Consider the following 72,089-nt stretch of genomic DNA (forward strand, 5'->3'; position numbering starts at 1 on the left):
ATGTTATGGGTAAATTACAACCACCCCTGAGGTATGGTCAAATTACAAACCCCCCCTCTTATTTGGATAATTACAACCACCCCTCAACTCCTCAAATTTAGTGGAATCTTCGAGATTATATGGAATATTATCACTTTTGTACCCGTTTTATCCCATTTGAACTCTACATTTTGAAGCAAGATAATCATAATATGTGTTTTTTGGCTTGTATATATCAGATTGTGGTGCATCAGAAACTGTATTTTTACTCAAAACGAGTACAAACTAGAGCACATTCCACGAAATCTAGATGATTATGTTGAATTTGACACTATAAGGGTGGAGGTGTAAGAACAAAAAACATGGTTAAGGGGGTAGATGTAATTATCCAAACAAGAGGGGTTTTTTTAAATTAACCATACCTCAGGGGGTATTTGTAATTTACCCAAATAACAAAAGAAGAGTTCCTGGAAATTGAGTTGTCTTTGTAAGTTACAAATGGGACGTAGGGTTATTTTTATGTCCTGCGATGATGAGTTTGTATGTATGGGTTACTGATTATTTATTTATTTTTTTGTAAGATTTTGGTTTTTTAAGGTGTACGATAGGAAAAATTTCGTATTGGTTTCATTTATTGTTTACATAGTTAACATTGTTCATAACAATAAGCATATGTTTGTACAAATAAAATCATTAATATATTCAAATATGCTGCTTCAATTGACATTTTTTCGAAGACATGGAAATTCCTAATTAAGTTGAACTTTATTACGCATCAATTTTTATCCACCCGTGCATCGCACATGTCCAAACTAATAGTTCTAATAGTATTCGAGATGGTATTGCTGGTTCCGATATAGCACACAAAAGATTATTTTGAAAGTTTATTTACAAAACACAATATATAGAAATTGGACAAACCATTGAAAATGTAACAAATTTAAGTGATATGACTTGATTACAATAAACATAGAATAATTTGAAATTTATTATTGTAGTTTATTGTGGTAGCACATTCGACATATATTTAACCGAGCACTGTAAAATAAATGCTTTCTCAATATTCAAATGAAACTTTATAGTTCTAGGTATCACTAAATTATATAGAATGTTAATCCATAGATATTTAATTTACACATTTAATTTCTATATATAGATATTTTGTTTTCTCTATATCTCTTTTCCCATGCACGCTCATTGATATAGACCTTGTGATTATATATGGTCGTATAGAAGTACATTTTTGTATTGACGTAATACTTCTAAAATATACTCACTAAATTAGAGTTCTTAGTGAACGAGCATAATTGAAAGTCGGATAACAATGTTGTTCCTTCGAGGCCAGGGCTCAGTGTATTTGTCAACATATAATGTAGAGAAATCAACATACATTAGCTGGTGCTCATTCGATGAGTTCACATAACTACCCTCATCCTTGAGATCTCTAAATGGTTCCTATTATCGATAGTATAGATCTCATGGTTATAGTCGTACTCAATTAGTCTTTATTGACTTTAAGAATTATTGTAGTTTAATTAGATGCATGCGCACAACTTTTATTGTGACTTGTCACTCATCTCTATAGAGGAATCTGCAATGTTGGTGCAGTTTCAATCCTGATCGGAACTTATGCTTTGATGATAAGGATGCATTCGCTCGTATAGATGATGATATCCTCTGTGATCTGATTAGTGTATAGTACATGGAGTCTTAAACCGAAAAAAAAAATGTGAGGTGATTAGAGAAAGGGAATTATGCGAATCACACAATAAAGACTATCCTACTTTAAGAAGACACATACATATAGTACTGGATATATAGATCAAAGAGGTCTCGATTAGTTAATACCTCTAATCTAATCGGGATATATAAAATGAAATGATTGTGCATGCGTAAACTATAATTGAATGTTGCATTATGAGATATATCTAAGGGATCGTGACACGGAATCGCTAGATGCCAATCTAGATCCGTTGGGATAAAATGAAATAATTTTCATAATTGAAATCAAAATAGTTTGATCTCAATTGGGACATTTTAGATTGTCCGACTATAGTTGTTCAAATCACATAGAGATGTGAACCCACAACTATAATACACCTGAACCATTGAGGGTTACACATATAATATGTCTAGGATTATCATAAAGGTGTTTAGGGATTCAAATAGTCGAATTCGCCGATTCAGAACTTCATATGATCTAGTTTCGAGATCATATTGAGATACTATATATGAGTTGTTTTAAATACTAGAACAAGATTTTCAAAAGTTAAAAAATGAGTTTTTATGTTTTTGCAAAGTGCACTGATCGAGATTTCCAAAAGTGGAAGATAAAAAAATGGAATATGGTACTCAAATTGAAAATAATTATTGCTCTATAAGAATATGTCCATGTTACATAATCAATGTTAACGAGTATACAGTTAACGAATATATGATAAGTCAAATTTATAAATAGAATACTGTCAAAAATATTTCATACCGGTCTTTACTAGTACAGGTAAATATTAAAATATGCATCAATGGGTCCATAGCTCAGTGGTAGAGCAATTGACTGCAGATCAATAGGTCACCGGTTCGAACCCGGTTGGGCCCTTTATTAATCTAATTTTGCATTCAAAATGAAATAATATGAGATTCCAATTTTCTAACACATTTTTATTTACAAAAACTAGTAATCTGAATCTAATTTTGCATTCAAAATGAAATAATATGAGATTCCAATTTTCTAACACATTTTTATTTACAAAAACTAGTAATCTGAATCTAATTTTGCATTCAAAATGAAATAATATGAGATTCCAATTTTCTAACACATTTTTATTTACAAAAACTAGTAATCTGACCCGTGCGATGCACGGGGTTTGAAAAAATTAATGCAAAATAAAAATTCAATTTTCAATGTTGTTTTCTACTTTCAAATTAAAACGTAAAAATCACTCGAACATAAAACAAATAGAAAATAAAATATAAAATAAAATAAAACAAAGAATCACGTAGTAATGTAAATAACAGAGGCTTTTATTCTATTATCTTTCATTGATACATTCTCCACTACAAATAAAACCAATAGAAACCACTACATTCATCTTGTACCACAACCTTTGTTTCTTGAGACGTGTAATATACTTAATAAGTTAACATATATGTCCAACATTTCAATAAAGAACAGTTTGTTGAGGCATGCATTGATGCATATTTATTTATATCCACAAAACAGAAATTGACCAAAAAACCTGATAAATCACATTCAGCGACTTCAAGTTTCTTGTGACCGATCGATTCTTTCAACATTGATAAACTATATGCCACTCTTTCTATTCCTCCATCGACATTAGATACTACACTGATCTACGTTTGTTAGACAATATTCATTTCTCACACACTAAAAATTCATTAGAGAAAGTTAATGTATAATGTGCTGCTCATGCCCATAATATATGAAAAGATTTTGTTTCAGTAGTGGAAAACTTACATTAATTATTCAGGTCACACATAATGAAAATAATACAAAATTTCTTGGATATATATAACAGAAAAAATCAAAGAAACAACGAAAAGAGAATTCATTTTCCAACAGATCCATCGAAAACTCACTAATGGAAGAAGTAGATCAAACCCAACATTAATGAATTATCTACTACCCCATTTCCACCTCCTTAAAAAATGTCAGCGCCATTGTTGTGAAGAAAGAAATGTAAATTTTAAAATGAACAATTTAAAGATGTGAACATATTTCAGAGAGAGAAAATGCAGCGAGACTCGATAGTAATTCTTAATAAAATTATCGATTTTGTTTCCCAAAAAAACAATAATGCTATAACGTTGCTTCATGTTTGTGAAACTTGTAAGGAAAAAACATCGAAAATTTAAATGTCGACTATTTTTCAAAAAGCAATCCATGACTGAAAAAAACTGAGAATTAATAAAATAAAAACTTACCATATATCTTATTAATAAAAGTAAGGTTGCTCTAGTGAAACCCTATGGTTTTTTTTCCCGCTCATTTTCGGGGTACAACTGTCATTTATTTAATAAATTATTTTATGGGGTTCCCTGCAAAAGAACAAAACTCGGATTATGCAGATGGAGATTAAACAAAAACAAAAAAAAACAAATTAAATAAAATAGGTAGACGTTTTTAACTCTGTTAAGAATATCAGCAAAGGGAAAAGCATAAATTATCAGAACAACACATAACATATACGGTTGGAGATGGTTGTTTTTTGGATGGAGATCAACATAAAGCTCAACAAATGATATATAGTTTTGTTTTTGTGGAAGCAACCATCTAATCCTGTGCCTTTTCAAAAAAATACTATTCAACAAATGATATCTAGGGTTTTTAGAGACTTTTTTTCAAAAAGATATGATTTTCAGCCCTATTTTGGAGAATTCGTTAATCTAGGGCCGTATTATTTGGGATCGAATTAAATCCGATCAATTAGAGAATGAAGAGGATGCGTAATCTTAAGAAGTGAGAGGAAAATACGCTGATAATCAAGGCCCAACCAAAAATCCAGTATAATTGAATTTAATAAGCCAAATAAACCCCATAAAATAATTTATTAAATAAATGACAGTTGTACCCCGAAAATGAGCGGGAAAAAAAACCATAGGGTTTCACCAGAGTAACCTTACTTTTATTAATAAGCATAAATAAGATATTCAATTACGTGTCATTTAAAATAAGTTTGAATGATGTATGCCAATATTTGAGGGATTAGTATAAATTTGAAATTAATATTTAATTACAGGTCATTTAAATTTTATTAATGTTTAATTAATAGATTATATGATATTAGGTTAGGGTTAGTATATATAATTACGGGACATTTAAAATTTGATTAATATTTAATTAGTAGATTATAGGATATTAGGTTAGGAGGGAAAAATTACTATTATAGTTTCTTTAGGGTTTCTCCAGGAACCTTTCTTTTGTTAATAAGATAATTCTCAAACCCTATTTCATTTAATGCAAATTACATTTATAATCTCAATGTGCTTATTTATAATATATATATTATAAATAAATAAGAAATATATTTTAAATTATAACATGCTTCAAATTTTCTAACACATTTTTATTTACAAAAATAATTCTCAAATCCTATTTCATTTAACGAAAATTACATTTATAATCTCAATGTATTTATTTATAATATATATATTATAAATATATAAAAAATATATTTTAAATTATAACAGGCTTCAATTAATAAAGGAAAAATTAGAGAAAAATCCCATCTAGGAAATGTAGTTAAGGAAACACCCCTCCAACAAATAATTAGAGAAAACCCCCTTGCCTAATATTCCACCCATGTGATATTTTTATAATTCCAAAACTGCCCTTAATTGTCTATTATACTTTTTCAAAACCCTAATCTTATTTTTAATTTTATTCCGCCGCGTTTCTCTCTTCTTCTCTTCTCTGTTTTCTCTCTTCTCTGTTTTCTTTGGTTTTTTTTTCTCCGGCAATCTTCTCCCCGTCGTTGCCGCCGCCGCCGCCGGAAGATGGAGAAAGAAAGAAGAGGAATCACTCGTCGTCGGCGTGTAGAGGAGAAACACTCTTCTTTCTCAACATCATGTCCCACCCCGTCGGCGTGTGGAGGAAGAAGAAGAGGCACAAGCTGTTGAGAAAGAAGAAGAATCACTCGTCGTCGGAGGAGAATCAACGGAAATTGTTGATGAAGGTTTTTTTTTTACCTTTATTATTTTTTAGTGTTGGTTTTGTCATGTGCTCAAAAATTGTTTATGGAGTGACCAACAATGGTTGACAAATACCTTTGAATCGTTTTTTTTTTTTTTTTTTTTTTTTTTTTTTTTTTTTTTGTGGACATTGAAATGCTAATTTGTGTTTTTTTGCATGAATTATTTATTTTATTTATTTTATTCTTGTTAAGGATTGGTTGAAATTGTGCGGTGGGACGGTGTGGTGAAGATGGGGAAGCAGATTTAGGGTTTTTTTGGTGGATGGGGAGGAGGACGGCGCGTGTAGAGAATTTCGCGCAGACTGAAACCTTAATCGACTATGTACATGTTCATAGTCGATTAAGCTAATCAACTATGCTCTGGCAGTCGATTAAGGTTAATCGACTCCAATTTTTTTTATTTTTTTTGAATTTATTTTATTGATTCCAATTGTATAAATCATTTATAATGTTTATATATTTTTGTTTTTGTAATATATAGTTGATTTTACATTTTTTCGCAGTTGTGATTTGTTATTTTTAGTAGCAGATTCTTAATCGACTATGCTTCACATCATAGTCGATTAATATGCTTCATTGACTCCAATTTTTAATTTTTTTTTTGATTTTTTTGTTTTTTTATTCTAATTGTAGAAACCAATTATAATGTTTGTATATTGTTTGTTATTGTAAAATATAGTTGATTTTGCATTTTTGTAGTTGTGATTTGTTATTTTTAGTAGTCGGTTCCTTAATTGACTATAGTTCATCATAGTCGATTTAATATGCTTCATAGTCGATTAACATACCTGATAGAGAAAAAAAGTTAAAAAACGAAAGAAAAAAAATTTAAAAAAAATTAAGAAAAGTTATAAAAAAAATAATTTTTTTTAATAATAATAATAATAAATTAATAATATATATATATATATATATATATATATATATATATATATATATATATATATATATATATATATATATATATATATATATATATATATATATATATATATATATATATATATATATATATATATATATATATATATATATATATATATATATATAAGATAGAAAGACACGGCTGATGGATCATGGGGATAGTGGGCTGATGGGTATGGGGATAGTGTGTAAGGTGGAGGGACATAAATGGAAAAATGGGTGGGTGAAATTCAGAGTGAGTTTTTCTCAAATGGTGCAAAATAGTTTGGGTCTTTCTCGATTAAAAGAAGTATTGAGGGGTTATATCAAAGAGCCCCATTAATAAAAAGTCCATTTCAGAATATGATTCTATTTCTCCTCCTTCTCCGTCGTCTTCTTTCCCTTCTTATCCTCCTTTCTCCTTCTCGTCTTCTTCTTATTCCTTCTCCTCCTCCTCCACCCCCTTCTCGTCCCTCCCCTTTCTCTTCCTTATCCATCTCCTCCTTCTTCTCCGTCCTTCTCCACATTGATGATGCTAGAATTAGATCACCTGAAGTAGTTTCAATAGGATGAGCTGGAAGAGCAAAGTGGATCACTGGCTCACGAGTTTGATGACCTTGAGATACCTGTTGATCAGAGAACGCGTGAACTAAGACGGTGGTTGAGCCGGCACAAACCCCTCCGACGCTCAAGTCAGACGTGTGGATAGCAAAAGTCGTAGAAAGAATGCTAGAAGTCATCTTGATCGAATAATCGAACGTACCTTAAAAAATGGGTTAAAACCTTTATCTATACCTCGTTGATTGGGCTGAAGTTAAATAATTGAGATTGTCGGGCCCAAACATTATCTGAAGGTGATTGGCATTCGTTGTAGTGGGCTTCAAAGTTGGGCTCATGGCCTAGTAAGATAAGAAATTATCGGCCCATTGGGCTGGCCCAACTAGGCATATCACTCATCTTCCTCTTCTTCTCCTTATTTTTCTTCTCCCTCTTCTTCTCCTTGGATCGGATACATGGTCAAGATCATATTGACTATCTTCTAGAAGGAACAACCTTTCAGGTTCTTTGCAGATCTTTTCGGATCTACGAAGAGTCGGTTCAGGAGGTGTGGGTTGTTCAATTTGCTCTTCTTCTAACTGTGTAGGCTGAATTTCGGTTTATGGTTCTCGAATTTCTTCAAGTTCTACCATTTTGTCTATTCTATCGGATATAAATGTCGTCTCTAAGAAGGTGGCATTCTTTGAAGCAAACACTTTTGTCTTAGAAGGACAGTAGAATAAGTATCCCATTAAATTCTCAGAATATCCCACAAAGTAGCATAAGTCAGATCGAATATCCAACTTATCTCCCATTAACCTCACGTAAGAGAGACAAGCCCATATCTTCAAGTGGTTGTACGTGGATTTCTTGTTGTACCAAAGTTAGTGAGGTGTGGATTTATCTGCTTTGGTGTTAACTTGTTTCAACAAGTACACATCAAACAGGAGCGCATAACCTCACAAGAATGTTGGAAACTCAGTGTTACGGCCCCATCGTAGATTGAACTATGTCCAACATTGTTCGATTATGATGCTCCAAATATTCACCACCACGATCGGATCGCAGTACATTAATACTTGGCCTTAATTTTTTTCCACTTTTGTCGAAACTCTTTGAACTATTCAAAAGCTCCAGACTTGTGTTTCATTAAGTACACATAACCATACCTAGAATAATCACAGGTAAAGGTTATGAATAAGTTAAAACCACCATTGACACTAATACTTAGTGGCCCATAAACGTCTATAAGTATCAAATCAAATAAACATTTGGCACGCTCCATTTGCCCATTGAGCATAAACTTAGCCATATTTCCTTTGAGATATAATTCGCAAGTTTGCAGTTAGTTCATATCAGTCAGACTGAACAATCCCTCACGCGCTAACTCGTTCATCCGGCTTAAGGAAACATAATCTAATCTAGCATGCCAAAGTTGTGTTGGGTTTAAACTATCAATCTTACGTTTTATTGTTGAGTTTAATTAATTGGTATTTTGTTTAGATCTAGTTGATATATATAGTTAGTTAATTCTCGTTCAGTAATAACAGTGTTACCATTGTAAACAACGCAAGTCGAATTTCCGAAATAAAAGGAGTAACCTTTCTTATCCAAAACATGAATATAAATTAAGTTTTTAATCAAAGAGGGTAGGAATAAACAATCGCCCAAAATCAAACTAGAATTTAAACATGATTCTTAGCTAACTCTTCCAATTCCCTCTGCATCAAATCTTTCTCCATTGTCCATCTTCAAGTAGACCTCTCCATACGCGAGTTTCCTACTTCTTGTCATTAGATACCGATCATTACAAAGATGTGAGCCACAAACGGTATCTAATACACATAAAGTATAATTAACAGATAAGTTAACTTCTATGAAAAACCTACCCTTTTTTCAGAAAACTTCTGATCAAGATACACCTTGTAGTTAAAACTTCGATGCCCTCGTTTTCCACAGTAAAAACAAGCATCACCATCTTGCTTGTTCTACCTTCCCTTGGGTGCAGTCAATTATCCCTTCCTCTTCTTTTTACTTTTTTTTTTTTTTGAGAAAGCTTTCCCTTTCTCTTCTTTGACTTGGAAGCATTCTTAGTCGAGGAAGAAGGTTCTATAAGAAAAACAAGATTATGCTTCTTCATAATTGACTTATATATTTTCAACATGTTAACCATCCCCTCCAAATGAGGCTCAAGTTTATCATGTTGAAATTCACTATGAACACTTCATAGGAACTAGATTGTGAGAAGAATATGATGTCCACCAACAAATCAGTAGGGAGTTCGATTTTGAGATTCGCCAACTTGTCACTGAGTGATATCAACTCTTTGGCAGCGGCAAATCTCACAGCACTAACGTTCTCACCGTACATTTTATCAAGTTAGGTCTTCATACTCACAACGTACTGGAAAGTCTCATACTTTGTATCTAGCTCTTGCGACATAGACCGCTACAAAGGCCAATGTTCGTGCAAATACGAAATCTAGTGTGAAGTCTGTGTATTGTAGTAGGGGATCCGATCGCTTGATCACTTATGGATGTCCTCTGTGTTCTAACAGTTTATAATCAATAAAGTCTCTGGAAAGAGTTAATTATGTGATGATTAGAGAAATGATTTTCTCTAATTCATACACATAAATATTATATCACTAAGATCGTTCGCACAATTATTGAACTAGAAAAGAGGTCTCGGTGAACCAATGCCTCTAGTTCAGACAGGACATTTGAATCGAAAAGGTCGTATTGTACGATAACTATATCACAAGTTTCTCGCAGGCACTTCATTTGTATCTAGGGAATCATGATGTGTATTTGCTAGACGCCAATTTTGATTCGATGTTAGGCAAAAGTTTAGTGAACTTTATAAATTGGGAAGTTTCGCAATTAATTAGCAGATCCACTGAATTAGGGTTTTCAATTTTAGAAATTGGAAAATTTCAAAGTGGCACTCATATTGAAGAGAACGTTATGAATGTCACGAAATGTAATCGTTATATTTTTTCCGGGAGTTCGTTTATGAAAAACGAGCAGAAAAAGAATAATGGGCTAACTTAAGCCCGGTACAATAGGGTCTTTTTCAACCTCATATAAGTTGAACGAGATTAAGAAAATACCTAGCCTCTTTTTCTTCTCCCTCACTTAGCTCTGTCACTAGCGCCGCCACTGGAAACCGCTCACTTAGCTCTGTCACTAGCGCCGCCACTGGAAACCGCCGCTTGTCGCTGGTTACCCCTTCTCTTCTTCACTTAATTGTTCGTTATATTTTCACATCCCTATTTCTAGTGCAGTAGGGTTGATACAAGGTGAAGCCTGAGAGAAGGGGGACGGAACTGTCGCCACTGTCGCCTACGCGCCACTCGTTACCAGCGAGTGCATCACACGCGCCGTCGCCTGCTCCTCGCATGAAGCCCACACGCCGCCAGTGACACCGCCGCTCAACCAGACAGATTAGAGAGAGGCAACAACTAGCCATCTTCTCAAGTTTTCGGTTCGATTCACGCTCCAAAAGTAAATTCGATTTATTTTATTTATTTATTGTTTAATTAAATTAATTAATTATTTATAATATGAATTTTACTTAAATTATGAATCTCATGATGTCAATTATGTGAGGAATCAAGCATGCTTATATGTTAGATTGATTATTCTAAATTTTTATTTAAATGTTTAATTTTCAAATTAAATAAATTAATATAAATATTTTTGTTGGTGATTTGAAGCAAGAGGAACACAATTAATTGGTTTGATCGCGTATGTATGTTCGTATAAATGTGTTTATATGGGTTTTCTTTTTCTAGTGCGTATACGTGCTTGATTCCCACTAGTGAATTCTAAGAAATTTTATCAATCACATATACACGGAGCATGCAAATCATATATTTGAATTTAATCGAATTAAAGTAAGAACATGCTCGAAAATTAAATAAATTAAAATATTTTAATTTTTGAATACTTCCACGTTGAACGTAAACTCCTTCGACTAAGGTTGTGGTCACACCGAAGTTCTCAACGGGAGCAATCATCTTTGTCTTGATTCGTCGGAATTAGGTTTCAACTTGAAATGGATCTTCCACCGAATTAATTCCACCAGAAATTAATTCGGGTTAGTGTTGCGAAAAGAACGAACGAAGAACAAGGGGAGGTTGACAACGGCGACGTTGTTGAGGAGATGAGGGAGATGGCCGACTATTGTGTTTATTCTTTTAGCCCAAGGCCTCTATTTATAGGGAATTAATTGGTTTGTTGGCCAAGTGACCTACTTGACTTAGCAGTCCAAGCCTAATCACATTAGAGTTTCTAAGATTTCTTATTAATATATCTCTAACCGTATTTCCAAAAAATACAACGATTACATATTCGTGACGAGTATAACTTGGTCGTTAGTTTCAGTACCACTTGCATTTTTGTAATCTGAAAAATTCCAGTATCGAGCACCTGCCAAATTGGAAAAAAATCGAGTATGGAAAGTCCTCTTAATGGAAATACATTCGTTTCTTCGTTCCAATTTATAATTGACTATTACGAACCTCATATTGAATCTTATTGAGCTCCAATCATGCTAAGATTAACAAATTAATAAATTTACGGTACAGTAAGTTTGAACCTCAATGGTTGAGGTGTAAGTTAGCCGGGGGTTCACAACTCTTTGTAATTCGAACGAAGAACACGCATTCCAAGTGTTCTGATCAAGATCAAAGTCCCTTTAATCTCAATTGTCGATCTTATCAATTAAAACTCAGCGAATCATGATTGACGCCTAGCAACTACACATGATGATTCCCTAGTTACAAATGAAGTGCCTGCAAGAACCTTAAATTATGGTTAACGTACGATACGGTCTCATCGACTATATACGTCCCGGTTGAACTAGAGGTATTGGTCCACCGAGACCTTTAATTTTGTGCGGACGTTGTCCCTTGGAGCGATGTTCGGTGAGACTCAGGGACATGTGATAACACAACTGGTTCTCTTGCGAAATGATATATTAGGTCTGAAGGACTAATGTGTACAACTATATCATAAAACCTCTACTCAAAACGGGAACCACTTAAAGATTGTAGACGAGGGGGTTCAGTGAACTCATCTACTATGAGCACCCACTTAAGAATGCTCATGTCTCTACACTGTTGGCTGATGAGACACAACTCACATAAACTAAGAGCCCATTTGATTGCACTTAATGACCATCTTAATGAGTCATGGGTTGCCCGAGTCAGCAGATTAGCCATTAAGCACATTTAGTAACAATAGCTGAACGGCTCCGTCAATCTCTTAACGATTCCGCTGAAAATATGACGCTTACTCGGTCAGAGTAATATCTAAATGAATTTTTGACTATTTTATCCTTAAATAATCTCTTAACACGATAAATCTCCTCTCATTATCCATAAAAAATCTCCTCTAGTCGGGGCCTGTGAAAGCCACAAAAAATCACACGAGAATTGTTAACTGTCCAAACAATTATCTTTCTTCTCCACGAGTCTCCCTCAAAACAAGCTTTTATATTCCTGTGTTTTTATGTCATGATATTTATGTTATTTAAAGTCAGAGTACATAGGACTTTATGTAGATTCTTTATGCATTATTAATAATAGTGTAAATTGTGAAAGAGTTGGTGATAATTTTGGGGTTTTTTGCAAAAGCCACCCGTGTAATCTTGAATGGCTAAAAAAACACTTGTGTTAAAACAATTAGCACAAACCCCCTATGAAAATTAGTCAAAGACAAAAAAGCCCCTGAAAACATGTCGTGTAATCCACACGCGAATTGTGCGACCGAGAATGTATTTTCTAACATGGAAAGACCCTCTAAAATTTATTCTATAAATAAAGATAAATCTAATTGATGCTTAATATAAATATTTCAAATTTTTGGATCAAATTGCAAGTTTCAAAATTTCTTAAAACACACAAAAAGAATATAGTAAAAAAAAGGGTGAAAAATTGGGAGCGGAGGATGGCCTGATAATTCAATATTATCGGACGGACGCTATTCATCAGTTGACACGTGGAGACATTTAAGTGATAAAATAAATTGTGAACTAATTATTTTCTTTTCCTTTTCTTGTTTTCTCTCTCTCCTTTTACCCTTTTTCATTACTATTTTTAAATATGTATTTTCTTCAACTTTGACTTTAACTTAGTTTTTCAATACTATTTCTACAAAATTAATGTGTAATTTTGAAAAGAATCTGATATTAATGATGAACATTTGCTAAACTGATAAGTATGATTTAACTGGGAAACTAATATATGTATTAGTTAAATGTTAGATTAGTTTTATGAGTAAAAATTAGAACGAAGTTTTCGAATCATGCAATTTCAATGAAAAAATTCCAATTTTGGGACAATAATTTTCATTCAAATCTCTAAAAATTTCAATGTCGGATTTTCAGTTTTTCTTTTATCAGATTATAAATGAGATTCCGATTTTCGATAAATTTTAATTTCCAAAATAATATTAAAATTCAAAATTACACTTACAATGCATGTTTTTTTCATAATATCAAATTTATTATATACTTCATGTTATAGGTGAATCTTGTTGTTTTTTTTTTTTTTTTTTTTTTTTTTTTTTAATTTATTGTTTTCACGTGAAGATAATTCTATTTAACTAATAAAAAAATTATACATACAAAATTCAATCAATTAAGAGCCTGACTTTGTAAAGGGGTGCCTTGGACCCAAAATAGATTTGATTAAGAGTTTTAGTTTCACCAATTAAATCCATGTGTCACAAGTTAACTCGCATCCGTTTTACAACAAAAAAACAGGCCATCCGCTTTTTGCCGCCGGAAATTAAGTTCTTGAAGAACCCCATCATTGGTCGATAATGGAGGATCTTCAGCCCTTGCGTCCTTCAATCACGGTTTTTTGGCGAGAACGACGACTGCGGGGAGGTTCTTCCGGCGAGATCTAAGGGCGCGGGCTGGTCCAAGATATGTTCGACAGGGGCAGACGTTTTCCGGCCAAATCTTCCAGCGAGTTCTAAAGGTGGGGGTTTGGTTTGAAGTAGATTTGATAGGGGCAAGTGTTTTCCGGACAAATTGAACGGAAACACTTTGATTCCGGCGAGTTGTGAGGCATTAATACTGAAAAATATTAAAAATCAAAGAAGATAAATGTGTTCTTGATGATTTAAATGAAGAATTATCATCTTCTTTTTCATTCTTTTGCAGCCCCTTATGTGTTCTTGTTTTTTTTCCTTTGTAAGGGTAAATTACTCATTGCATGTAAGTCTAGCTGAGATAAATTAACGTACTGCTAATAAGGCTGCTCATTTGTTAGCAAGGAGTTCACTTCCTTATGTGGTTTCTTGTTTTTGGTTTGAAGTTCCAGACTTTATGTCAGACTTTGCATCTTTTAATTCCCATTAATAATATATCTTTGATTTGTTTTCGAAAAAATTAGGGGTTTCTGTGCATAAGTTCCCAACCAAGCATCTTTATTATTTTAGGTTTAGGGGCTATATCTCTTTCACCAATAAGCCCATCCCTTTAATATATATTATAAATAAATGAAACATTCATGTATATGACAATATTACCCCCAACTCTACCCAATTCCTAATTGTAACCCCAATTTAATCAATTTTGTCCACAAAAATTCAATTTTGACCACAAAAATTCAATTTTGACTTTTCAAAATTGGAGCATACTTTAATATGCATCAATTTCATCCTTAACTTAATTTAACCTCAATTTGAACCCAAATTTTACCAATTATTCAATTTTGATCCAAATATGGTTTTTTTACAAAAATGTTTTTTTTTTTCAAATTTTTTTTCCCGCCGGTCTCCGGCGTTGACCTTTCAATTTTTTTTTCTTACGGATTTTTTCGCAGGTTTCCGGCGTTGATTTTTTTTTCTTTTTTCTTTTCTTTTCTTCCGGATTTTTTCGCTGGTTTCCGGCATTGACCGGCGGTCTCCAGCGTTGACTTTTTTTAGTGTTTTTTTAAGTTTTTTTTTTTTTTTTTTTTTTACGTCCGCCGCTAAACGTTGACCGTAATTGTGCTGTCACTGACAGTAAATTAACGTAATTATACTGTCAATGACAGTTAATTAACGTAATTGTACTGCCGTTAACAATACATTTATGTAATTGTTCTGCCGCTGACAGTAAATTAACATAATATTATTATTTTTTATTTTTTGTTATTTTTTTTTTATTTTGATTGATTTGTTAACAAGTCAACGTAATTATATTACTGTCGTTGACAGTAAAATAACTGTAAACACAATAATATTATTGTCAACAACATCAATATTATTATTTTTTTGGGTTTTTTGTTTTGTTTGAATTATTCACGGAGTAACGTAATAATATTACTGTCTATTATTGTAATATTACTGTAAACACAATAATATTACTGTGGTTGACGGTAATATTACTGTTGTTATAGTAATATTGCTGTCAACCACATCAATATTATTATTTTGTTTGGATTTTTTTGTTTGTTTGAGTTATTCACGGAGTAACGTAATAATATTACTGTCTATTATTGTAATATTACTGTGGTTGACGTTAATATTACTGTCACTCACAGTAATATTAATTCTTTTGGCTTTTTATTATGTTTACATTTGTTGAACGGTCAACATAGTAATATTACTCTATTACACAATAATAATGAGTTTTGGTGTGTTAATATAACTGTGTTAGAGATTAATATAGCAATATTACTGTGTTAAACTGTACTTTAGTTAATTTTACTGTGTTTAACAGTAATATAGTTAATATTACTGTCAATCACATCAATATTGCTGTTTAAACGAAGAAAAAAAAGTTACAGAAAGAAATAAAAGAAAAAAAAATCGAAAAAAGTCAACGCCGATCACTGGAAACCGGCGAAAAAATCTGGAAGAGAAAAAAAAATAAAAAAATAAAATAAATTGAAAAGTCAACGCCGGAATCCGGCAAGAAAAAAAAAATTAGAAAAAAAAAGTTTTGAGTCAAAATTGAATAATTTGTGAAATTTGGGGTCAAATTGAGGTTAAATTAAGTTAATGATGAAATTGGAGCATATTAAAGTATGAAGGGTTATTTTAGTCCTTTACAAAAATCTGGACCATGTGTGGACTTGTTTGTAAAGAAGTTTTTTGTCTGGACATCTTTATGAATAAGTACCCATTGATGGGCTTATATGTAATGACCCAAAAAATTAATAAGTTTTGATATTGCAATAATTGAAGAGATTTGTGAGAATATGAGAAATATTAATAATTTTCTATATTGCAACACGCTATCTTCTTTAATAATTAAAAAAAAATGGAGAATAAACATTCTTGTGTACAATTGGACACTCCCGTAGTTTGAAAAGCTTCATTTGGGTACATGTTTTTTCTTTCATAAAAGAATTTGGATGCATTCTATTGCAAATTATTTTTATCCATTCATCTTTTATTTACTTAGGATGGCGAAAAACTTGAACCTCTATCATTCAAGATTGGAGACTTTTATTTGGTGCATAAATAGTTATAGAGTGAGTAAAATATGAAGACATCGGGGAACAATATATTTTCTAGTTTAATATTTTCACTTAGCTTAGTTCTTGTTTTATTATGTATCTTAAATTTAATTTTTATTTTGTACATGAACATCCATGAGTATAGGAATGGAGGAATCAGATGAAAATAATAGACTCAGATGACATAATAACAAAGTAGATAAAAAATATCTCGAATCGAGTATTCATGAAGTTGTTTTAAATGGTAGATAATGGGAAAGTCTTAAGGGTCTAAGAATATGAATATTCTCAAGATTAATTATAATTTTTTGGTTTCTCAAAGACAAAGGAAGAATAGATACGATTACTTAAAATAAAAAGTATCAAGTTTGATTGCCTTTAACTAAGATAACAAACAATATTTACAATCATGCGACGAACACTATCAACATTACAAAGGATGAATGGACATAGTATATAAAGGTTTATACTGATGTTAAAGTTTTTCATTGTGTTGTCTCAGTACTTTTCATTAACTATTCAACTATATTAAGAATTATTTGTTACTTAGATACAGGCGCGTCCTAAAGCAAAGAGTTTAAGACTTGCACATTTACCATATCCTGAGATTTGAAGAGCACTATTTGATGGAACCACTGCTACAGGGGTTCATTCTTGGGGACCTAGTTCCCAAGATCCAAATCCTGGTACTAGCTCATTTTCTTCAATTGTTCGAAATGCGGAACAAAATGACATAGAATATATTTTGTTTGGTGATGAAGATGAATATTTTCTCCCTACTACAGAGACTCAGTCTAATGATTCTAACCGTCAGTCTCGAGGAGAAAAGCCTAAAAAAAAAAGATTCAACCTTCGTCTAGTGATAATAATTTAGTAGAAGAGATATCAGTTGGTTTGAAGCTTATGATAAAAAAAAATAATAGAGGTCCTCCAGTTACAGATTGCATTGCTAAATTGGATGAACTTGGATGGGATAAATAACACATCTTATATGTTTCAACTATTGTAATCTTTGGTAGTTGTGCATGACAAAGAAAATCTTGGGTGACGTGATACGCGTAAAACCTACGTATAAATAACCGCAAGTGTACAGTATCGCGTTTTGCAGAATAGTGAATTCCGGATATCGATCCACAGGAAATTAAGTTCCTAAATCTACCAAGTACCGTAATTATACTATCCTAAACTTTATCTAGACGAACGAGAATGGATGGGAGAAATAAAACTAAAAAATAAACAATAAATAAAAACAACGGTCCGCCAGGACAAGCGAGGAATTCCGACGTGTGATGGCTTTTAGGGTAAAATCCACCAGTGTACTATCGATAAAGATCTACAAATCCGAATCTAATGTCAATTCTATATTCGCTAACCCAGACACTAAAGTACCCTAACCCCCGTCTCCAGTGTAGTTAGAGTCTACCCACAGGTCCGACGTCTCCGTTCAGAACCTGATATTAAGAGAGCATTTAGGTCAAGTCCTTAAGGGCTACCCGAGGTGCATCACGTCTCCGTTTCCACAACCCGAGCTATGTTTTCCTAAAATCAAACGAGAAATCCTCTCTCGAGTTCATTCCCATTTAGAATCAATTCAACTGTTGGCCAAACAATCGAAAGCATTTAATACAGGAAAAAACATAAACATAATCAAAGAACGACAAATAGATCACAGATCTGGAAATCAAAACCAATATATACAAGGTTTCATTTCCCTAAAAGAAAATGCTCAGTTCATTACAAACATAGCATCAAAATGAAGAACACGAGAAATTATAAACTAAACGTAAAGAAAAGCTTATGAAAAACCCGAGTCGAAACCCTCGTCGAAGCTTCCCGCGAAGAACTGGCGAGAACCGAAGAGAAAACCGAAGAAGTCGAGAGATAATCGAGAGTTATAAAAATGAAGAAGAGACCTTCTATTTATAGTAGGAAATCAAAGAAAAATATCTTGTCTCGAATTATGTGCCCAGATCGCGATCTGGGCTTCTTGGATCGCGATCTGGCAGGCTTGGAAACTGCGCACCGCCTTTCCAGATCGCGATACGGGAATGGTGGATCGCGATCTGGTTCTTGATCAAAAAATGTACTGTGAGACCCCCCTGATCGCGATCCAGGAAGGCTGGATCGCGATCTGGATCTGACCCCAATTTGCTCTCTGTAAGACCCCCAGATCGCGATCCAGGAAGGCTGGATCGCGATCTCGGCTTCTGCGCCAACTTCAAACACTGTTTTGACCCTTTTCTAGCCCGAATTTGACAATTTTGCATTTCACAAAAGTTGTAGATCTTGAAGTCAGATTTCTATGGCCATTTGAATCAGCTCAATCGGAGGTCGTATGCAAAAGTTATGCTTGAAATACGAAACAGTGCCACACCCGCGATAATGCACTTTTGCACGTGTTTGGTTTGATTTTCGGCTTCGCTTCCAAAATCGTTTCGAATCGGCAAAAATAGCTCTTTACCTAAAATATAAATAAAACAAAAACAACATAATATATACAAAGAAAGCCGAAAACTCGGACGAACGAAGACCAAAACTCGAAGAATTGATAAGCAAAAATCGTGCAAAACGAACACTTATCACACCCTCAAACTTAGATCTTTACTCGTCCCGAGTAAATCAAAACGAACCTTCAACCAAAAGGAAACAAAACAACAAACTATATCTAGGCCACTGACGTAGGGAATCACGATTGCATTTAGCGTATGCAACAAGCCGTTGAACCCCTGGGTACCCCCAAAGGACGAGTTGTGTCTCGTGAGGGTTTTTAGACACCACACCCTCAAAGTTGCCGGATTGGTCAAAGCATTGCAATTAATTCCAAAGATGAAACGAGCTAGATAACCTAAAATCTTAGAATGGCATACGGCTTAAGGTATTCGACTTTCTTACCGACGCAATTAGTTGTTTCTACATTAAAATGAAAGATAGACTCAAGAATCCGTAATTAAACAATAAACACAATTATCGAGGGTTTTGAGTAGAAATGTGGGTGAAAAGTAAGTTTTGATTCTGAAATTCAAAAACTCGAGTTGGGCATAAGAAGGTCTATTTATTCAATATAAGAAATGACAACAACAATATTTTTGGTGATTTTCATCACAATTTTCTTCTTTTTTTCATTTTTTTAAACGGGCATAATCGTGACTCGTGCAAGGCTCGACACCACTGTGTTATCTCCCTGACCCATGTATCGAACTTTAGTCCAAGAAACCCCCAAGCTCGACAGCTCGAGAGACTTAGGCGACGAGGTGCACCCAACGGGTTAAGCTCGAGTCAGAAAGGCGGGGAAATCAGAGCGTGAATCACAACAATATACCACAAATTATTATTTTTCTCCTCTTTTTTTTTTTTTTTTTTTTTTTTTTTTAACATCGAACATAAAATAAAAACGTAAAGACCATTGATAGAACTTTTAGCCAACAATTGGAAATCGTGAACACATAATTCAATTCTAACTCGCCCCCCAAACCTTAGACTATTATACCCCTCAGAAAAGTGCGCTCAAGCTTAATCGGAAAGGATTCGAAAGGCTATCCACACAAGTTGCAAAAACGCAGTCGGAAGGTACATCTATAATTAGCCGGTTATCCATAATTTCAATTTTAAAATCAACTAGCCCATCTACTAATTCATTAATTGCTTTGCTTCAATAGAATCCGGAAATGCAACTTACACTCGATCCTAAATGAAATGCATGTGACAAACATAACACAATTACGGAAATCGAAATACATAAATGAAACTAAATTATATGATATGCATGCAAAAGACCAAATCAAAATAAGCTAAACTCACCCCCAAACTTAAATCATGCATTGCCCTCAATGCGAAAAATAAAAGATATGAGAAAGAGATACGCCCTGAACAGTCGTGCCGCAGATTGATCAGTGTTCCACGGTTGCGAAAGTGTTCTTTGGTTGCACGGGGTGCCGTCAATTTTTGCACCGAGGGCGAATTGCCGGAATTGCCTAGATTTCCCGACTTCTTACTCTTCTTTCCTTGGGGACGAGATACCGGCAAAAATCAAGAAAAATGGGTGAAATTTAGATTTAAACCAAAAAATGCAAAAATAAAAGAGAACTAACAAAATAAATGACGAAAAATAAATAATGGGTTGCCTCCCATTCAACGCTGTTTTACAGTCGACGGCTCGACATGATTTGGACGGATTATGTCCAATCCAAAGTCTTGTAGATTGCGCATCCATCCGTCAGTCTTGATACATACTTTGCAATCATATCATGGACTAGATTGCAATCTTGTAATGACCATCCCAACCCATGGTACTTTTCGTTTGCTTTGGAAATCAGTCGGTAGGAGACTAGGATGGGTTGCTTGCCTACCGATCTCTCAAACTCGTATACAAGATACTCGAGCTTTGGAGAAAGCTCCACCTCAAATTTGAAACTCGTCTCCTCGCTCACACTCAAATCCGGAGTAGCAATGTGGATAGGATTTTGTTCGTCAAGTTCCTCTACCATCATCTTCATCCCACTCTCATCACACGCAAAAGTATCTACAGAACTGGGATGAATAATTCCCTCAAGGTGTTCAACCTCATCGTTCATACGAAAATCTGTAAATACCTCTTTGTCTTCATATAGGATGGTCGGATGTGGTTTGTGAATGTGACATCTCTGAAAATTTTTGAAAATTTTTGCCAGAAACTGGAGTTCGTCTTGTAAATAGCACAAGTGCTCATTTGTCTGTGCAAATCCATTTTCTGGGTTCAACCTTCGATGTCTTTCAATATCCTCCAACTCTTGTTGAATGTAATCAGCTCTGGATTGAATCTCGCCAAGAGAGAGATCATAAATCGAGGCCATCAATGTATACAAATCTGTGAAAATAAATAAAATAAATCAAAGAGAAAAAAAAATAAAAAAAAAATGTCTAAAGTAAAGCAAGGATAGTTGGTAACGATATTAGTAAATTCAAGAGTAACTAATTCCCCGGCAACGGCGCCAAAAACTTGATACGCGTAAAACCTACGTATAAATAACCGCAAGTGTACAGTATCGCGTTTTGCAGAATAGTGAATTCCGGATATCGATCCACAGGGAATTAAGTTCCTAAATCTACCAAGTACCGTAATTATACTATCCTAAACTTTATCTAGACGAACGAGAATGGATGGGAGAAATAAAACTAAAAAATAAACAATAAATAAAAACAACGGTCCGCCAGGACAAGCGAGGAATTCCGACGTGTGATGGCTTTTAGGGTAAAATCCACCAGTGTACTATCGATAAAGATCTACAAATCCGAATCTAATGTCAATTATATATTCGCTAACCCAGACACTAAAGTACCCTAACCCCCGTCTCCAGTGTAGTTAGAGTCTACCCACAGGTCCGACATCTCCGTTCAGAACCTGATATTAAGAGAGCATTTAGATCAAGTCCTTAAGGGCTACCCGAGGTGCATCACGTCTCCGTTTCCACAACCCGAGCTATGTTTTCCTAAAATCAAACGAGAAATCCTCTCTCGAGTTCATTCCCATTTAGAATCAATTCAACTGTTGGCCAAACAATCGAAAGCATTTAATCCAGGAAAACATAAACATAATCAAAGAACGACAAATAGATCACAGATCTGGAAATCAAAATCAATATATACAAGGTTTCATTTCCCTAAAAGAAAATGCTCAGTTCATTACAAACATAGCATCAAAATGAAGAACACGAGAAATTATAAACTAAACGTAAAGAAAAGCTTATGAAAAACCCGAGTCGAAACCCTCGTCGAAGCTTCCCGCGAAGAACTGGCGAGAACCGAAGAGAAAACCGAAGAAGTCGAGAGATAATCGAGAGTTATAAAAATGAAGAAGAGACCTTCTATTTATAGTAGGAAATCAAAGAAAAATATCTTGTCTCGAATTATGTGCCCAGATCGCGATCTGGGCTTCTTGGATCGCGATCTGGCAGGCTTGGAAACTGCGCACCGCCTTTTCAGATCGCGATACGGGAATGGTGGATCGCGATCTGGTTCTTGATCAAAAAATGTACTGTGAGACCCCCCAGATCGCGATCCAGGAAGGCTGGATCGCGATCTGGATCTGACCCCAATTTGCTCTCTGTAAGACCCCCCAGATCGCGATCCAGGAAGGCTGGATCGCGATCTCGGCTTCTGCGCCAACTTCAAACACTGTTTTGACCCTTTTCTAGCCCGAATTTGACAATTTTGCATTTCACAAAAGTTGTAGATCTTGAAGTCAGATTTCTAAGGCTGTTTGATTCAGCTCAATCGGAGGTCGTATGCAAAAGTTATGCTTGAAATACGAAACAGTGCCACACCCGCGATAATGCACTTTTGCACGTGTTTGGTTTGATTTTCGGCTTCGCTTCCAAAATCGTTTCGAATCGGCAAAAATAGCTTCTCTTTACCTAACATATAAATAAAACAAAAACAACATAATATATACAAATAAAGCCGAAAACTCGGACGAACGAAGACCAAAACTCGAAGAATTGATAAGCAAAAATCGTGCAAAAAGAACACTTATCATGACGCTCCCTAAAGATAATGTGGGAGTTTTGAAAGCATGGATTAAAAGAATTGGACAAAACATGGGATTTGAATTTTAACTTGCAAGGGATTAATTATCAAACTTTAAGAATTTTAGTACTATTCATTTATATATGATTATGGATTTTTTTTAAGTTTCGTAAGTCATTGTGAACTTTTTATGGTGTTAATTTCATTTTTAGTAACTATAGACTTGTTTAGTTGGTACATTTTTATTAATGATAGACTTGTTATACATTTACATTCTTTAATTGATTCTATTTTATGATTCAATATTTTGCTTATAAAATGTACATTCTCAAATATTATACTGTTCATTTATATTTAACATGTCAAATATGGAAATTTACGAGATTATGATATTAATGATGATCTATTGGTACACACAAATTATGTGCGTACCAAGAAACAAAGATAACAATTCGGCATTGTGGGGACATGCTTAAGCATTAGAATTACTGTCTGGATCAGACACACAATGTACTGAATTAATGCCCATGTCACATGTTACATATATTCATTTGAGCATATGCATTTTGGATAACGAGGGTGGCTACATGATAGTTGCATGTATCAGTAGAAGAAAAAATGGCAATTTTCTTGCAGATTATTGGGCATAATCATCGTCTTCGTGTAGTGAAGTGTAGATTTCAACACTCTTCACAAACAATTAATGCCTATTTTCACGAAGTGTTGAGTGCAATGATGAATGGCAAGAGAGATAATAGTACCTACAACATTTGAACCGATTCCAAATATTTCGGCAAGTTTTAGGAGGTTACATCGAATTCTTAAGGTAGATATTGTGCATCGTGTCAGTTTTTTTTTCGTCATTATTTAATTATTTTCTTGTTTCTCTAAGGTTTTTTTTACTTTAAATGCAGTGAGCAGTTGGTGTACTTGATGGGACACTGGTACATGCCATTGTTCCAATTTCAAAACAGACTATGTATAGGGGTAGAGGAAAGGGAGAATGGAATATGAGACTTTAATATAATTTTTACGTTCGTTTTGGAAGGCTGGGAAGGGGTAACACATGATTCAAGAGTCTTAACAGAAACAGCTGATGATCCGAGAAACAATTTTCTAGGCCTTCCGCTGGTATTACTTTAAATTAAATCTAAATTCCAATATACGTTAAATCTGAAGTTGCTTTATTTTTATAATGATTACAGGTAAATACTATCTTTGTAATGTTGCATACATACATACAAGAGCATTTATGGCTCAATAGTGTGGTGTACGATATTGAATAGAAGACTATTGCCGTAACTGTGCTTTGACTAAAGAAGAAAACTTTAACCATGCTCATGCTCAACTAAGAAACGCGATTGAACGAACTTATGGAGTTCTGAAAAATAAATTTCCGATTTTAGAAACGATGGCTCCTTTTTTGTTTTATGTGCAAATAAATATAGTGATTGCTTGTTTTGCGGTGCATAATTTTATAAGAAAAGAGCCTATTAGTGATAATTTTCGAGGAGCTTGATCAATTAAATGTGCCTTTTGATAGTGCTGATGAGGATGGACAAGACCATGAGAATGATGGTACAACTACTGGAACATGGTGGGGGAGGAAGACATGCAGTATATGGCAAATGTGTGTGATGAGATAGCAACTCGGTTGATGCATTGAGCGACCAACTATGATTTTATTAAGCATTTGAAGTTAATTTCAACGACATTAATCTTAAAAGTCAGTTTTAGCGACTATAATGTATTTTCATAATTTTTTCTACTTTTATTTGTGAATATTATATTTATTAGTTGTTTGAAATTTATATTTTATCTATGTTAAATATTTTAAATTTATTCCATACCAAGATGTTTAATGTTCGACAAAATTTTATAATTGTATTGATTAAGTAGATCATGATTAAAATTTGTGTGTATTCATCTATGTTAATTAAATTTAATTGACAAATAAAATGTCAGCATTAAATAAGGGTATAACAGGAAAATAACAATATTCAATACTTTAACAATTTGTCAGATCGACTAGGAATTGGTTCAATATAACAGGAAAATAACAATTTGTCCGATCGACTAGGAACTGGTTTAATAGTTACAATACTTTAATGAATTATCTCATAATTCTCCTAGAACAATTCATAGTACTTAAAGTAATTATAAGGTTTATATCTATGTGCATGCAGGGGCTAACAAATATAGCATTGCCAAAATATATAATTTCATTAATATGAAATAAATTGCTAATAACAAGAAAATGAAAGACCACATCCACAAGTTGGCTTGTTGGTCACCTACTCTAACAATATTTCCATATTATCGTTAAGAAGCACAGATGTGTCAATCGGATTCACTCGGTTGAAGACGATGATTACACTTTGACTACCCTGCCTGAATTTCAATAGCCGGGTGTAGTTTCCTTCCAACGGCTACTCATTGAGACTCCACTTGTCCTTGATCTCGAGTCTTTTGATAACTCCTTTTGCAGTTTGTTGTTTTCAGCATATCTGTTGACAACATTTCGGGCCCTCAAGGCTTCTCGTGTGTTCACCTCGACCACCATCGAATACACCGTCCTTATGCCGATGTATTCTTCTAGCATTTATGCCATGCATGTTTCGAGTCACGATCATTTATATGTCGCCCTATCAACCGTTGAAAGTAGAGATGACATAATTTGTATAATCGATTTCGAATCAGAGTGAACTATCCAATGTTACTAGTAATATTGTTTATAAAGAAATATTTAACCGAATGTAAAGGTACATACTAAAAATGGTACATTATAATTCGGTGAAAGAAGTATTCTATTTATATGTATATATATTATGCAGAGTATGTTTATTTGCTTTGTATGGTGTTCTTACTGACGTCTTTTAGTCTTTGAGAAAATCTCTTTCCCTTAGATATATTATTCCCCACACATTTAAATAGTTCAATACATCCTTCCAAACTCTAATCATATTATTATTTTCTTTCTCTCTTTCTCGTCTCCTATTTTTTCCATCTTCTCTCTTCTCCATTTTTTTCCTTTCTTCTCCCTTTTTTCCTCTAGGATTTCTTTACTCTCGATCGGGAGCACGTTGTCGAGAGAGAAGTTTCAATCGCAATATTCAACAGAAGATTTGAGTGAGTTTTTCTTTTTTCTTTTTTTTGATAAGTGGGTTAGTTTTTCTTAATTATCTTTGTTGTGCATAATTCTCTTATGTTTATGGAAGTGAATCTTGAATTATTATGTCAAAATGGTTGTATCGCTGCAGAAATGATGGACGGGGCATTGTGTTTCTATGAGGCAAAGAAAGAGTTTTAATTCATTGGCAATAAATATTATTGTCCATTTATGAGATTTCTTGCTGCTGGTTGTCTTTATCATAATCTAATTTCAAAAGAACACCCCCAACCGGTAGTGGTGGTGACACTGATAGTGGTGCAGGTATCGGGGTGGCAGATCTAGGGTTTTTGGCTAGATTGGTTTGAGGACATCGCGAGCGGAGGTGGAGATTGTAATGGTGTGGTGTGGTGACAATGGGGAGCAGATCCAGAGTTTTTTTTAGGTAGATTGGGCTTGTTAGGTGTATTAATCGACTATCAACAATGGCATAGTCGATTAAGCAATTGACCACTAAAATTATTGTATAATAATGAAATTGACTACCAAATTAGTGTTTTAGGTAGATTGGGCTGAACAAGGAGCGGGTTGAGGAAGTCTACAGAGGTTAATCGACTATGTTTTGGTAGTCAATTAATGTTAATCAACGTTTTGGTATTCGATTAAAGTTAATTGACTTCAATTTTTAATTCAGTTTTGGATTTTATTTTTATTGATTCCGAATTGTATAAATCAATTCCACATTTTTCATATTTTTTGTTTTGTAAAGAGTAGTTGATTTTAATTTATTTTTTTGTTGTGTTTTGTTATTTTTTAGTAGTTAGCCCCTTTATCGACTATGCAGGTTCAGTTGATAGTCGATTAATACACCTGAATTAGGAAAAAAAAATGAAAAAATATTATTAAAAATATTTAAAAAATATATTAAAAAAGTAATAATAAATAAATAAATAAAAAGAAATTTGAAAACAAAAATTAATTTGGTAGTCCATTTCATTATTCTACAACAATTTATGTAGTCGATTGCTTAATCGACTATGCCTTAGTTCATAGTCGATTAAGACACCTAACAAGGGAAAAAAAGTTAAATAAAATAAAAGGGCAAATTACCAAAACCCCCCTGAGGTAAGTCTGAATAACGGAAATTCCCCCCACGTTCTCGTAATTACGAAAACCCCCTAGGTATGCAGACATCTTACAAATCGCTCTAACGGTGTTAAACTCGATGGAATCTTTTTGATTCTCTCGAATATTCCTCCGATAATACCAATTTTGCCCTTGTACACGTGGAACGTTCTGATAGTTCTATTTACAGACGAAATTACCCTTAGGGGGGTAATTGTAAGCATTTTATTTAATGAGGGGTCATATTGTTGCATAGTTTGTACTTACTGAAATATAACCGTTGCATTTTACCTGTTACTATCTGAGGGGGTTAATTGTAAGTTTTGAGTTATTTGTTGGAATATGACCGTTTTTTGCATCCCTATAAATAAGGTGGAATTTTCTCCTCTTTCACCCCTCTCTCCACTTCTCTCTATTGCTTCCATAGATTCTTCTAGCACATCCTCTCAAATCAGCGGGTTAAAATACAAAAAGGAGAAATGCAAGAGTTGTGGAAAGAAAACAACAATTATGATATCGGAGACGAGAAAAAATCCGGGAAGGCTCTTTTATTGTTGCCCCGAACACGGCTTCTCACATTGGTGTGAGCCATTTGAAGTTGGTTATAATTGCTCACATGGTGATACAATAGCTACTCCAAAGCATGATGACAGTGAGGTGACAAGTGCATCGACAAATCAAGTTCAATCGAAGAAGAATGGCAAGATTGAAGATGGATTAGTTCGTAGTTTGGTAGTGCTAAACCTAGCAATCCTAGCATTATACATGATATGTAAAATAATTGTACTACTATTTCTGCAATAAAATATTGTACCTTACTTTATGATATATCAAACATAAACTAGTATTTCAAATCAGCTCATAAGCACCATATGTTTAGTGAATAATTACATATCAAATCAGCCCAAAAAATAGCCTGTAAAAAAGACCACCAAAAAAGGCTACAAAAAAAACACAAAAAACAGTCCATGATGTTCTATGAAACATCCAAAAAACAAGCTACAAAACATCCAAAAGACAGTCTATAAATCTTCCAAAAAAACAGTCTATGATGTTCTACCTCTTGATGAAAGCCATAAATTTGTCAAAGTCAGTGGGATACCATTTTGCTGCCAGAAGTTTGTCAATATTATCAGATGTTGCACTTGAAGATGGTGCTGATGCAGTTGAAGATGGTGCTACAACATTGCCTTTTGAGACCACCTTAGCTGTTGCACTTGTCTTTTTTCTCTTCTTAGGTGCTTGAGCATAGGCTTGAGCAGTCACTTGGACATCATCATCAAATGCATCAGCATAGGCTTGAGCAGTCATTTGGGCATCATCATCAAATGCATGAGCAGAGGCTTGTGCAGAACTTTGAAATAAAGTAAAAAAGGTAAATATTAAAAAATTAAACAGAATACAGAACACACAAAATACATAATAAGAAAACCAAAATACATAATAACAAAATTAAAAAACAGAATACCTGGGACTTGGAACTAGCATTTGCTCTTTTTCTTCTAGTCAACACAGATGTTTCACCTTGTCTTTCTGGATTGCTAGAGGCTTGAAATTGTGTATTTTCCTAGAATATATATATGTATTTGCTTAGAAACATAGAAACAAATTGTAAGAACACATGAAGTAAAAATAATAAACTATACAACATACCCCATTAGCTGTGGCTGTGGCACCTCTCCTAGACTGACTTGGTCCTTTGCAGGTTCTAATGTTATGCCCCCAACCTTTGCATCTCTTGCATGTAACCACAGTTGATCTTTTCTGTGATTGGCCTTCTCCAGCCTCTTTTCTTCTATTTTTTTTAGGTCTCCCAGGCAACCTCCTATAAGTAGGAGGTTGCAGATCCTTTGGAGTGGCATCCAGGTGTTTTGGCCAGAAATCAGGGTGGTTAACAGGATTAATAAAATGACTATAAACTGTCATGTAAGTTTCCCTGGAAAAACACTTATCTGTATAATCCTCAAGCCTCTGCCTATTATGTTTGATTGCAACTATGGCATGTTTACAAGGCAGTCCAGACAAATCCCACTCTTCACAGTCACATCTCTTGTTTGATAAATTCACAACAAAATGATTTCTTTTGTCTTTAATTTGAAACTGATCATTTCCAGCAACTACAATCTCACACTTCCTAGACTCTTCAACTGCAATATTTAACCTCTCAACTACAGTTGGCATTAATTCATGTGTGGACTTCTGCCCTTTTGCAGCCCTATTTGTAAACCTTTTCATTAGTTTACACCTAAGACCATCCAACAAACTCAAGAAAGGCAGAGGTCTAAATTCTTCAATCCAATTATTAAAAGACTCTGAAATGTTATTAGTAACGTGGTCATTTTTAAGCCTTTTATCAAAGGCATACCTTGACCACTGCTCAGATGGAATAGCTAGCAACCACTTATATGCATTAAGGTTCAATTCTTTCATTTTATACATTGCAAAGTTAAATCCAGAGGGAGTATATGACGTGGCAGCTGACCAAAACCATTTCTTCAGTGCACCTCCAGCAAAATGAGTTCTGAAATTGGCACAAATGTGCCTAGCACACCTTCTGTTCATTACATTGGGGGCCATCTCTGAAATTGTCTCCACCAGTCCCTGACATAAAAACAAAAAATGCATTATGACATTATTTTGATCAAAAAACATAATTATAACAAAGACACTATGAAAGTTCTCAAATGACTTTACCTTCTGCCTATCAGTCATAAAAGTCCATGGCTTTCCATCAGAAAATCCTCCCAGCATGATTGTGAGATTATGAAAGAAGAAACTCCAACTGTCCCTATTCTCTGTCTCAACAATAGCAAATGTTATTGGATATAGGCCATTGTTGCCATCCAATGCTATTGCTGAAAGCAACACACCACCATATGGCCCTTTCAGATGGCATCCATCAAAGCCAATAAATGGATTACACCCACTTAAAAATCCATCTCTCAGTGCAGCAAGTCCCATGAAAAACCTCTTGAATGTAGGTGGCTTTTGTGGTCTTCCTAACCCATTTTCATCTTCAACATCTTCAATATCACATTGTAGTGTAACTACACTGCCTGGGTTGGTAGCAAGAACCACAGCACCATAATATGGTAGTTTTTCAAACAATTTTGCATGACTTCCTTGTATCTGATCTAGTGCAATACTTTTAGCCCTGTAAAACTGCATGTATTATGGCCTGACCCCATATTTTTTCACCTCATGCCTCATTGCCTTCAGGTTTGCATCAGGGTCTGATCTTAAGAGATCCATCAGCTTTGAGGCTAACCACTTGGCACTGACCTCATTATCAACAACCCCTCTGGTACATGTGTGCTCACATGGACAAACCTTAATTATATATGTTACATTATCAGGTAAAGTGGAGGCATGAAGTCTCCAAGCACAGTTTTCACCCCCACAATGTACTCTAACCCTCTGTTTTTCATTCTTATCTCTCACACAGTGAAAGCCTTCTTGAATGATGTAATCTTTCAACACTTGTCTAAATTGATACACATCAGTAAACACTTGACCTTTGTTTAACTTGATCTGTTCCCCAGGTTCAGGATTGAATATTGTATCCCCAAAATCCATGCCTCCTTGTAATGGATCATTATCCAGCTAATCATCAGACCAATTTGTATGCTCGCAATGATTATCTGACTCATATCCACTCAGTTCATCATCATCATCATTAGCTTCATCACTTGGCACTTCACTTCTATTATCATCTTCATCAATGTTGGCTTGGAAATCAGAATCAGAGTCATCATCAACTCTCTGATCTTTATCCTCAACTAACACATGGAAGCAATTATCCACACATAAGGCAAACATCGTTTTTACATCGAAGTTACAGTCCATGCTCAACCATTGAAACCCTTCAATATCCTCATTAATATATGTCATCTTTAACCCTTCAATACCCCCATTAATACTAGGAAATGATCTCCTAATGGCTAGACATAAGTCCTCATAACTATACTTGTCAGGATCAATATTATCAAATTTAACTTCACTTGATCGGTAGTGTAGAATAACAGAGCACAAATCTACCATCTGCAGTTCAAATACAAACACAAAAAACATATCAGATTCAAATACAAACATAAATCCAAACTTTTAGAAAATCCAAAAAAAGAAACTAGACACCATTTGCAATAATCCCCAAAATCATAAATTAATTCTTTGGAATCAGAAATTATAAACCAAAAATAAAAAATAAGACCAAAAAAAAAAATTAGAAATTCTAATCAGAATACCCTAATTTCCCTAACTTCTGTAATTTATCCTTCCCCTCACGAGAAGCAAAATACCATAATTTCTCTAATTTCCTTAATTCCCCTTCACCAAACTAATCAGAATACCCTAATTTCCCCTTCACGAATCAGATATAGTACCTTTTGAAACTCGAAAAAATAGAAAACAAAGAACCCAAAGATCAGAAAGTAGAAACAAGAAAAAGAAGAAATTTGAAACTAAAAATCAAAAACCCTAATTTTTTACCGAAATTTAAAACCCTAAAAAAGTTGAACAAAATATCCATACAAACCTTTGATTCTGGACGTAAACTTCGCGATTCGAACAATGATAGGTGATGATAACAATTTCTATCGTGATTAGGGCTTGTTCAGCCCTAATCTTCTCTAATATCTATGCGGTTTCCAAGTGAAGAGGGGAGTGAGGTAAATCGTGACAGATGAAAAAGATGAATGTGAGAAATAAAAGTCAAAAACGTTGTTAAAGTGAAAAGATCAGATATTGAAATATGTGGTGCAGATTAAAAACGTTGTTATTGTTAGGAACAAAAAGAAACGTGTTTTAACAATGTCAACGATTTAACAGAGGGTACAATAGACTATACACATTTTCAGCTTTTTTCTTTTATTTTTCACATATTTAACAGAAGGATATAATAGACATTTCACGTTTTCGGTTGAAAAAATTCGGTCAACCGTTAGTCAAGGGGGGTTTTCGTAATTACCAGAACGTGGGGGAGATTTTCGTTATTTAGGCTTACCTCAGGGGGTTTTGGTAATTTGCCCTAAAATAAAATAAAAAAAATAGAATATTTTTTATTTTTCTTTGAAAATGAAATAAAATAATAAAAATATCAAATATAAAACGAGAATTCAATGAAAAAAAATAAAAGGAAGCAAAAATGAGGATGAAAGAAGTGGGAATAATATAATGGAAGGGTAAATTACAACCACCCCTGGGTATGGTTAAATTACGAAAAACCCCTTCTTGTTTGGATAATTACATCTACCCCTCAACTATGAATCTTCTTACTCATTCACTCTTATGGTGTCAAATTCAACATAATCATCTAGATTCCGTGGAATGTGCTCTATTTTGTACTCGTTTTGTGTAAAAATACAGTTCCTGATGCACCACAATCTGATATATACAATAGGATCATCTTGCTTCAAATAGTGGAGCTCAAATGGGATAAAACGGGTACAAAAGTGATAATATTCCATATAATCAAGAAGATTTCACTAAATTTGAAACCGCACGGGTGGACGTGTAAAAAAATTTATAGTTGAGGGAGGTTATTGTAATTAGCCAGGAAGGGGGTTTTCGTAATTTTACCATATCTCAAGGGGCGGTTGTAATTTACCCTATAATGAAATGGCAATTTTAGGATTAAAAAGAAGGTGAAAGGAGTATGAGTTTATCTCTAAGAGTGAAATATAGATTGAGTCTCTCTCTATAGCTTTGTACAACGTGCATCTGGTGAAATACATCATGTGGTTTTAAACCGTAGATCTACACATAATAACACACACCCATGTGTATGTGTGCTTAGTGGATAGATATTTATATAGATCTACAGTTTAAAAGCACATGGTATATTTTTCATCGGGTGTAGGATCTCAAAAGCATCTCTCCATTAATAAAAGGTTTGAGAGGTTTTCCTAAAGAAAGGTTTGAGGGATTTTTCTGAAGAGGTTGTTTTAAATATCAATTATTGATATATTGTTGTATTATGTTTCATAATAATGATTTTTAATTTAAAAAAGAATTCACATGCCTCACACATACATGAAAAGTTAGTTGAAGTAGGGATGAGATTGAGTTAGTTTTTATCTAATAATCTGACTATATTTTTAGGTGGATAATAATTTTTTAACCGACCCATTTATAATGGGTTGGTTGGTGGTTTCTAATATTTTAAAAGTTGGTTGACCGGTAACGAACTATATTATTAAAATTTATAAAATAAATGTTGTGTTTTCTTAATTACTTTGAAATTTCTTAATTATATGTTTTGTCAAATTGCTATTAATTATTTTGAACTGATAAATGATGATTGCACAGTGGCATTACACATAATATGCATAGTTTTACTCTAAAATCTGATTTTTTTTAAGTGAACTAAGTGGCCGGTATCATTGATCAACCAATCCATTCATGAACCAAATATTTAGTTGTCTAGCATCAACCGACAAACAAATATTAGGTCGGCAACCGTTTTCAAAGTTGAGCAAAATTGATTCGTTGGATGGGTCGGTTTTTAGGTTGGTAATCAACCGAACCAACCAAGTTAAACCCATCGAATAAAAAATATTTTACCACTACACTAAATTAGAGATTATAAGAGTTGCTCATATTTGACATGGCTAGTGGTGGTGGGGCATAAAACGTGAGAGCATCCTGAAGCGTGAGAAGCCAAAACACCCACGTGCCGGGCACGTGCTATTTCTTGTCAAGATTCAGCTTCACTGAAGCTCCCTCAATATTAATTTTTCCAAACAAATGGCCTTCCTCTTGCCATCTCAGCATTTCCTTCATTTTTCCAACTCCAAATTTTCTCCATCCGCATAAATATATTCGCAAATAATAATAATAATATTAAAACATTAAATACAAGAAAAGTATCCAGAATTAAATCAAATTTGTTCAAATGGCTCAATTACTGTCACCAGTTTGCACAGATACACTGAAATTCCAAAACCCAGTACAGAATTTATTATGCCCAAGAAGCAGATTCAGCATGCTAGGGCGAACCAGTGTGAATTGGAGCAGCCATGGTGGAAGAAGGAAGGCTCTAATTGGTAGAATTAGGGTTGCGTCTCAGGACACTGCATCGTACGACGACGTTGCAGATGATTATTATGCTGTATTGGGTCTGGTAATTATTATTATTTTTTTTTTTACTTCTTTAATTGTGAAGATTGAAAAGAGATTGAATTTAGGCTCTTAGAATAAGTCTAAAAAGAAACATATAATTTAGGGTAATTTACAGCCACCCCTGAGGTAAGGTCGTATTACGAAAACAAATCCTCATGTTTGTGTAATTACATCGACTATGAATCTTTGTAACTGTCCACCTCTTATGGTGTCGAATTCAACATAATCTTCTATTTTCCGTGGAATATTCTCTAGTTTGTACCCGTTTTGTGCAAAAAATGTTGTTTCTGATGCACATCAATCTGATATTGACAAGCCAATAGACACATCTTATGATCATCTTGTTTCAAAATTTGGAGTTTGAATGGGATAAAACGGGTACAAACTGGAGAATATTCCACATAAACTAGAAGATTCCACTAAATTTGACACTGCAAGGAGTGGACGTGTAAGAAGATTCATAGTTGAGGGGTGTGGTTGTAATTACCCAAACAAGAAGAGTTTTTTTGTAATTTGAATTGCGTCGGGGGTGGCCGTAATTTACCCTATAATTTAATAACCAATCTCAATTGCAAAAGTACCTAATGAATATGATAATACATTTTTCTCACTTGACATTTTATTTACAATTTTTTATGTGGTATATTATAAATGTATATATGTATTGCCAGCTACCAGATGCCACACCGGAGCAGATAAAGAAAGCATATTACAGTTGCATGAAAGCTTGCCATCCAGATCTCAGTGGTGATGATCCCGAGACAACGAATTTCTGCATGTTCATAAACGAGATTTACGAGGTACGTTCGGTTCGAACGAACTTCTGTTTAAATATATATATTTCTTGCGAGTTTTCTGCGATAAAAGTGACCCTCTTTTTTATTCCATGTGTAGGTTCTGAGTGATCCTGTGCAGAGAATGGTTTACGATGAAATACATGGATATGCTTTGACTGCAATCAATCCTTTTTTCGACGATTCTAGCCCAAAGGATCATGTATTCGTAGACGAATTTAGCTGCATAGGTACAGTAGAATCTCGATAAATTAATAATCTCGCTTAAATAATAATTTCTTCCGGTCCAGACTCAGTATAAACATTCTAAATTATTAGTTCGATAATTTAATATTTCGCTAACTTAATGGTATTTTACTAATCCCGACTATATTAATTTATAGAGGTTTTTCAACTCAAGTTATTATCTCTGTTTTTTCATTCAATTTGGTGTCTTAGGTTGCAAGAATTGTGCCAACGTTTGCTCGAAGGTTTTCGACATCGAAGAAGACTTTGGACGAGCCAGAGCTTATAGCCAACCTGGCATCATTGACTCGGTTCAACAAGCAGTTGAGAGCTGGTAAGCTTGTTATGAATTTCCCGTTTTTGTTAACAAGTATACATATAACTTTAAAAAAACAAATAATCCACTCGGAAACGAGAAAATTCTGCTAGTAATCGATTCTTGAAATGTTTTATTTTTCAGCCCAGTCGATTGTATCCATTGGACTTCTGCTGCTCAGTTATCACTGCTCGAAGACGAAATGAGAAGAGTAGAGAGAGTGAATGTAAGAATACATAGGCGCAGATTTAAATTCTTCGACACCTTTTCTATGCATAAATATAGATTTAAAAAAAGAAATCGGTATTCAAGAGTTGTCTTGAGTTTGCATGTTTTATTGAACTGCTAATTTAACAAGGGAGGTACTGCTCGACAGGTGGCGTTGATGCTCTCAGGAATGGGGTCAGGTGGCGTAGATGTTTTTCGAATGGTTAGACTTTTGTTTTTTTTCCTTTCATTAATCATTAACATGGTTTACACCTTTAACATTTCTTTTATCTTTTTTTCTTTTTTTTTTTGTCAATTTAATATGGTTTACGACTTTATGTATTAATCCTATATTTACTCTTTCACTTATACAGGCGAGCATTCGATGGCAAAGGAGACAATCTAAAGTCTTGGTGAGAATCTTTATGTAGTAATCCTATTTACTCTAAGGCCCCGTTTGGTTGCCAAGATAAGCCATGATTAACTAAATAGTTGGACTTAATTTGATGTTTGGTATCCCCAATAAATTGTCGGGTCGACCCACCAAAATTATATAATCATGGCTTATCTTGTCTTATCTTGGCTTATCTTGCCTTCTAGTGAGTTCTTTTTGTTGGACGTCGGACGTCGCGAGCTCCAATAAAATAATTGGGTTTCATTTGATTATTTAATCTTATCTTGGCTAATCTTATCTTGCCAACCAAACGGGGCCTTACAATACGAGAAGTGCCCCCTCTTTTCTTTCACTGCACTCGTGATTTTTTTTTTCATGAGTTTGATATTAAGATTGTATATTGGCTACTATCGATAACATTGGGGTTTGGGGTTCCTGCAAATTGGATTGGATTTTGAACAGACTAAACCGAGAAACTAGATAGTGGTTTATTAGTTAATTTATTTATGTCCGTTTTATTGCAGGAACAAGCTAGAATGAGAATGGCGAAGCAGAAGGATTCAGACAAAACTCCAGCTTCTTGGAGCAACCTTTGGGGTAATGAAAAAGACTACGCAAATACAGGTAAGAATAAAAGATTAAATTTATTGTCAAGTTCGGGTTGTTTTTTCGATTTATTTACAAATGCTAGAAGTCTGATTTGGTTAATTTATTAACAATTTCCTTCTCTTTCCGGATTCATCTCTTACGTATCCTGATCATATTGCTTTAGTGGTGGAATATATAATAAAAGCTCAATGGTTTTGAGTCGATAATATCATGCAATTTAGTATTTGGACGAGATAAAGTGTAGCATATACAGTTAAACCTCTATAAATTAATACAGTCGGGACTAGGGAAATTCTATTAATTTAGCGAATTATTAAATTATCGAGTTAAAAATTTAACACGTTCTCACCGAGTCGGGACTGAGAGAACTATTATTTAATCGAGGTTATTAATTTATCGAGGTTCTAATATATATATATATATATATATATATATATATATATATATATATATATATATATATATATATATATATACACACACACACAGAGTTAAACCTCTATAAATTAATACAGTCGGGACTAGGGAAATTCTATTAATTTAGCGAATTATTAAATTATCAAGTTAATAATTTAACACGTTTTCACCGAGTCGGGAACGAGAGAGACTATTATTTAATCGAGGTTATTAATTTATCGACGTTCTACTGTAGTTCAATTTTGAGTTATCGACTATTCTTTTATTGAAGTTTTGAGGTATACATGTTTAGACTTGAGTTTACTTATGTGGGTGCGCAGAGGAACAAGTGAAAGAGAGGGCGGCGAAAGCTGCTGCAGCTGCACGTAGATGGAGAGAGTATTCTAGAAGGGGTGTCGACAAGCGTCCCACCTTCAAACTTCCGGAAGCTATTTCCAACAAGGATTAAAAATATTAATTTGTCGATGTACATACGTACAACCTTCCTTTGTATATCTAAATGCCGGTACATGTCCCCTTTCATTCATCGTATTTACATTTGTATATAACTTTGTAATATGCAGACAATTAGAAATGCAATTATATATGCTTCATTAATTTAGATAAGAAAGCTGCAAATTTGTTTGCAATTTTTTTCAAACCCGTGACATTGGTTCTGATACTCTATTTGTAGGATATTGAACACTATTAGATTAGCAGTGAATTGGTGGAATTAGAAAAAAGGCGAGTACCAAAAATGAAACGAAATGAATTATATGTAAAGACAACTTTAGATAATGTACGTACACATATGAAGAAATACGTATACAAATGGTTCATCTTCTGCTCTTCTTCTAGGTTAATTGCAAACACAAGTGTCGATTTGGACCAAGCGTTTTTTAACGTTATAAATATTTCATGATCGGACGCTGGAATAAGAAGCAACCGAATGAGCCCAAAACCTAAGATGATGTTTCAATTCCATTTCATTACCAAAAGCCGGGATTCTCCAATCCTTCATCGCTGGATTATTCGAGGAGTAATTCCATGCCTCCGAAAGATAAGGCCTAGAAACCGATTCAGATTCGGATTCGGATGCGGATTCATCCACGTTTTTTCCGAGTCTTTGCAGCCCTGGAATTATCGAAACCAATTTCGAATCCAATTTCTGATCATCACCTGCAGTAAAAACAAAACCCAGATCCATAAATCCTTTCAACTCCTCAAATTCGAGCTCCGACAAACTTTTGACGGCCCCACTTCTCCTTTTACTCCTCCTCCTCTTGTTCAACTGTCTATTTCTCGTGCTGGTCTCTGTGTCAAAAGCACCTTCCACCGTGTGGGAGAGAGAGATACAAGAACTGTCTGTATCGGTGAGATCCTGGAAACTGTCGACTTGCTTGCCGGATAGTATGGTCTGAAGGTGGGGCCCGGCGAGGAGGACTGACGTTGGCGACGGTGAATCGAAATACTCCGACGAGCAGTCTTTGATGCTCAGTAACTGGTCACTGCTGTGAGATTTTCTTATCAGGGTTGCGCTTCGATTCAGCTTTGATTGTATAAGATCTTCACCGACAACTAGACTTATTTTCATAGTGGATTTTTTCGCTGACAAAACTCCATGTTCAAACCAGTATGAATCCAAAAGATTCAACACTAGTGTTTCTTCAGCTGACATTCTTTTTTTTTTGGCTAGAAACTGATGAAATGAATTTACACAGTACACACACTACAGTGATTTGAATTCTGAGACTTATTACAAGCAGGAAACAAAAAAGAAAAAAAGAAAATTGACTTTTTTTAAAGATTATTGTTTGGTATGGAAAGATGGTGGAGAGTTTAGTGGATTATATACAGAGCATGAATTGGGGAGTGGGGGTGGGGGTGGGGTGGGGCCGGGCTTTACATTATTGACGCTCGCTCCATTTCTATATTGGAATAAATACGTGGCAGATCACATAGGTTAATAGACACGGTTATCTGTCACTAAATTTATTTACATGTTTTTCTTGTTGTGGTGGACCGGTGGTATTATTTTATTTTGCAGGCTTTGAACTTTATTTCAAAAAAATTGGAGGGATTATGATGTAGTTTACAACCCTGGCCCACATAATGGGGATGCAACGGCCGGTGCCTCCACTCTCGAGTATTTGCAGTGTGGAAATACGGTATAATTTCGATAAATTAATAATTTCGCTTAAATAATATTTTGTCCCGTTTTTCACTCGATAAAAACATATCAAATTATTAGTTCGATAATTTAATATTTTGCTAAATTAATAGAATTTTCTTAGCTCCGACTGTATTAATTTAAAGAAATTTAACTGTACAATTAATCCAGTGTGCTTAACAAAGATTTAGATTCGATATTGAAAATTGCAGTGGAATTTTTTTTTATCTAAATCATTTATATGGTATTTGCAAACAATTAGTTGAAAACTTAAGTTTGTTTGCAAACACTGCAGTTTCTAAATTAACAGATCCAAACTAACTTTTAGGATATTTGCAAACACCTCCAACTTTATACTTTTTAAATACAATTATTTCAAGTTTTACTCATAATTACTAGCACCTCATATATTGTACTTACATGTTAATGACTAACTAATTATGTAGTTATTATTATATTCCATTATGGTATTAGAAACTATAATTGGATTTGTTAAAATCTTTCTAGATAAATGTGATTTATATTTAACATATCTTTGATATTCATTCATGCTTCTTTAGTATTTAGGAATAAGATTGTCTTTTATTTTTAGTCATCACCTATGACCTTACAATGGAAGGATCATTGTTAATTTTATTAAATAATAATATTTAATTGTGGACTTCAAAAGAGTTTAGATGATAAGTTGCAAGTGTGAGAAAGTTTGGGACTTCTTTGATGGTGGTAGTATGCCCGAGGGCTTCATTGCTATTACTATAGTGCTATTCCCAAGGTGGATTTCCAGACTGCTTGGTCTGATTTTCGCTCGATTAGCTTATGCAATTTGACAAACAAGATTATCACTAAGATCCTTACGAGCAGATTAGCGCCTCATTTGCCCCATATACTTTCTCCATTTTAGAATGAGTTTGTTCAGGATCGCCTGATTAATTATAATATTTTATTTGCACAGGAGACGGTCCTCTCTATTTCGGCTCATTGTCGGAATCCAAACCTTACTCTTAAGCTGGACATGGCGTAGGCTTATTATAGGGTTCAATGGTGTTTCTTTTTTCGTGTGCTTGAGTTCATGGGGTTCCCGGTTGTTTCCGTTGATATGATTCGGCGATAGGTTTCCTCATGTCAGTTTTCTATGTTAATCAACGGATTGACGGGTTTATTTTGCTTCGACTCGGGGGCTCAGATAGGGGGACTCGCTCTCGCCGACTCTCTTTGTGTTTGCCGGTGTAATCTACGGAAGGAGAGAGGTTTCAGATATCTGAAGAGGACATCGATAAACTATTCGGATGTGTGATCAGTGTTGACAGAGTTCAAGCGTTGAGATAATTGGCGGATGTAGTCCAATTTATTGGGGAGGTTTAAGAATATTAATTTTCTTTTATTTTTCTTGAACGACCAACACAATAATATTGCAGTCTAACACATTAATATTACTGTGTAACAAAATAATTTTATAAACAACGTAATATTGTTGTGTAACAAAATAATCTTACTATTAAAACAATAATATTATATTGAAACAATAATATTATTACTGTGTGACAACAAAAAAAAGTATTTTTTTCCGAAAAAAAGAGTCCAATGCTATAAATAAACATCAGAAAAAAAACTATTTAAAAAAAAAGAGAAAAATTTAAAATAAATTTAAAAATAAATACAACACGGGAGACTATTAGTGGTAAATGGCGATGGCGGAAAAGAAATTTTAAAAAAAAAGAAGAAAAAATATATGTAAGCTATTCATGTATCAAGTTATCTAGAAATTAGATTTTCTTCCAAAGATTTTTCTCAAATATTTTCACTCTAATAAAAATAAAAAAAAATCTATCAACCGTAATTTAGTGAGAATTTTTTAAGAGAAAATAGTTTTTTTCACAATTTTTTTAGATTTCTATCTTTTCGCTTTTTTTACGCTCGAAATTATATTTGGGTGGAAGAAAATAATAATTTAATTTGTTATTTTCCCCCTGCAAATAAAAAAACCAATTAAAATTAAAATTACCCTAATTAAATTTTAAATATTCAATTTACGGTGCATTGTAAATTATTTATTGGTTTGACATGAAAGATGAAGCAAAAATATTTTCTCTCCTTTTCTTTTTTGGATTTTATTCTGAATTTTTTTTTCGGTTGGGTACATTGTTTCATCTTTAATCAAGGCCATTTTTTTTCATTTCATGTAACTCAACAATAAAAAAATGAAATAAGGGGCAGTGTGTTTTGTAAACTAAAACATAGAGGGGTATTTGGTAAATTTTTTATCGGGGGGCTTTTTGCTTCTTCGAAATAACACGGGAGGTTTGTGCTAATAGCTCTATTAACTCAATTGGAAACTACACAATGATAGAACTAAAACTAAATGATACACGATCGTCCAATATTAGTCCAAAACAATTGTTTTCATGCTTTGCATGTCTTTGTCAAACCAATGGCTAGGAAATCGTTTCCCTTAATTAAAATCGAAACGCTATATTGAAAGCATGATTTGCACATGCTTTATATAATTTAGTGTAGAGTAGTTTTGATTAACGCGTTGGCACACACCTAATTATTTTATTTGAACTAATATAGAAAAAAGTTAAGTCAAAATTCATACTTGGTATTAGAAAATTACAAAGATGAAGAACAAGTGGTCACGTGTGAAACCTGCATGTTAAATACCCATGATTGATAATAAATTGATGAGATGTTAAGAACACGCGGGTCACGCCATTATAAAAAGTCAATGTATTAGTATTCATTGGGCAAATTGACTATTACGACAAAGTCTATATATAAAAATAGGGATTATTTTGTAGACCCCTCATTTCCAAATTATATAGAACTAACTACTAGTGGATTACACTCTAGGGGAAATCCCCCTCATTTTGAAAATATTTTGACACACTCCCCTAGGCTACCCTGAAGTTCCTATAATACCCTTCTAAAATCAGTTTTAAACCCTAGCCATTCACGGTCTCTCTCTTCTTCACCCAGATTGAAAATCCCACCTCCACAAACCTCCCACCGGCGAAATTGCTTCCCGGAGCCATAACTCTCTCTCCGGTGGTCGGAATTCGATGGTTTAACTACCGTTGGATTCCTCTCGTCGAGCTCTTTCTTTTGGTGGTGATTTCATTCAGTTTCGAGCGCTGATCTGTTTCTGCAATTTTTTTCATTCGAGGACGGTGGTCTTGCCGGAGTTTTATTTTGTTTTCCACCCGTCGAAATTTGAGGGGTCACCCACTGTTGGATTCCTCTCGTCGGGATCTATATTTAGATGGTAATTTCGTTTATTTTTATATTTTCAGATTTATTTCTATATTTTTTTGCATTTGTGGGCGCGCGGAAGTGTGGGTGGTTATTAGCAGCGTCTAGGGTTTTGGTAGGAGGCGAGGGGGTGAGAAGTCACTGTCTGTTTGATTTAAAATTTATAGCATTTCCCAGCAATAACCTCTCTCTCTATCTCTCGATCTCTTAGTGTTTGTTGATTTTTGAGTGTTTTGATGTTTTTCTTCAAATTTTGTTGATTTGCACTAAAGTAATTTCTTTTTGTTTTGATTTTGCAATTGCAGCTTAATGAAAGCCATTGATCCTTTCCTTGAAGGTGTCAAATTTTTTTTTTTGAAGTTACATTTGATTTGTTCAACATACTGTATATTACATTACTATAGTAACATGTAGTTACATATGCGTATATTTGTGTATTTTCGATTTGTATTTTATTGGTTCTGATGTGATTTATAATAAAAATATTGAAATTTGTAAAATTTTTGTTGGAGTTTTATGAATTTATTTTGTATAAGTCAGTATTCGTGTGTGTATACAATTGATTGACTAAAAACATGGGGGAAAAAACGAACATAACTATGAATTACTATAGGTACTATAGTTACATGTAGTTATTTTCAGTACGGTAAACATATTGTTTTGAAAATTAAAAAAGAAAAATTAAATTTTTTTTTTTTTAATTTAAAAAAAAATTAAAAAATTAAAAAAATAAATATATATATATATATATATATATATATATATATATATATATATATATATATATATATATATATTTAACAAACAGGTTTATAATAAAAAAAAAATAATAATAATAAATAAATCAGCGAAATGATAAATGCAGGACCATATATGCTGATGCAGTTTGGCCGAAAATTGCATATAAGGGTAGTATAGTACTTTCGCTTCTCCAGAGGGTATGTCAAAGGATGATTTGGGCTTAGGTTTATCCCTAATTTATTTGGTGGCTAGGGGTATGTAAAATAACCCCATAAAAATAATATACAATGGTGTACTCTATAAAATTGAGTCTATTTATAAGTTGTTATAAAGTCTCTAAAACAAATCTCAAATTAAAAAAAAAAAAAAATAGAGATCCGGTGAGAGTCTCTAAATTTGAACACCAGACCCCACCTCACCCCACACACACATACATACACACACCAAATGATGCTAGGTTCGCCCCTGTCTCCATATATCTTGTTTTACAGACTCGTTTAGAGATCGACTTTTACGACAAAGTCTCTATATAAAAATAATATGCAATGATGGGCTCTATGAAAGTTAGGATATTTATAGGGTTTTTTGCAAAAATTACCCCTGTGAAATCTCTAATTGCCGAAAACACCCCTATGTTAAAAAAATTAGCAAGAACTCCCCTACGAAAGTTAATCAAATCCAAAAAGGCCCCTGACAGGTTATCGTGCGCTCCACTCGCCGTATGTGCGTCTGGGGGTGTGTTTTTTGACCTGAAATGACCTAAATATCCTTCATATTAGAAGTCTTAAAAATTACAGACTTACCCTAAAATTTTAAGCACCAAATTGAAGTTTTCAAAATTTTCAATTCAGTCCTTATTTTCAAAAGGCCATCTTTCTACACCCATTTTCTGAGTTTCTCCAGTAAAAAAATCAATCGAATCCAGATTCTCAAGCTCAGTTTTGTTGCAAATCCAGAAAAATTAAAAGGTAAGAAGACAAGGGGTCGATAGCAGAGCTTAAGCCCCATTTTCCATGTAAAAAATTGGAAGAAAAAATTTTGATTTTAACCTTCAACTTCATCATTCTTGGTAGGGGTGGGCATTCGGGTCGGGTTATTCGGGTATAACCCGACCCGGTCGGGTATTACCCGACCGGATCGGGTAATTTTTGACGTAACCGGGTTTTTCCCGGGTTCGGGTACCCGGTGCTCTCAAACCGGGTCGGGTCCGGGTATTAGAAATTCTACCCGGGTACCCGACCGGGTACCCGGTTAAAAAAAAAAAAAAAAAAAAAAGAATTTTTTTATATATGTATATGTCTGTAAACAGACTATGTATATAGATATGTATATGTTTGTATGTATATATATGTATATGTCTGTATGTATATGTTTGTATGTATATATATATATATATATATATATATATATATATATATATATATATATATATATATATATATATATATATATATATATATATATATATATAATATATATGTATGTCTGTAACTGTAATACAGACTATGTATATAGATATGTATATGTTGTATATATATATATATATATATATATATATATATATATATATATATATATATATATATATATATATATATATATATATATATATATATATATATATGTCTGATTATATATGTATATTTTATGTAAATTTAGTTACTGTTTGTTTGATATTATTTTTTTTTTTTTTTGTGATTAATTGTTTTTGTGTAATAAATTTAGTAATTCTTTTGTTTTTATGAATCTGTGTATATAACAATATGTTTTACTTCCGTATTTGTAATCCAAGACTCCAAGTAAAGAAACATCTAATATATATTTGATATTTTATGAAGTTTGATGTCACATTTCGAATTGGAAGTAATAAATAATTATTAGGAAAAAAAATTAATAATAAAAAAAAAAAAAAAAAAAAAAAAAGAGGAAAATAGCAAAACCCGAACCCGACCCGAAATAACCGGGTACCCGGTTATCTCGGGTCGGGTTCGGGTAATGTTTTTTTTGCAAAAAACCCGAATAACCCGACTCGACCCGAATGCCCACCCCTAATTCTTGGTAACCCAAAACTTGAAATTCACCATTCTCGATAACCCAAAGTTCAATGGAGAAGAATGTGTTTCAAGAGGTGGTGGTGCGGCGGCGGATGTGGTGGTGCGGTGGCGGATGTGGTGGCGCGGCAGCGGAAGTGGTATAAAAAGTTGGGTGGGTTGGGTTGAGGGGTTGGGTGATGGGAAGATGATATAGTCCATTTTCTTTTTCCTTTTTTATTTTATTTTTTTTATATTAATTTTATATTTTCTTTTATTTTGTTTTATTAAAATTAAAATATTATTAAAAACTACTAGGGATATTAGAGTCATTTGACGTAAGTCAATAACTAATTTTAAAATAAGGGGCTATGTGTTTTTTAAAATAAAATATAGGGGGGTTTTTGTTATTTTTTTTAACACAAGGACTTTTTCAACAATTAGAAATAACACAGGGATCTTTGCTATTAGCTCGATATTTATAAATTGTTATACAATCTCTAAAACCAATCCCAAATTAAAAAAAAAAACCAAAAAAGTAAAAAAATAAAAAAATAAAAAAAAAACCAAATTAGAGATCCGGTGAAAGTCTCTAAATTTGAAAGCTTTCGAAAGTCTCCATTATAATTTTTTCGCTGAAGTCCCTAAAAGAATATCACATCAAACCATGTGGGGATAATTATGCAGAACTTCTAACTACTAATAGATTGAATAATATTTATTAATAAATCTGAATATAAAAGTTGTTATCTTCATTACGAGTTAAAACTTCTAATAATAAAAATATGTTACTTGCAAAATATTTCCTCACCTTACAAATGAATTATATAATTTATCATAATTTCTTTTAATCACTTTATATTTATTATTACAAATAAATGTAAAACTTGTTATCTTTATTACGAATTATTTGCAAAACAAATCTCACCTTACAAATTAATTATTATTTACCGTATCTTGATTAACTTGAGTTTTTGTTAGGTTTGTGTATATTATTTTATTGATAATTGCATGAGTGTATGATACAAGTCTTTGTATATGTTGTTGCTATGATAATTTTATGGTACCTTATCCTATAATTATTCTATGATTTTATTTGTTGTTAAAAGGTATTATGTGTGTAAATTATTTATGATGAATTTCATTGTCATTGTTCTTTTATGCGTTAACCCAAGTCAATAGTGTTGAGATATATGTATAGTTATGGCTTCTTCTTCAAGGCAAAAATAAATCCGCAGTCAAAGAGCTCGCATAAGATATGTTGCAATGAGTGTTCAAGATAGAGAGGAATTGAATTATAGGAAAATGAAGAATTATGCACGTCGAGCATGGCGTAATATAAATGAGTCATCCGATCTTACCCATGCTCGTACTTTGAATGAGTCATTTGATATGGCCAACTCATGTGGTCCAATTCATGATGGTGATGATGCATATGAGGAAGTATCAACTGCCGCGTGTTTGTCGACAGGAAGAGCAAACACAAAGTAAGTCAAGGCTTCCTAAATTTAGCTCTTCAAAACTACATATTATTTCTATTTTTTGTTATTAAAATCTTGCCTATATGAATCCTCATTGCAGATGTACTAGAAATGGTGCAACAAAAAACAATATTCAAAGGGTTGCAAATCGTTTTAAAATAATGTAAGATATTGCGAAAATACCTTGGATGGGGGCTTTTGTTGTTCTAATGGCAAAATTTCTTTGGTGGACCCCACTGTTTGTTCGATGTTATATTCCTTATTTACAAGCCAGTCATAAATTGCGTGCCGATTTAGAAGATGATCTCGAACGTATAATAATGCATTTCTATTCACTTCCATGGGAATTAAAGCCGATCTGCGGTTACGTTATGCTATAGATGGAATTTATCCTTTAAAAGTTATAAGTCAAGTCATTATGATACCCATTCATGGTTTACATAATACAAAAGACATGCTCCGGCTATTTTTCCTCGACACATTTGAAGACTTGGATCCTGAAGTACCTCAATCAAAACAATTACGGGTTGATATTATGGATCTTCAAATTGCGGCTCTCTCAAAAATTCATATTCTATATTCTTTAAAAGTCTTCAGACTTGGAACGACCTCCGAGATGCGGATATTTTTATTAGATCAGATAGCAAACAAGATCAGAGAACCTATAATTTATAGACGGCCCATGAAGTGGTTGTAGTGTGAAACGATTCTGATAGTGTTTCCATTGAATGTGAATGAGATATTCGTGTATGCACTGATGGTGGCCACAACCATAAGGTGAAATATCTTCATGGCTGTTATGATCCGTGATTAGTGTTCGTTTTGCACGATGTTTACTTATCGAATCTTCGAGATTTGGTCTTCGTTCGTTCGAGTTTTCGGCTTTATTTGTATATATTATGTCTTTCTTGTTTTATTTTAGTTTTCGGTCAACATAAGCTATTTTTGCTAATTCGAAACGATTTTGGAACTGAAGCCAACAATCAAAACAAACATATGCAAAAGTGCATTCTAGCGGGTTGTCGTAGCATAACTCTCGTATAGATCTTCGATTATGCTGATTCAAGTGGGATTAGAAAGCCAACTGTCAGGTCTACAAATTTGGTGAAATCCCTACTTTCAATTTTACAATGAAAGAGGGTCAAAATAGTATTTGAAGTTGACGTAAATTCCATATTGCGATCCGACACTCCTTGATCGCGATCTGGGGCCAAATTACAGAAGGTGAAAAGTCAGGAACCCAGATTGCGATCCACAAATCTCGGTTCGCGATTTGGAGTCAATTTACAGAGAGCAACCAAATCTTCAAGGACCTAGATCGCGATCTGGACTTGTTGGATCGCGATCTGCTAAGGCGGTGCACAGTTCTAGATCGCGATTTGGGCGCAAAAATTGAGGCAAGATATGTTGTTAACTTGGGTTTTTACTGTAAATAGAAGGTCCATTTTCATTTGCAAGGTCTTCTAAACAATTCTTCGATTTTTTTTATTTTCTCTTCGGTTTTCGCTAGTTCTTCCCGGGAAGCTTTGACGAGGGTTTCGACTTCGATTTTTTATATGCTCTTTCTTTACGTTTAGTTTATGATTTCTCATGTTCTTCATTTTGCTGTTATGTTGAGTATTTTCGTTTAGGGAAATGAAACCTTATATATATTAATTTTGATTTCCAGATCTGTTATCTATTTATTGATCTTCGATTTTGTTAATGTATTCTTGTTCTTAATGATTTTTGATTGTTTGACCAATAGTTTAATTGATTGTAAATGGAATGAACTCGAGAGATGACTTCTTGTTTGATTTAGCAAAACATAAGCTTGGGGTTGTAATTTTGGGATGATTTTCTCAGCTTTAGGTATCCCTTAAGGACTTGGCATAAATGCTCTCTTTAAAGCAGGTTCTGAATGGAGTCGTCGGATATGTGGGTAGACTCTAACTACACTGGAGACGGGGTTAGGCATGTTAGTGTCTGAGCTAGCGAATATATATTTGATATTAAATTTGGATTTTGGAGATCATTATCGTAGTACATAGGTGTGTTTGACCCTAGAAGCCATTACACGTCGGAATTTCCCACTTGTTCTGGCGAATCGTTGTTTTTCTTATTGCATGCCTTTAGCTTCAAGGTAAGAATGCAACTGATCCTACCGATGTTATTTCGGCTGAAGCAGTTTTAGAAATGGAAGAAAATTGTACAAATCATAATAAGTTACTTCTAATATAACTAGACATTCATTTATGTTTTTTATTAATAATATCATTTCACTATCAACATTATTTTTTTTATGGAATTTTATAAACTGATAGTAGTTAGAATTCTTATTTATGTGTTGTTCTTTAGATAAACAAGAACTCTCGTATAAATGTATCATGCATAGAGTTTCTGTGTTACAAAGCTCAAATGCGTGAACACATTCACTCTTATTTATTGCATTCATGAAGATTGGGCCATCAGTACACAATTGATTCAACAAGAACTTTTTTTTTGAATCTTTTCAAGGAACTATTCATTCCTTATGTATCAGTAGAGAAAATGACCCTACAAACCTCGGAAAAAAAGATTTTGGTGCCTTCTTCGTTACTAGGTGGACCAAGGGACATCAAAAAATGATATATTAATGTTATGGCTCTCTGCAAAGATATGGAAAACCAGATATATTAGTGACCATGACTTGCAATCCGGCCTGGAAAAAATCAAAGATAAATTGTTTCCAAATGAAAAACCGCATGATAGGAGATATTCAATTGCAAGGGTTTTCAAATCAAAGTTTGAAGAGCTCAAAGATGAAATTGTCAGAAAAAAAACCTTTTCATGAAGTTGCAACTTATGTACATGCAATAGAGTTTCAAAAATGGAGTTTGTCTCACGTCCACTGGGTTTATTATTTTGACGGACCGTCACTAAATATTTTCATCAGATGTCTATGATGATATTATAAGTGTTGAACTAGCATATAGTTCGCATCCTTTTTTAAGAGAATATGTTGTCCGTCACATGATGCACGGTCCATGTGGTGATTCAAATCCATCAAACATATGTATGAGAGGCGGTGTTGGTAAAAACCAATATCCTAAACAATTCTCTAAAGTCACTGTTCATGGGCGTCGTTCTTATCCATGCTATAAAGGAAGAGACGATGGCAAGACAGTAGTCGTGCGCAAAGTCCGAGTGTATAACATGCACGGCATTCCTTATTGCTTGTATCTACTTGCAAAGTTTTCTTGTGACATTAATATCTAAATATGTTCAGATATCAAGTTAGTTAAATATATGTCCAAGTACATTCACAAAGTACATGATAACATTGCATTCACGTGGTTGTCAATAAATCTCACGGTTCATACGATGAAATTCAGGCTTTCTAGGACGATATATATGTGCGCCTAAAGCTTATTGGAGAATCTATGTATTGCCAATGAGTGTGAGACACCCTACCATTATAAATTTGCCGATAAATTTGCCAAATCACCAACCTTTGCGCTTCGGCCTCCAACAGTCCTCGGAGCAACTTCTGCAAAATCCTTAATCATCAAAGACTATGTTAGGCGAATTATTTTGGACGAATCCCAATGATTCGAACGCAAATCATCTCAAGCTTCTTTATATGGAATTCCCAGAACACTTTGACATGGATTCTAAATCAAGAAAATGAAAGATACAACAAACACAAGTTGTTGTTGGTAGGTTACCCACGGTTAGTCCATTTGAAGGTGAACGATATTTTGAACGGTTATAGTTAATGCATGTAAGGTGTGGGCAATCTTTTGAAGAGTTGATGCCTATTGGAAACGACTTAGTTGGAAATGACTTAGTTGATGCCTATTGGAAATGACTTAAATTTCGTTACCAAAACCTATTTCGAGTGACAAATAAAACATTTCTTACTAATATTTCGTTATTTAAAACATCTTTTTTTGTAGTGCGTATTTAGAGGGTTATTGGAATCCAATGATTATGTTGATCATTGTTGTGTTGAAGCTATTCATTATCATGTGCCATGCAATTTGCGAAGACTCTTTGCGATCCTACTTGTTTATGGAGTCATTCCCAACCAGCGTGTTCTTCGAGATAGATATTATCCTACATTCTCTAAGGATCTCTTTAGATTTGATGGAATTGTAGATGCCTAAATTTTAATATAATTTATACTGTATTAAAATTGAATTCCAAGCTTATAATTTGTCTGTTTTCGAGACTTCCAGATCGCGATCCAAGAAGCCCAGATCGCGTTATGGTTACAGATATCGAGACCATATATTTTTCTTTGTTTTCTTACTATAAATAAAAGGTCTCTCTTTCATTTTTTATCTCTTGACTTCTTTTTAGGTTTTCTCTATGATTTTCGCTAGTTCTTGATGGGAAGGTTCGACGAGGGTTTCGACTCGGGTTTTTCATAAGTTTTTTCTTTATGTTTAGTTTATGGTTTCTCGTGTTCTTCATTTTGATGCTATGTTTGTAATGAACAAAGCATTTCCTTTTAGGAAAATGAAACCTTGTATATATTGATTTTGATTTCCAGATATGTGATCCATTTGTCGTTCTTTGATTTTGTTTATGTTTTCCTGTATTAAATGCTTTTGATTGTTTTGCCAACAGTTAAATTGGTTGTAAATGTAAATGAATTCGAGAGAGGATTTCTCGTTTGATTTTAGGAAAACATAGCTCGGGTTGTAGAAACGGAGACGTGATGCACCTCGGGTAGCCGACTTGACCTAAATGCTCTCTTAATATCAGGTTCTGAATAGAGACGTCGGACCTGTGGGTAGACTCTAACTACACTGGAGACGGAGGTTAGGATATTTTTGTGTCTGGGTTAGCGAATATTGAATTGACATTAGATTCGGATTTGTAGATCTTTATCGATAGTACACTGGTGGATTTTACCTAGAAGCCATCACATGTCGGAATTCTTCGTTTGTCCTGGCGGACCGTTGTTTTTATTTTTGTTTCCTTTTAGCTTCATTTCATTCCCCATTCTTTCGTCCGTCTAGATAATTAGGATAGTATAATTACGGTACTTGGTAAATTTAGGAACTTAATTCCCTGTGGATTGATATCTGGAATTGACTATTTTTCAAAACGCGCTATTGTACACTTGCGGTTATTTATACGTAGGATTTACGCGTATCACTTATCTTTCAAGTTATATGAGATAAATATCAATTTAAAGAGAGTCAATCAAATCGTGCCACATTATCAAAAAAAAAATTATCAAGGACTCTTATTCTACCACTATAAATAGGGACCCTCCCTACACAATTAAAGACAAAACTCAAGGAGGAGAAAATCGCAGGAAAAAATTCTCTCTACAACTTCACAACCGTTCTTCATCAAATCGAGGGCATTCTTCAGCAAATCAAGATCAAAGGAAGATTGAAGGGTCATATCCATCAAGAACTCCATGATCTTCAAATTAAAGCTCGTCAAAGTTCAGCGTTCGATCCAAGATTCAAGTCGCAAGATTCTCGGAAGACGTTATTCACGTTCGAAATCAAATCCAGGGAAGATCAAGTTAACGACTCGATGCCGAAATTCAAAGTCAAACATACATTGTTCTTAATAGGGACTATTGATGCTCTTGATGAATACTTCAAGACTTGATGTCTGATGACTTACCTTTTGGGGGAAGATGAATCTATTTGGTGGAAACTTTAGGCAAAATTTACCTATAGTCCTTGGAGGATCAAGAGATTCCATGATTGCGGCTAGCATTGACTGTTCAGTGATCTGGCTTAACGTTACCAAGATTAGACTGTAAGAAAATATGCGGGCTAAAGAAGATTCCTGTTTTGTGTCGCTTTGAATGTGAATTGACGATGGTGATGAGACTTTCTTATTTGAAAACATTACCATCCCACAAAATATGCTTATCCCTTTTGCCGATACAAAAACTTCTCTTAATATGTTTATGACTAGTGTCTTTTCCACATTCGATTTATTCCACACAGATTCTTATAAATTAATTAATGGGGCAATTTTGACACCTAAATACAAATGTTAAAGAAATAAATGATCTTCTAATAGACAGTTTCCCAAGAACTTTGAGGGAGTATGTTAGTTATAACTGGACAATAGATTCAAACCAAAAAGGAGAATATGAAGACTATTTGAATAGTATTTTGGTAAGTGGCCTTCCTCCTCATATTTTGAGGTTAGAGAAGAATTGTCCTATTATGTTATTTAGCAATTTAGTTTTTCTTAAAGGCCTTTGTAATGGAACACGATTAATATGACGAGAATAAGGGGAAATTTTTATTGGAGCATAAAAATCAAAAGGATATTTGAAAAAGAATCACGTGTTAATACCCTTGATTTCTTTAGAGTCTTCTGATAAACAAATGTGTCTAATTCCTTTTAAAAGAATGCAATTTTCCATTACACCATATTTTGTTATGACTATAAATAAACCTCAAGGTCAAACAGTCACTTGATTTTGCATCAAAATTATATATTTATTTGCTTGTTTCATATTTTGATTTTTTTTGTGTGGTTATTAATGGGTGGGAATCGCATTTCAAGGAATTGGGTATGCCAAGAATTGGGTGGCATACGATTTTGATGCTTCTTTATACGTGACAATATAGATGGTTGTGATACGTTGTAGATACAAGAATTTATAGACGTGCTATTTATGGTTTGATAAACTTGATGCATGCAAATTTTTAGACGTGCTATCTGTAGATACAAGAATTTTTTGAGAAACTGATGCATGCAAATTTTTTGAGAATACCATGCTCGATCAAGACTTTGGCGCTTTCATCATCAGAAGAAATTACAAGTGAGAAACCGGGTGTCCTTGACGCATTGACTCTCGCATAATTAATGTTTAGGAAACATTCACTAAAGTATGCAGCCATTGATAACTTAATTTCTTGATGCTAGGAAATTTTTAGAAATACATATGAAATTGTAACTAAGTTTAAGAAATTTACATGAACTTTTTAAAAATCTTTCTATTGTCCTAATTTTTAGAAACTACATACAATGTCTATGTTGTGCTCTACAAAGCCACTCTTTACAATATGATTAAATAAATTTTCCCATTCATGAAGGAGGTGGAAAATTATAAATAAGAGTAGAATTCGAACATTTTTTTGACATTTTAAATGGCTGACCAATCACCAAATTTCCACTCCTCCAATTACGTCAGTAATGAAGGACCAGCCGTTGTGGTAGAGTACACCGATTTACTCGGTGTCAAAAAAATGGTCGTCGATTCACGCCAGGGCATGAAACTGACAACTATATTCACGGCCTTTAATGCCGCTATTAGAGTAAGTTTAAGGGCTTTTGAGATCGTATGAGTATATTTAGAGTTTTCTTTTCCATTATTTTTTTTTAATAATATATTTTCAGTTATTATTATCTAATATATATTAATTTTCAAATTTTGTTCATTAATTTACTTTTAGTTATTTTTCGATTTTTTAAATAACCCAATAAAATTAGAATGGTATTTTATTTATTTTATCAAAGAAAGATAAGATTTTAAATTTTATGATATTCGATTGACTTTTTAATTGATTATCTTTTTTCAATTATTCCATCACAAAAAAGTCAGGATATATTAAAGACATTATTTTTTTTTAAATTTAGTTACAAATTAGTTTATATTTGAGGGTAAGTGTTACAAATAATACTTGAAGGGGGTAAGTATTACAAAGTATATTTTACGGGAACAAATGTTATATAAATTGTACTTCAAGAGTGCAAAGTGTATTCAAATATATAGTTAGTAATTTTTAATATTTCCGCGAACCTTGTTTTTTTCCGGATTAGTAAATGGGAAAGTGACATGGCTATTAGAAATGACACGATGGATTACTTTAACGAACAATTTGGGAGACTATGGAATTGCATCGTCGACAAACCTGGTAATTTTATTATGTTTTAATATATTTGGTAAAAATAAAATTGATATAATATATTTGGCAATTTGTATCATATTGATTTTCATTTTTTTTCCTAATATTACGGGGTTCTCGCGAACTATGAGTGGGAGATGATTACATCGTCTTCACCACCAAAAACACTCTTTTCCCTCTCCATCACATTCAAGCAGTTCGATCTCCAGGCCGCAGCCAAAGCTCCAATGTTGTTGAATCTGTCTGTTTCAACAACGAAAAATTGAGTCAATACTCGTGTTCTACCGAGTAAAACCTTAACAGTACATTCGTGCTACGCTATGAGAGTCATGATGATTGTTGATGCATTTAAATAAACACAAAAATGAAGAATTCCTAACGACACTAATTTGTGATTTCTAACGGATATATCCGTTAGCAGTTTGCAACGGTCAATATCCGTTAGAAATGTTACTTTTCCGTTACTATAATTGATAAATTAAAAAATAACTATATTCATTAGTGTTGGGAAAACATTTCTAACGAATTTTATATGTTAGTGATAAACAAATCAAAATTGTAAACATATAATTGATATTTAAATATCAGATCAATAAAATAAAACAAAATAAAAAGCCTCCAATATTTTTTTCCTTTCCACCCATTCACCCACGATATTTAGAGGCGCCGTGTGTCTTACTTCCATCGTCAATGAAATAGAAGTTAATTGTCGCCTCAACTCCGACCATCGCCGGCCTTCCTTTCTTGTGTGCGCCACCACCAAGCCCTTTCGTCAAATTTAGGTAATCTTCTTCTTACTAATTTCTTTACCTCATTTTTCCTCTCCTACTATTCATTCACAAATTAGGGTTTTTGTTTTTTGTTTAAATTTCCTATAATGGTGATATCGATTTCTTGTATACTTCCAGTTCAACATTTATGTAAATGATGCAAAACTTATGTAATAAATTTGTTATTTGATGGAATACTTTACATTATATTATTTTTAAATGCATGTGAATATCAATATATATATATATATATATATATATATATATATATATATATATATATATATATATATATATATATATATATATATATATATATATATATATATATATATGTAAATGCATGTGAATATCAATTATATATATATATATATATATATATATATATATATATATATATATATATATATATATATATATAATTTATTATTTTTTTTTCCTTTTGTTTTAATTTTTTTCTAACAACCATAACCGTTTGAAATTTCAGAAAAGTGTTACAGTGGGATCTGTTACAAATATATTTATATTTCTAACGGATAACAACTGTTAGAAATATTTATATTTCTAACACTCTTTTTAATTATTCTAACGGATATAACCGTTAGAAATGTTTGGCTTTTTATTTCTAACGCAGTATTTCTAACGGTTTTTCGCCGTTAGAAAATATATTTGTAACGGCTATAAACTGTTAGAAAATAGCATTTTTTTTGTTGTGTAACTACATGCTTAAGATCATAATTGGTATTGTATTTTTTTAAATGTTGTTTTGAAAGAAATTTCAGAGAAAAAAACCTTTATATTTATATTTAATATTTTATCTTGAATGGTTATTTCTTGATTTCTTAAAAACTATATGCGTGCACTTGATAATGTTATCAATGATATGGTTATACATTTAACTATCTTGTTCAATCACTCCTAAATTGGAGATGTGTTTTCAGTAGTGTGTTCCCCGCCGCCGACCATCTGGATTGGTATGACGGCGAGTTGCTCGTGTGTTCAGTTAGTAATTGGATGGTTTGTTTGTACCGCGCCTCAAATGGAGGTGAAGGTGGTCGAGTAATAATGAAAATCACGATTGTTGCTTTAGATTCATATTGTCATACACATATTTCATCCATGAATAAGTTATTTATACGAAACAAAATTGTTTAGTGCTAATAATATTTCAAAATAAAGTTCCCTAAGGCATTGTAGAAGCAAATAACTATTATTTCGAATTCATTGTTCAGTGGCTGAACTAAAAACATGAAAATAAAGCACAATCTTGATTCACACCGAAGATATGAGATTGGTCACATCACAACTAAATAAGTAAAGAAACTAGGAGCATGCCATTTTCATCAAACTGAAAATATAAACAAATAACATAGCCAATAAATAATAAGTATAAAATAAACAAGAAAATATATGATTGTTGGCACATCAAACAAGCCTACCCTATTTTAGTGAACATCATATATCAAGAATTCACAATATATAATACTCTATCAAGCTACAAGTCCAATAGTTCTACTAAAAAACATAAAATAGTCTATCAATTACATCACACATTATACGAGTCCAAAAGTTCTACTAAGAAAATAAATTAAAGTACTAACAAGCAATTATTATTTTATCCTCACAAAGTTTAAAAAAACAAAATGTCAACGAAAATACTAAACACTCCATAATCGATTGCATAATTAAATATTCGCTAAACACGACTTACCTCACTAGTTTGGTCACTATTTTTTTCCTCATTGTTCAAATCCGATTTTGATTCATCAGCAGACTCAGTATCACCATCTTCCTCCTCCTACATCAAAGTTAACAATATATATATATATATATATATATATATATATATATATATATATATATATATATATATATATATATATATATATATATATATATATATATATATATATATATATATATATATATATATATATATATATATATATATATGTAGCAGCTTTGGTATCTATCATAATCAATAATAATTTGTTTTTTCTTTTTTTGTTTTTATTTTTATTTTTTGAACAGGTTTTGGATGGATTTGCATCAGAATATTTTTGTTCCTTTCATGGATCTTTTCCATTTTTTTGTTTAAGTTAGGAATAACTAATGCACATACCTCACAAGAGCATGTGCTAATTTGTGTAGTAGGTGTTCTTATGTGTATTATTATTGTGATAGTAGTAAGAGTAGCAAACGAGGATCCAGAGGAGGGTCTACCTATTACTGATCCTCGCAAGGAGTTTCAGATTTGATCCGTCGCTGCCGCGGGAGTGTATATATATATATATATATATATATATATATATATATATATATATATATATATATATATATATATATATATATATATATATATATCAACGGGCATTTTAAACTCTCGATAATCAATAACATAATTAAATACTTGGTAATCAAAACAATCCTCACTAGCTTTGGGCCCTCTCTATCACTAGCCTCCGACTTTAATTCATTAGCAGGCTAATTAAAATCATAGTCATCCTCCTACGTCAAAGTTAAAAAAAAAAAAAATTGTCAACGGGCATTTTCAAACTCTCCATAATCGATAACATAATTAAATATTCGGTAAACACAACCGACCTTACTAGTTGTATGTTCATGATTCTCTCTATCACTACCCTCCGACTTTGATTCATTAGCAGACTCATTACTACCATATTTATCCTCCTACATCAAAATAAAAAAAAAAATTGTCAACGGGCATTTTCTATAATCGATGACATAATTAAATACTCGGTAAATACAATTTGACCTCATCACTATTATCTCTATCTCCATCGCTATCATTAGACTCCGACTTTAGCTCATCAGACTCATTATAAACGCCATGCACATCATCCTACATTAAATTTAACAAAAAATATTGTCAACGGGAAAAAAGTCTCTATAATCGATTGCGTTTTTAAATACTCGGTAAACATAAATGCTTTAAACGTTTTATTATAAGTAGTACTCTACTTTACTTTTAAATGTTTATTTTAAATAAATTTCAGAGATAAAGAAAAAGTAGGTTTTGCTTTGACCCTTTTTTTAATTTAATTTAATTTAATTTTTATTTCTTGATTTGTTACAAACTATATGAAGACACTTGATAATGATATCAATGATCTGGTTATCGGTTTAACTATCTTGTTCAGTCAATATCACTGGTAATGGTGATTGGACATGTGTTCCCGGTAGTGCGTTCCTCGCTGCCGACCCTCTAGATTTGAATGGCGGTGAGTTTCTAGTGTGTTCAGTTGGAAACCGGATGGTTTGCTTGTACCGCGCCTCAAATGGAGGTGAAGGTGGTGACGATGAGCCTGATGATGAAGTAGATGATGATAACGAGGTTAGCAAAAACAAAATATCTCACGGTTCATTTTTAACATGAGTTATAAAATTTTGCAAATTCCCTTTATTATTATTATTTTTTTGGGTGATTGGTATTTTTCAAGGTTTGACAGAAGAAGTGTTTTAAAAGTGTCATAAATGTGAAAAGCAAATATTTAAGTGCTCACTGGAGAGACGTCTAGACCGATATTTTGAACCAATGTAATAAGTGGTTTAGATTTTTATTCGTTGTGATTTATATTTTGTCTTAAAAGAAATTAATTTCCGTAAGATTCTTAACGTTGATATGTAAAATAAAATAATGGGATAAGTTTCTTTGCTGAAAAAAAATTGCAGAAGACATAAGGGCGTGTTTTGTCGTTAAAGACATAATGATAAAAGACCAATTTATTCTCTGAATTAACGTCAAATAATTTTTTATATGAACTTTTAATCATAAATTATCGGAGGGTGCATCTTGCCTAGAAAAAAAGGCAATTCAAGGTTTTTTGCAATTTCAGGGTGTAAGGTGCCAAACATACTTAACCTAATTGAAGGGTGTAAAATGACAATTACCCTTATTATTTGAATCTTTAAATTTATTTTCTATCTTAACAAATAAAATATATCAAGATACTATAATAAAATGGAACACATATAATTGATGTTAAAATTGCATCTAATTAATTTCAACTGTATGCATTTTTTTGTAATATAACTTATTGAATAATTTATTTTATAGGCGTTCTAATTATTGTATTTATTTGATCAGAATAATGTGTCGACTTTCTTAAATTGTTATATTGCACATTTTATAGGTTGAAGGTGGTGACCATGAACCTAATGAACGAAATTGGAGCCCAATCATCAAAATCGGCCGGACCGGGAGGTCGGACCGGTGTAACCAGGAACCGGAGCCTAGTTTGGTCCGATTCAGTGCAAAAACCCGTAAGAGCCAAAAAACTCGGGTGGAATACCAAAAACCGGAAAACCACTTGGTTGAACCCGGAAACTGCTCATAAACCCGGTTTTTATAAAAAAACAAACGTTGTTTGTTTAGTAAAATTGAAAAAGATCTGCCGATTCAACAATTAAAACTTACAGATTTGAAAATTATGAGCAAAACTTGAAGACTCATTTAAAGTAGTTGAATAAAAAATACATTCATTCATTTGGGATTTGGGAAAGATCTCAAATCCGGATCTGATCGGCACAGTGAAAACTGAAAAGCAGTGATTGGGGGTGTGGTTCGGGTTGGGTTTCATTGTTGGCTAGAAGAAGATGAAGCAGACAAAGATGGGAAGGGGAAACGGGCCTTAATTGCTTTGCAAGATTAATCTATTTTTTACTTTTTCTTATCTTGGTTTTGTTACCTAATTAAGAAGAAAGAGATTGAGTGGTTTTTAAAAAATTAATATATATATATATATATATATATATATATATATATATATATATATATATATATATATAGAGAGAGAGAGAGAGAGAGAGAGAGAGAGAGAGAGAGAGAGAGAGAGAGAATCCATGGCATAATATGTTGACACTTGGTACTTTTTAGGGTTTCAAACCCTAGGGCGACTTAGGGGCATTTTTTGTAATATTTTTCTTACTTAAGGTTATGAAAAAATCCATTTTTTTTATACAACCGTATTCCTATACGTTGCACACCTTCTCATAACTTCTTCTACCATATAATTTTTTAAAAAAAAAATTATTTTTCCCCTATCTAATCTGGTCTCGAGAGTATCATTTAATTTCACATAATTCCGTCTATTGTTTTTTGTAGTAATAATGTTCGACATTTCTCGCTACGCATTAAACAATATTGTCCTTTCTTTGCTTGAAATTCAATTCCCAAAATATGTACATTCTCATCCAATTTTTGTTGTGCTTGTGCTGATATTTACATATATTTTGGTGCCAGAGTTCGATATTTCTCACTATATTTTAAAATTATTGTCTTTTCTTCACTGCAAGTTCAATTTTCAAAATCTGTATATCCCTCTCTAATAATATTATCTAGAAAGTTTTAAGTTTTCTTACCTTGCATTGGATCTGTTATCACTGTTAATCTATCTACCTTGCAATATTGGTGATTTGGTCGTTAGATGATAATTATATTTATTTATTTTTAATTTGTTTAAGGTAAATATATAGATATATTATTGATAAATGATTTGTGCAATTCAATATGAATATAGGGAAATTAGTAAGTGTTAACATGAATATTGGTAAGTGCTAATAGGAATATCCCGAGGACACATAAAATGGATTTATCTCTTTTCTCGAGACAACGTTCCTTCAAGGCTGCTCACTTTGTTCAATTTTGATCATATTTCGTTTGAGTTACTATTTAAAGTTTATAGGAGCTATTGGTCGATGGTTTTATTAAATGGGGTCTTTTAAAAAAAATTATACCATTTGTACAATTGGTAAGTGATGCAAAAAATATGACTATATGAGTGAATCTTATATATATAAAAGAAATAACATATGGTATTGTTCTATTGATAACATATTTTTTTGGATTATTTACAGCGACATATCTTATGTACTTGACTTGGTTGGGGGTAGAATATTAGTAATAAAGACTTTCATTTACACTCTTCAATTTTATTTATTGGTGATTTAACAGAAAAACGGGCCATAACAGCGTGTTGAAAGGCTATGGAGAAGCACATGAGACAGATAGGTGATGTGGCAGGATCAAGAAAGGCACGGGTTGATATTATGCTGCCTAAAAATGTAAGTATTTTTTTCTGCATTTAAAACCAACTTTACTTGTGTTTTAATATTTTGAGAATGTTTGGTAGATGGGTAGAAATAATGTTTCTTAAGCTGCAAACTCAACGGTGATGAAAGATGTTACGGTGGACCGATTGAAGTCAATTAGATCAGATTTGGGAGAAATGTTGATTTACACATAAGTGCATACTTTGCAAACACGGGTATGTTGGTTATCCGTGATATATATACAAATGCCAATAATCAACTCTATTTTTTTCGACGTACTACATATTCTTTGCAAATTAAGAAATTGGAAATTACATGTCTATTCTGTATATGTTCCACATTGACTGATGGATTTTTTTTAATATCCCTTTTAAATATTTTGAAAAACTAAAGTCATTTTGATTACGCCTTTCATTTTTGTTGTTTGAATTTTATGTAACAGTGTAAATAATGTGATTATATACTATCCATTGTTTGGAAAGAGAACACAATAGTTTAAATGTGAGTAAGGGAAGAAAATGGTTACAGTTTTAATATCTTTTTTGTTAGATACATTTGAAAGTTTATTTCCAAATTTTCAATAAAGCGAATTACAACTTTGAATCCCACTGCACAGTTCAAAGTTCATATAAATATTTTTGGTTATATGATATAAGTTAGAACCAAATTTTGGGAATCAATTAAGATTTTCATAGAGATGGGTTTGATTTTAATTCATGTTTTTTTTTCAAATGTTTGACATTTGAAAAACTATATTATGCAATTAGTAATTTGATTGCACAATTTGTTATTTTAGTATTCTTTAAGGTTGAGCAAGTAACTGCATTAGAATATTTTTGTTTCTATTTAGTGTGATTCAAGTTGTACATTAAATCTTATCATGATTTAGAATCCTAATAAACTTAAAAAGTCTAATTCACCCGTTTAACACTTTGCTAGGGCTTCCCCAGATGTCAACCTTGATTTCACTGTTGATGCATTTGCCAAGAGGAAAAGGATCAAGAGGCAGCAAGTGTTCAAATTTTGACTTCGACAATCGACTCCAGAGGCGAAGCATCAGGGCTCGAATTTGTAAACTCTAACAAATGGAAGGACATGATAGTACAATTTTTCTTACGATTAGTGAAAAAAATTTAGTACGATCACGAATGGCAGTTTATGTAACATTTATTCCCTTAAAGTATTTTGTAATATTTACCTCCTTCAAGTATTATTTCTATAACTTAACCCTCCAACATAAACTATTTTATAACTTAATTTTAAAACTTAATAAAGTCCTTAATATATCCTATTTTTCTGTGATGGAATAATTGAAAAAATAAAATTAATTAAAAATTCAATGCTAATTATAAAATTTAAAATCTTATCTTTCTTTGGTAAAATAAATAAAATAACAATCTAATTCTATTGGGTCATATAAATTGAAAAGTAACTAAATTTTGATTATTGAACAAAAGTTGAAAAATAATATATATCGGAGAATGATGAGTGAGAAGATATTATTTAGAAATAAATGGAAACGAAAACCCTAACTATACCCATATGGTCTCGAAAACCCTTAAACTTATTCTAGTAACAGCATTAAAGATTGTGAATATAGTGGTCAGTTTCATGCCACTTGCTCGAATTCTACTCTTATTTATAATTTTTCACCTCCTTCATGAATGGTGAAAATTATTGATTTAATCATACTGTAAAGAGTGACTTTGTAGAGCACTACATGGACATTGTACTTATCTTCTACAAAATGAGGACAATAGAGAGATTTTTAAAAAGTTCATGCAAATTTCTAAACTCACTTACAATTTCATACATGTTTCTAAAATTTTCCTATCATTAAAAAACTAAGTTATCAATGGTTGTATACCTTGGTGAATTTTTCCTCAACATTAACGATGTGAAAGTCAATGCGTCAAGAACAACCGGTTTCTCACTCGTGATTTCTTCTGATGATGAAAGCGCCAAAATCTTGACCGAGACAGGTATTCTCCCCCGCCTCTCTTCGCAAAGTATCGAAAGCCAGATGTCGCAACGGGATTATGCCTTGTGCATCGAGCGGTGTGCATTCTTTGAAGGACACATTTCGTCTGTTATAAGATGGTGTTGTAACAGAAGAGGGTATGTGCATGTATTTATAGATGCTGAGGGAGTGAAACCTTTATATACTCGATGTTTTGCTCGAGAAACGAATGGAGAATCTTAACAGAAGGACTGTTTAATTTGGACAGTTGAGAGATTAATGTTTAGAAGTGAAGAGATTGCTTATGTGATTTCGAATGATCTTAATGTAAGTACGACTTTGATTGATTATTTCCAGCATGGCAATGATCTAACAAGGCAGATTTTTGCCGTGACTTGAAGCATGTCCCAACTTTTCGAGTGTCTAATTTCCAAAAACGACATAATCTTACAATTTCAAATGGTTTTGTACTTGAAAGAGTGTTAGAACTTTGCGTTTGATTTATTCTCCCTCTCTGTTTTTGTGTTTTGTAATAAAATGTAAAATATGTCTAAAAAAGGTACATATGTGATTGTTTTGTATTATGTGAGCTTTTACATTTCTCCATTTTTTTTCAAATGAAAGGAAAATTTGTGCACACTTCAGTTTCTCAAAAATTTCTCATTTGTTTCATCGAAACATGTTATTGTAATGTCCACATAGGAATGCTCGCAAAATTGGTAAATCGAAAAAGAAAAAAAAAAGTGATTCAAAAAGGACACCATGAATTTTGCGTCATAATGCATAAATACGGGTTGATTATCATAATATTAAATGGTGGGGGGGGGGGGGGGGGGGGGGGGGGAGGGGAGGATCAAACAACAAATAGCATGTCTATAAATTTTACAAATAGAGCACAATCATCAATTTTGTCACACACAAAGAAGCATCCAAATTGTGTGCCACCCGATTCCTCGAAATGTGACTCCACCCATTAATTAATACGCACACAAAAAAATCCAATAATATGAAACAAGAAAATTAATATATTTAATTATGATGCAAGTACAGACTTTAATCATGAAAAATGCTACTAAGATCCTTGATTTTGGTGATAACATGTGTATTTCACAAGATGTAGGATCTCATAAGCCAAAAAAGAGAGAGGATAGAGAAAGAAAGAGTAGGCATGAGAGAGAGAAGAGAGACGGGGGAGATAAACATGAAAGAGATGAGAGGAGGAAGAAATTGATATGTAAATTTGTTTCATCTTTGTACCTAAATAACGTGGAAAAGAGTGACATGCAAGAAAGACTTTACAAGTTTAATTATATATATACTAGTTTTGGAGCACCGCGCAATGCGCTGTGCCGGTGCCCGGTTTATAGATTTGCAAAATGTGTTTTGTTTATGTTGTCGTGAGTTTGAAGGGGTTGATGATATGCTACGTCAAAGTTGCCCCATATCCTGATAATATTAGAAGAATGAATATATGGATCACATTAAAATAACATTGTATATTGTGAGATGGGGTGTTGCTGCTTTAACTTGAAGAAGTTGAATTTTAGAGTGAAGTCTTGTTGTAGTAGTAAGAAACCCCAAGTATAATTTAGAAAAGCTGTATAAGTTATATACTTATATAAATAATCATACTAACTATTTACATTCATACTTAATACTGGCCGTACGCAGTATTTACATATATATACATAAAACCACTACACTGTGCATTGTACCAGTTCATCATCGCAGATATATATACCCACCATGCACATTGGTTTCAAAAGATGCAAAAAGGAATCACTGGGTCTATCAAGGACTTCTAACTCCATTGGGTATGTTCTCCTCCGGGTCTTCTTCCGAATCTGTAGCTGCCGCCCTGTAACCAAAAGTCTGATTGGCTTGGTTGGCAGTTGTACTGGTACCAGACTCTATTAGGTCACGATGGTCGCTTCCCAGCGACCGTGAAGCAAGTACGTATCACAGCAGACCTTGCACGTTGGGTCAGGGCACGCATACTGTGCCTTATCTGTACAAATTGATCAGTAAAGTGGCGTACAATTCGTGCTAGTGCTCGTCGCAACTGAACATTTTGTTGATTTGCCACTTCAAGGGCTCGACTAATACTTTCTATCCCATGTTGTTGTTGATTCAGCATTGTTTGTTGCTCTGCTCTCTCGACCTGTAGCTCTCAAATGTGTATGTTCTGTTTTTGTATTTCCGTTTCTAGCTCGTCCAACCGTGACTCGAGGCTTGTTATAATTTCGTTTTGCTCGGTGATGACCTCTTCTGACTTGTTTCTTAAGATTTGTACTCGATCCCTGTCATCCCGTAATCTGTAGGCGACAAAGTCTGGGAAATGTCCTACCAACGTCTGGTTAGGAGAAAAAAATTGGGTAGGCGGGTCGACCCTTATGGCAAGTGCATCCGTGCGACCGCCAAGTGGAGCACTATTAATGTCATTGGTGACGTGTCCGTTAGGGAATTCGTTTTCAATTTATGCCTCACCGTTTTGTGCCATATGTCCAAATGAACACATGCATTATGTATAAATATATAGCAACAAATGTACGATATTAGTAATGTAGACTCACTACAAGAAAAGTGTCATTTCACAACACCTGAAGCGTGTTGTTAAATGGGAAAGACAACGCACGGTTGAACGATGTTGACGGCCATGTTGTTGAAGATTCACAACATGTAACAACATGCAAATAATGTTTTCACATGAACAAAAGCACTTTGTCGAACATCTACGACAACTATCCAAAGATGTTGTTATCGGTTATTAACAACATCGACGGGCGTGATGTAATACACTTCACCACAAGCCGCGACCGCACATTGTCATATGCAAAGTACAGGACTGAATGTATATTGTGGCAATATGTATAACAACGTATGACGAACGTGGTTATCGTTCTATTACAAAATTCACTTGTGCCTTGTTGAAACTTAAATAACAATGTTCTTTACATCTTGTTATAATTTGATTAGCAAGATGGCGAGCGTGTTGTTTTTAATGTATTAACAACATGTTCTACTTTTTGTGGTTAAATTATTAACAATATAATCTAAATGTTGTTAATTCATTAACAATATGCTATGCGTAGTATGATTATTTCATTAAAAATATATTCACCTGGTTGTCGAGCATATTGTAATATTTACATTTTCAACCAAATTAAACCAATGTAATATTGCAAATGATTGGTATGTCACCAATCATTTAAGCTGTCAAAATAATTTAATTTCCATTCATAAAAAATAAATGTCAAATAAACAAAGTAATTCTCAAAATACAAAAAACCATTCTTAATATTCTAAACAACGTTAAGTCTGTATACTCAAAATATAATACGAAAAGTAAGACTAAACTAATACCCTTTTGTTGCATCGAACTTGTCTAAGCTCACATTCCAACCAAGCCAAAGTTCATCAAATCTTTAATCTCCCCTTCGACATTGGAGATGCTCAAACTCTGTCAATGCAAATGACAAAAATAAAATAAAACAACAATTAAAATGAACTAATGTGTATATGTACCAAAAACAAATTATAGTTAAATAATTCATGAATAATACATTCATTAATCATTTTGATAGAACTTTTTGGGTACGCAATTGTACTCCCTAAAGCATCATTGAGCTTGTGAAATTCATCGGTGGTTCTATACAAAATCAGATCTTCATTAAAAACGGGGTCAACCCACACCTTCCAACAATCTCTTCCAAGATGCATATGATGAACTTTAGTGCGTGGATAAACTGATGCAATGTGTCCTTCAGCCACAACCACCTCATTTTCAAAGTTGTACCAATGTAATAGCTGACACTTCTAATCGATCATAGGTGGATCTTGCGAAGCATGAATTCCTTGTTCTGACTGAAATAACAGAATTACGAGAAACAATATATTGATTGTTGACTAATCTAAACGTTAATGATATGCAATTGTATACAAATCAAATAAAGCTAATACGTACTTGAGGAGTAGCAACATCTGGATTTACATATCCTCAAAATTCTTGTTTAGATTCTGTAATAAAAAAAACAAAGTTAAAATGCTCTAAGGGTCTAGATTTAATATAAGTGCATAAAAAAATTTACCTGTTCATTTCCTTTGAGATATGATTCAAACTTGGCTTCAAACATAGCAACTTTAGTTTCAAGTTCCTTGACTCTTGCGTTACACATGACTGTTGCATCAACTTTAGACGGGGTAACACCAGAACCAAGTCCACGAACTCGTCCTCGAGGTTCAGGTCCTAAAACACGTGCTAGAGCATCATCTCTTATGCAATCCTTTGTTGGTGGATTCTCCGACTCAATGCACTTAGTGATTTTTTCCTGTTAGTACACAAAATTGACAGAAAAAAGAACATAATGAGAACATAGCATAACCAATTTAAAATAAAGGTCTATAAGAGGAATAAAAAATCTACAGAAAAATTCAGATGGTTTAAAAAAAGAAGAGTGAATGTTGACAAGGGCTGGGAAAATCAGACATTGGATTACGTATTGAAAATATACCATATCATATTAATAATAATTCCTAAGTATCCGGTGGAATACAATGAAATTATTAAGGTGTCAAATACATCTCCTTTTAATAATTAATAATTCCAAACATTTGCAGTAGATGAACATGCTATTTCCTAACCCAATATATTATTTTATTAATTTAGTTATTTTATTAATTTAGTACATGCATAACATTATCTTGAGAAATTACACATACAAACATTATTAAGATTACCATTATTTCATCGGCAACTTCATTGATAGGATTACCGTTCTTTTTCTCGTATGTTTTTTTTCCATAATTCCACCCTTGTTATTATTTCATTAGGATTTGGATAGTTTTCTTTCTGCAAAAAAAATAAAATAATTATATAAATATATATATATATATATATATATATATATATATATATATATATATATATATATATATATATATATATATATATAATATATATATAAAGTGACTATCATGTTTCATTTTTAACTTATTACGTTACCAGTTCATTCTCCAAACGAGCATAACCTTTACGACTCATAGTGTGTGTACTTTTGCTTCGTCCTCATTTCCTTAAACATTTCTCTTTTGTTCTGAAAATAACACAAAAATTATGGGATGAAGAAAGAATAATTAAATTAACAATTAAAATTGATGTATAGAGTATATCTAATTAACTAAAAAAAACGTTAACTCACTTTAAATGTTGTAGTAAGTCTTCTTTTCACGAAAGTATCTCAATCCTTGACTGATTTCACATTTGAGGGCTTAATGAGTTGTAATGCATGTACCCTATCGGGCAACTCGTTCGCTTTGATTATCTTTGTTGTGATCTTTCATTTATATTACCTCCAGTATTTGCCCATCATTTTAAAAATAAGGTCTTTGTATGTATCATTCACGACAAATGATTGCTATATTAAAAAATATGTTAATTAAACATCCAAGTAAATGATAATCAATCTACTAAGTCTATCATCTTGATTATATTACCTGAACAAGAGACCAAAGATCATCCCTCAAACTTTTCCTAAAACTCAGTTGCAACTTCTGAATAGGCCCTATACAAATCATAGTCATTGTTGTTGGACCACGTTTTTCCTTTTCTTTTTCTTGTGTAGCTTGGGTATTGTTTGCATGTTCTATTGACTGCGTGTCGTCGTTCTCCTCTTGTGAAACTACTTTTCGTAGGAGACTACGTCTTTGTGGTTGAGTCTCCTCATACTCAACATCATCATATTCGTCAACAAGAGTACGTTTACCCTTTCTCAGATTTCTTAGAATTCTACACACAAAATAAAATAAATGGGTTTATTACTGTATTTTGACAGTTACTTAAGGAAGTATAAAGAAGGGAAAGAGGTCTTACCTCAAACCGACACATCCTTTTCAATTGTTTCAATATATGACTCAATTCCCTGACAAGATCTTAGGAAAAAAAATTGGTTTTTACTATTATGGATAACTCAAATTTCATGATGTCAATCAAGTAATTAATCAAATTTCAAGTATATAGGAAAATTTTACACTCGTTGTGAGGAATCAGCAAATATGATACTTTCTTAACCTTCAAACGGAATCTCCAAACCGAAGAACTATGTGTAATAATAAATCAATAATCGTCATACTCAGCTTAAAAAAATAAACAAATGTAACATGTTATTGTAAAATTATGGAGTATTTCTAATATAGAACATCTGTTCTGTCCTCCCCCACCACCCGAAAACCCAAGAAAAAAAAAATAGAAAGAAGCAAAACCAGCAAAACCACCAAAACAATGGTTGACCAGATTTGAGGCTAATGCTTCTAAACGACGTCGTTCCGCAGGAAGCAGAATAGAAGAAAAGCTTAAAGAAAAGAAAATTCAAGCACGTAGGTCGCGTTCGAGCTGCTTGAGAATTAAATGAAAAAGAAAAGATTTGTAATGTCTGATTGGAAGACAGATTAGAACGACACAGTTTTGACATTAAATGAGCCAAAAGAAAAGACAAAAGAAAATGCATAAAAAGAAAAGTGTCTATCCCCATATATATATATATATATATATATATATATATATATATATATATATATATATATATATATATATATATATATATATATATATATATATATATTATGCTGAAAAAACAAGGAATCCACATACTTGCTTGTTACTAGAAGAAGAATAATTTAAGAAGCTAATAGTAAGTTCACATCTTGATTACTGAATTATTATTTGTCTTTGATTAGTCATTTTCTAGCTACATAATTTATGTTCAGTTTCCCAACTCCCTATTTAAATCATTTCTTGAAAATAGTTGAGCATTAACCGATTCCGAAAAATTATTGCATGCCATATGTTGATAGTTTGATTGTTTTGTGTCATTGAATGATATATCGAGCTTCCTTTTATGGGTTGTCAGTTCAGTCCTTATTTGGTACTCAAGCACACACACAATTACACACACAAAATTTTGTAAGAGCTGCAAACAGTACTCGAGCTCTTATTCTTATGTGTGGCTCATGCGATCGGCCGTTGGGTATCCTCACATACCTTATGCGATCGAGTTATTCCCGTCTGCTATGTTGTTTACTACTCCATTCTCACCCCCAACATTTTATTATAAGATTCTTATTCCAGTAACAATTATTTAATAATTATTATATTTTTTAATAGATTCGAGCTATAACATGCCTGAGCATTCTGGCGGCCTGTTTAGCCCCATGCATTATTGGATCGTACATTGCATCAGCAGGCACTAATAAACTATTTTGCATGATAATTATCTATCACATTGGTTGGTTGCTAGCGATATCAAGACCATTAGGTCACATAGTAAAATCCAAACTTTATTTTATGTTGCTTAATTAAAATTTGTTTTATTTCTTTGTTCATGTGTTTTTTATTTTTTGCAGCAGGAAGTGATTAGAATACGACATCTAAACATGTTCTCAATTGTTCTGACGTGCTTTCAGACACCTGACGGGATTGTATGCATGATAAATTCAAAATATTCAGATGATCATGTATTGCTGGTAAGTAAATATAATAGGAATTTTATATTAGTACTAATATTTATTGGTTTGAGTTAATCTATCATTTTAATTTTATAGATTCCGAATACCGATGGAGTTGCTTTTGGGGCTGTACAAGTGTTGATCTATATATATATTTCTATATCAGACAACATGTTTTTTTAGAACAAAAAACATAACAGTTATATGTTAATTGTAAGGCCTAATGTTTATTGATCATGTCTTCTTCTATCGTCTAACATAGTTTCGATGATGGATGTCGTTATTGATCATGTCTTCTTCTATCGTTCAACATTGTTTCGATTGGATGTCGAGTTTGCTTAAATAAACATGGGGCAAAAATATAATTAATTGGTTAAATAATACAACGGCATATCTTCTCGATCTTAACCTTCTTTTTTGCCGGGAAAAATGTTTTCTTGTGCTCCTTACGGTAATGTATCGAGAGGTGTGGTCTGCTGTTAAAATCCTTGTCACATTCTGAGCAGTGAAACATGAAACATGTCTTTACAGGCCAGGTCTTCAATGGTAGGGTCGCTCGAGAAGCCTCGGTACCATGCCATTATCACTAATGTTATATTTAGAAATATAACTGAAATATTTAATATGACAATATGACATGCTAAAATAGAACTGTTAGGGTTAACAATTCTTGTTTTTGACAAAACAAATTTCTATTTTATTCACAAACATTCAAATAACCTGAGAAGGACTGACATGCAAGAAATATTTTCCAAGTTTAATAAGTACAACAATGTGATCGCAAATGACAAACTAAAATTACATAAGTTGCTCATAATAACTGACTATTTATCATATATTTTACATTATTCATAATTTTTACATCA

The 72,089-nt window shown here is 33.1% G+C and overlaps 3 protein-coding genes, 1 non-coding gene and 1 pseudogene across 4 annotated transcripts; 2 read left to right on the top strand and 3 right to left on the bottom strand.

Annotated features, from left to right (window-relative positions):
- The first annotated feature begins 2,503 nt into the window (after positions 1 to 2,503).
- On the top strand, positions 2,504 to 2,575 carry TRNAC-GCA (transfer RNA cysteine (anticodon GCA)). Its single transcript has one exon. It is a non-coding gene; the product is annotated as a tRNA-Cys (tRNA).
- A 25,809-nt stretch (positions 2,576 to 28,384) lies between these two features.
- LOC148765750 (uncharacterized) lies at positions 28,385 to 30,904 on the bottom strand. Its single transcript, XM_088812328.1, has 6 exons — positions 30,527 to 30,904; positions 30,023 to 30,457; positions 29,694 to 29,929; positions 28,982 to 29,573; positions 28,804 to 28,895; positions 28,385 to 28,682 (listed from the first exon to the last, which is right to left on the bottom strand). The coding sequence occupies exons 1-6, from the start codon at positions 30,902 to 30,904 to the stop codon at positions 28,385 to 28,387; spliced, it is 2,031 nt and encodes a 676-aa protein (XP_088668454.1).
- A 3,166-nt stretch (positions 30,905 to 34,070) lies between these two features.
- LOC105958083 (DNAJ heat shock N-terminal domain-containing protein) lies at positions 34,071 to 38,019 on the top strand. Its single transcript, XM_012982086.2, has 9 exons — positions 34,071 to 34,448; positions 35,119 to 35,247; positions 35,342 to 35,471; positions 35,680 to 35,800; positions 35,927 to 36,008; positions 36,159 to 36,212; positions 36,364 to 36,402; positions 36,908 to 37,007; positions 37,730 to 38,019. Exons 1-9 carry the CDS (start codon positions 34,221 to 34,223, stop codon positions 37,855 to 37,857), a joined length of 1,011 nt encoding a protein of 336 aa, XP_012837540.1. The 5' UTR covers positions 34,071 to 34,220; the 3' UTR covers positions 37,858 to 38,019.
- A 127-nt stretch (positions 38,020 to 38,146) lies between these two features.
- On the bottom strand, positions 38,147 to 39,322 carry LOC105958074 (uncharacterized). The gene has a single exon (XM_012982077.2). The coding sequence runs from the start codon at positions 39,064 to 39,066 to the stop codon at positions 38,305 to 38,307; it is 762 nt and encodes a 253-aa protein (XP_012837531.1). The 5' UTR covers positions 39,067 to 39,322; the 3' UTR covers positions 38,147 to 38,304.
- A 27,792-nt stretch (positions 39,323 to 67,114) lies between these two features.
- Positions 67,115 to 68,804, bottom strand: LOC148765751 (uncharacterized; annotated as a pseudogene).
- Positions 68,805 to 72,089: the final 3,285 nt, after the last annotated feature.

This window comes from Erythranthe guttata, chromosome 13, assembly GCF_056151865.1.
Source record: "Erythranthe guttata isolate IM_541 chromosome 13, IM_541, whole genome shotgun sequence".
In the NCBI taxonomy this organism is placed as follows: domain Eukaryota; kingdom Viridiplantae; phylum Streptophyta; class Magnoliopsida; order Lamiales; family Phrymaceae; genus Erythranthe; species Erythranthe guttata.

What these genes read in the sequence shown, in the direction of transcription:
- LOC148765750 (XM_088812328.1), bottom strand. Translation starts at nt 30,904, where the DNA reads ATGGATTTTGGGGATACAATATTCAATCCTGAACCTGGGGAACAGATC. An exon ending in TGAAGGCAATGAGGCATGAG is followed by an intron (nt 30,458 to 30,526) that starts GTGAAAAAATAT and finishes GCACTAGATCAG; the next exon opens with ATACAAGGAAGTCATGCAAA. An exon ending in CCACAGCCACAGCTAATGGG is followed by an intron (nt 28,896 to 28,981) that starts GTATGTTGTATA and finishes TATATATTCTAG; the next exon opens with GAAAATACACAATTTCAAGC.
- LOC105958074 (XM_012982077.2), bottom strand. Translation starts at nt 39,066, where the DNA reads ATGTCAGCTGAAGAAACACTAGTGTTGAATCTTTTGGATTCATACTGG.
- LOC105958083 (XM_012982086.2), top strand. Translation starts at nt 34,221, where the DNA reads ATGGCTCAATTACTGTCACCAGTTTGCACAGATACACTGAAATTCCAA. An exon ending in ATTATGCTGTATTGGGTCTG is followed by an intron (nt 34,449 to 35,118) that starts GTAATTATTATT and finishes ATGTATTGCCAG; the next exon opens with CTACCAGATGCCACACCGGA. An exon ending in TCATAAACGAGATTTACGAG is followed by an intron (nt 35,248 to 35,341) that starts GTACGTTCGGTT and finishes TTCCATGTGTAG; the next exon opens with GTTCTGAGTGATCCTGTGCA.